We start from the raw sequence: 72089 nt of genomic DNA, 5'->3' as shown, positions 1-72089 counted from the left end.
CACCATCATTCTTTGACATCATGCCTCATTTGATAATCCATCTTGTCAGAGAAATTAAACTTTGTGGGCCCGTTTGTATGAGGTATATGTGGCCTTTTGAAAGACATATGGGTACTCTGAAGGGTAAAGTGATGAATCCAGCTAGACCAGAAGCAAGTATTGTTCAAAGAACAGTTGCTGAGGAAGTATCTGAATATGCAAGTCAGTATTTAGCACGTGCACAAGCAATTGGTTTGCCAAAATCTAGACATGAAGGAAGGCTTGAAGGTTGTGGTACCATTGGGAGAAAAAGATTGTGTCTTGATGGAGGGTTGAAAAGAAAAGCAGAATTGATTGTGTTACAGAATCTGAAACAAGTTCATCCTTACTTAGATGAGCACATGATTGTGCTTAATGTTCAGTTGTTTAATGAACGTGACTTGATGATTGAGCATAATCGGACGTTCGTTGATTGGTTTAAAGAACGAGTTATGAACCAATTATCTCATACTCCTAACGATGTATCGGATCTGTTTGGGGAGACCCTGATCGGAGCAGTACTGCTCGCAAAGGTAGGGGCATGGATGATGAGGAGATTCAGGCATTAAAGGCTAGAGTGAGTCAAAGAGTTAGAGAGCAGACAATGGAAGAGATGAACTCGAAGATAGATGCTATGGTTCAAGAAAGGTTAATGGCTTATGCAACGCAGTTAGGTATTCCAGTACCGACTCCTTCCACTCCAGTCGTTCCTAGTAGCTGTCAATCGGGGGGCAATGATCCATTTGTGGACTTGCAGGTATGTTGTCATTTTATATATGTTCTAATTATTATATTATGCTTCTAAAACACTTAATTGATGTCATTCTTCTCTTATTGGATGTTAAGAGTCAAGCTCCATGTCGCTTGGCAATAGCAGATGTCTCGGGACCGATCATTGTAGATGAGGATATCGTTCATCCACGACAGGAGCCATCGCCACACTCTACGACTGCCGTGAGAGTGAGTGTTGATGAGTTTTATGCGGATTACGCAGATGTTCCAGTTCCACTCTCTACTCCATTCATCACGAAACTCAGTCAAGCTGAGGGTTCTGTCATAGAATGGCCAAAAGAGTTGGTATTTTTAGTCTCAGATAATCAGGTAACTTATGTTTAGTATTATGATTTAGTATATAGTAAGAAATCTAAATGTATATACTTAGAAATCTTGATTTATATAAACCAAATAATCTTTATTTTATCTATAATATGAATTAAAAAGAAGTCGATTTGAATTAGGAACATATATCTAAAGAAGGTGTGAAGAAGAAGAAGAAGAAGAAGAAGAAAAAGAAAACAGTTGCTAATGATCCTTGCACCGATGAGTCTGCACATAGACACATAGATCCATTTATTAGCGTGTCACTTGAGGATATGTCTGATGCGGTCAAGGAGATGCATCATTTGTTTTGCCAAAAACCTGCAAATGAGCCTTTTAGTATCGATATTAGTAGGGGTTCCTGCTTCAACTATACTTCTGATCAGATGATCATTCTCTCCCGACAAGATGTTTTCCAACTTCTGACGGGAGAATGGCTTAATGTATCCATTTTGCAAGCATTTATGATGTGAGATTTCTCAAACTCTAAACTAATCAAATTTGATATTTATTATTATTATTGGCATCTAACTATAAATATTTGGAGTGTAGGTACTTGTCAGATGATAATGAGGTGAATGGAGATTCAAATATTGGTTTCATGTGTCCTAGTATGATCTCGGAGACCATGCTACGCCATGAACCAGATGTCGCGATCAATTACATACAAAGGACATTGAGAACCAATCAAGATATGACATACATCATGCTTCCGTACATTGAAAAGTATGCGTTATTTTCCAACTTTCGTACATTGAAAAGTATGCTTCCCTTTTATCTTTATATATGAACTTATCACATTTTGTTGCATGCTTTAGGCAACATTGGATTCTTCTCGTCCTTTCTCTAAAAAAGAAAACGGTATATGTATTTGATTCGCTTAGGAGATCAGATAGATCCTTAGCTATCAAGGAACCGATGCATACATAAGTTAATAATTCTTATAATTCTTACATGTATTTTATGATATTTTAAATACTTTATAAATAGTAATTCTTTTATTGTACTTAGTGCATATACATCATTCCTGCTCCTCGAAGGTGTCAAAATAGCAACAAAATTGTCTTGGATATCTATGAAGGTAAAGCTCTTATGGTTTTGTATTTCATATGCATTTTATAGTTCTATTTAATATTTCTTAATTTTTCGATTCTAATATGTGTATTTAAATGTGGTGTAGTGTGCTCAACAAACGGGAGGAGATGAATGCGGCTATTTCGTTATGAAATACATGTTTCTAATCGTCCGCTTTCTCTATGAGTCAAATGATTTGAAGAGGGTATGTCTATGTTGTAAATTTGTTACTTTACTTATATAATTTTAAAGTTTATTAACTAAGTTAACATATTTATAGGATTTTCCTCCAAGCGTTGAGCCATACACCATAGAAGATATCAACGAACTCAAAGACCATTTTCCGCAATACTTTAATCATCTTGTAGGGGAAGAAAAGGCCAAGTAACTTGTTAGTGTAGTAAGTGTAGTAGTTGTACATTATTGGTTTATTATTGCAACATTGGTTGCTTGCTTGGATCATATATATATATATATATATATATATATATATATATATATATATATATATATATATATATATATATATTTCCCAACGATTTCTTGGGTTATCCATATTACAAAGGAGACTCTGCCGAATTTTCTCCTCACAATTATTAATATGAATGTTTGTTTAGTTTTGAATCATCAATGGCAAAGTAATGTGTAAACAAACCAACAAAAAAGCTGAAAAAACGAAAAAAAAATTTAATCAGCCATTTGCTTCGCACATGGCACAAAGTGCGACACAGATGCTTCACCATGTGCGTCGCACATTGCACTAGGTGCGACGCACATTTCCAATATGCGTCGCACCTAGTGCAATGTGCGACGCACATGGGCCTGCTACCCAAGCCAGCATGGGGAGGCCAATGTGCGTCGCACATTGCCTGGGTGCGACGCATATTGGAAATGTGCGTCGCACCTAGTGCAATGTGCGACTCACATTCCCCTCCTCGTGCTGGCTTGGGATAGCGGGGAAATGTGCGTCGCACGTTGCCTAGGTGCGACGCACATTGGTAATATGCGTCGCACCAAGGCAATGTGCGACGCACATTTACCTTGGCTGCTGGGGATAAAATTGGGGGGCTGGCAACATACACTTACGTCGTACCGTATACTGGTGCGACGCAAATAGGTGAACCATCTGCGTCGTTTTCGCATACGACGCAGATCGTTTCTGAGTTATTTGCGTCGAGGGCTTTGGCGTCGCACCTGAGTCCGACGCAAATAGGCGCCTCACATCCGACGCAAATTGCCTTTTCTGTACTAGTGTAATTAAGACTACGATATGTTTCATCATCGAATCCTTTAATGGGGAGACACTATTATGTGTCTACGAAAACCCCCACTTGAACTGAGGTTCTGGAAACCGAAAGTCAAAGTATACGGTGTTAGGATGTAGAACGAATCTAAATGTTATGCAGTTTAGAACTGATCTATATATGCCTGTCTCTGCAAAACAAAGTCAGTATGGAGAACAATAACTACAATCAATCTGATTACCTGTTGAAGAAGATGTTAGCAGATATGTCCTAACAACTCAGATAAGAACATAATGATGCAAAGATGTAAACTTAGTCTCTAAGGATGCGTGAGACGCTATGTAAGAATTAGGGTTATGCAAAGCTAAGGGATGACATGTCATGCAAGGTCGGGGTTATGCAAGACTAGAATGTATGCAATGCAAGGTTAAGGTTTCGCAAGGCCGCAATGCAAGGTCAGGATTTTGCAGTGCTAGAAGATGTGTAGAATGATAGAATGATTAGAATTAGATAGAATGATTTTCAAAATTTGTTTTCAGTAAATAATCGGGGTCCATAAATGAGGTATGGGGATTACAACTTTTAGGGAGTTTGATTTGGAGGCACCACCAGATAGGAAGCCCGCACTTTCCGTGAGCTTTTCTTGAATTTAGCATGTACTTGATCGGATATTGTAATGTAGTTTATCTGTATTGAATGTTGAAATTTGTCACTGGGAGTACTTCGTTAGAAAATTGATACAGGCAAAGTCAAATATCGTCATAAACCATGGATTTGTCAAAGAATCATGTAGGGACAAGGAGAGTTTAGATTGAAAAAATAAAAAAGTTTAAATTTTGTGACTCAAATAAATGTAAGTGGGAAAAGGCTTTAACGAGGCTAGGATCAGTCTCGAGTTTATGTCGGGATCTAGAAAGAAATTATGCTCTTAAATTCTAGAAAGTCAAATCATTAAACCATGACTTATTTTATTGAAGTGGTCGGATCTCAAGATGAGGATTCCTACATATCCTTACGGAATCAGACTATTTGTAGTTCAAGATCTGATTTATTATTATTATTTTGTGCCCAACTTTTTGCCTAGACTGTCCTTTCTAGTTTTCAGCCTAGCGGGCTTGGACATTCCTTGAAGAAAGAGTTAGGGTTAATCAGGTTTAATAAGTTCCAATCAGTTCACTTCAGGTTCAATAAGTTCAGTTCAGGTTCAATAAGTTCAGTACAGATAAGTTCAGGGCCAATAAGTTGAAGAGAATGCACCCTAAGTCATTTTTAGCAAGATGATCAATTTGAGATAGAATTTTGAGAATGTGTTTGGCTAATTGGAATTTGGTTATTGAAAGCGAGACATGTGAAACAACCTAAAATTAATTAGGAGACCATATTCTAATTATGTCAAATTATATAATTGATCCATTTGAAGATGAAGAACAATTTTGAAAATGTAAGATGAATCATCATACAATTTAACTTAGTTAGATTTGCAATTTTTCCTCTTAATGAGATTAGGTCATTTAATTCATATACTATGATATATTGGGCCCAACATGGAATATTTGTTACATTGATTGCTCATTTTATTCAAAAAGAATTGTGAAATTATTTATGATGATTATGCATAAACATCTCCATGTTTTTCATTGATTAAGTGATGTAATAACTTTTTAAAAAGAAACTATTATAACAACAATATGTACAAATTCTATGATCTATACAAATCTTCAATCTTGATATTCCCCATAATGCTCCTTGATCTTTATCTCCTTGAATGGGTTTTGTAATTCATGTTTGTTTAAAAATTTGTGAAAGTTAAAGATTAGTTTACTTCTTTAATTTGATTTTTTATGAAGATTTTTATTGATTTTTACTTAAAAGAAATGAGTCATTTTTAGAGAAACTTAAAATTTAATGACTTTTACCTAACTTTTTCGTGGGTGAAAATAGAACATTTTTTATAAAACTTGAGTTGATCACTTTAGTTTATTTTCCAGATTGCAATTTACTTATTTTACTAACTTATAAAAATTAATAACTTTCCGTATAATGTAAAATTGAACATGTAATACACCTAAGGATAGTTCAGCGAGTTCTTTATGCTGTGTCAAAATTTCACAAGCTTTTAGTGAAAAGTAGATTTATGCTGAATTTTATACTAAAATCGGTAAAAACAAGATCTTTATCCAATTTTTTCTTTGAAACATAACTTATTGAACTTAGTGTGAAGTGAATTTTGGTATGAACATTATAGAGACATTATAGGACTATAATAAAAAATTTCACTTAAATTTAACATTTTTAAGGCCATGTTACTGAAAAGAAAATCAGTTTTCCAGAATTTAGTGATTTGCATGAACGATTTTGTAAAAATGATATAAAATTGTATAAAATTCATATGAATATTTTCTTTTATGTTTTTGGAAAGATACTAATGTCTACTTTAAATTTGATATTTTTAGTTTTACCTAAATGTGTTTAGTTTGAACTTTATTGAAAGAACAAGCTTATGTGGTATTGGAAGAAAGCCCAGTTTTCAGAAACATCTTGAACTTCATAGGAAAAATATTACATCCTAAAAATTATTGATATGATACAGAAGAAAAATAAAATAAAGTACGAAATTAAAAACTAATTATAATTACAGCATCACATTTTCTTTTTTATGGAGATATTTATGTACAACTTTACTTAAATTCTTTATGAAAACACATTTTTGGTGATGAATAACAACTTGATTAGAAAAAATCACATAAAAACATTTCTTTCTAAGAGTCTCCCCCTTAGAGTTGATTATTCTAGGTGGGGGTGATTTAAGGTTGGAAACCTATTAGGACTTACACATACCCAAATCACTCCAAAAAAAAATTTAAAAATGATAAGAATAAACAAAGAAAAAGTTAGAAGATGATCAATAAAGATTAAGAAAAATAACAAGAACTTCCACTTTACCTTGCTAGCTTAATGATGTACTTCCTTTTGCAAAGTTTTCTACTTTTTTCTTGTGATTTTCTTAGTTTCTAAATGAGTTTTTAAGTTTACTTAATTACTAATTAAAACCCTTTTGTGTTTTTCTTTGATGAACTTCTTACTACTAATTATTTTCTTAACTTTTTCTTTCTTTTTCTTGAATGAAATTTTTCCTAGAGGATGAAAAGAGAGAAGATGAGAGTAGTATTGAAATTGTGAGAAGTTAAGTTGTCTGGGAAATTGTTGATAGAAGTTGTCATGTGGGAAGTTGCTGATTGAAAATGAAAGCAAAATGGGGTATTTATAGGAAAATCAAGTGATGAATTAGGATTTGTAGGAAGTAAAAAATCATATTTTTAATCCAAAAAATTTGATTCCTAATGACATCATCAAATCTCCTAAATATAAATATTTTTATTCTCTTTGGATTTGATTATCAATGAGGCAAAATCAGATTTTCAAAAAAATAGACTTCCCTAACTACATCCTCATACGTAGAAATGAATCGATAAACGTGAAAAAAGAAATTGACTGGATCACTGCGTCAAATGCAGTAACGCATGAGCTTGCGCTAGGCACAGCTCCGTGCGCTAGGCGCATTACCATGCGTCTGGCGCAGGACACTGTGGCGCGCTGGGCTCACAACTCGAATATTCTGGAATAAAATCCGAATTCTTCCCTCTTACACTTTCAATTTGATTCTTATTCTCACTTCTTTATTTTCATGATTCTTATTCCTTAACTAAAAAGGATGTGATTAGTGACTAAAGAATATATTTTTATTCTTTATCCAATGACTTGACCATCAAGAAAACTAATTCCTGCCAGTTTGGAGAGATGATTAAAATTCTGGCACCCGATCGTGACTTGTTTTTCAGATTTCAAGTTAGTTTTTTTGAAAATTATGTCAGATTATTAAAGACGAGCATGATTCCTCAACAAATCATTTCATTAAAATCGGTGGTTATACTCTTTGACTACGATTTTCGGAAAATTATATTTCTAAACTGCAATTGTGTGACAAACATGTAAAAATGGAAAACTACACCATGAAACGAAACTCGCTTTCCGAGACGAAACGTTCCTCTGGCAGGGCGGGCATTCCACGATGTACGATGATTCTCATTGGGTTATTTCTTTTCAAGAAAACTTTATTGCGGCATTTCATATAACATGGGTTCAAAATTTGGTGTCTACAACACAACAAGAATCCGCGTCTTTAGCGTATGACCTTCGCGTCCGTCTAACAAAACAGACGATATCCGCGAAAATAGCGTCCGTATTACAATCAGACGGTAAATAGCGTCCACTTTAGCGTCCGATTACGCAGCAGACGGAAAGTAGCGTTCGCCTGTCCCTATCAGCGTCCGAGTTTTTGGCAGACGCAAAGTAGCGTCCGTCAAGCGGACGGTAAAGTCCATTGGCGGACGCTATTTGGGCGGATATACCAAGAACTCTTCGACCCCTCCCCAGAATTTTTCGACCACACATCCCCAATCTACGAAAAACCTAACCTCACTCTTTCATTTTCGCCGGCGAATCTTATCTCCTGTCGCCGGACAGTCCTACTGCCGCGACTCGCGACTTTGCCGCCGGACACTCCTACCCCTGCCGCTGCTTTCTCTCTTCGCGTGGCGTCCTAGAGTCACTCTCTCTCTTCACGTGGCGTCCTAGCTTAGTTTATCTAATTTTGATTGGTTAAGTGTCTTAAACTTGCTTGAAATCATACAACCAAGTAGTAGAAAGTTTAAATGAGTATTCTAGGACTTGCATGAGCAATTAGAACTTGAAATAGACATAGAGGTAGGATTATAGGAACATGAAACCAAAAAAAGGCTCGAAATGGCTTAGTTTTTCTCATTTTGATTGGCTAAGTGTCTTAAATTTGCTTGAAATCATACAACCAAGTAGTAGAAAGTTTAAATGAGTATTCTAGGACTTGCATGAGCCATTAGAACTTGAAATAGGCATAGAGGTAGGATTATAGGAACATGAAACCAAAAAAAGGCTCGAAATGGCTTAGTTTTCTCATTTGATTGGTAAGTGTCTTAAACTTGCCTTAAATCATACAACCAAGTAGTAGAAAGTTTAAATGAGTTTCTAGGACTTGCTGATGAGCCATTAGAACTTGAAATAGGCATAGAGGTAGGATTATAGGAACATGAAACCCAAAAAAGGCTCGAAATGGCTTAGTTTCTCTCATTTTATTGGCTAAGTGTCTTAAACTTGTTAAATCATACAACCAAGTAGTAGAAATTTAAATGAGTATTCTAGGACTTGCATGAGCCATTAGAACTTGAAATAGGCATAGAGGTAGGATTATAGGAACATGAAACCCAAAAAAGGCTCGAAATGCTTAGTTTCTCTCATTTTGATTATCTAAGTGTCTTAAACTTGCTTAAATCATACAACCAAGTAGTAGAAAGTTAAATGAGTATTCTAGGACTTGCATGAGCATTAGAACTTGAAATAGACATAGAGGTAGGATTATAGGAACATGAAACCCAAAAAAGGCTCGAAATGGCTTAGTTTCTCTCATTTTTATTGGCTACGTGTCTTAAACTTGCTTAGAATCATACAACCAAGTAGTAGAAAGTTTAAATGAGTATTCTAGGACTTGCATGAGCATTAGAACTTGAAATAGGCATAGAGGTAGGATTATAGGAACATGAAACCCAAAAAAGGCTCAAATGGCTTAGTTTCTTCATTTTGATTGGCTAAGTGTCTTAAACTTGCTTAGAATCATACAACCAAGTAGTAGAAAGTTTAAATGAGTATTCTAGGACTTGCATGAGCATTAGAACTTGAAATAGGCATAGAGGTAGGATTATAGGAACATGAAACCCAAAAAAGGCTCGAAATGGCTTAGTTTCTCTCATTTTGCATTGGCTAAGTGTCTTAAACTTGCTTAGAATCATACAACCAAGTAGTAGAAAGTTTAAATGAGTATTTAGGACTTGCATGAGCCATTAGAACTTGAAATAGGCATAGAGTAGGATTATAGGAACATGAAACCCAAAAAAGGCTCGAAATGGCTTAGTTTCTCTCATTTTTATTGGCTACGTGTCTTAAACTTGCTTAGAATCATACAACCAAGTAGTAGAAAGTTTAAATGAGTATTCTAGGACTTGCATGAGCAATAGAACTTGAAATAGGCATAGAGGTAGGATTATAGGAACATGAAACCACAAAAAGGCTCAAATGCTTAGTTTCTCTCATTTTGATTGGCTAAGTGTCTTAAACTTGCTTAGAATCATACAACCAAGTAGTAGAAAGTTTAAATGAGTATTCTAGGACTTGCATGAGCATTAGAACTTGAAATAGGCATAGAGTAGGATTATAGGAACATGAAACCCAAAAAAGGCTCGAAATGGCTTAGTTTCTCTCATTTTGATTGGCTAAGTGTCTTAAACTTGCTTAGAATCATACAACCAAGTAGTAGAAAGTTTAAATGAGTATTCTAGGACTTGCATGAGCCATTAGAACTTGAAATAGGCATAGAGGTAGGATTATAGGAACATGAAACCCAAAAAAAGGCTTGAAATGGCTTAGTTTCTCTCATTTGATTGGCTAAGTGTCTTAAACTTGCTTAGAATCATACAACCAAGTAGTAGAAAGTTAAATGAGTATTTAGGACTTGCATGAGCATTAGAACTTGAAATAGGCATAGAGGTAGGATTATAGGAACATGAAACCAAAAAAGGCTCGAAATGGCTTAGTTTCTCTCATTTTGATTGGCTAAGTGTCTTAAACTTGCTTAGAATCATACAACCAAGTAGTAGAAATTAAATGAGTATTCTAGGACTTGCATGAGCCATTAGAACTTGAAATAGGCATAGAGGTAGATTATAGGAACATGAAACCCAAAAAAGGCTCGAAATGGCTTAGTTTTCTCATTTTGATTGACTAAGTGTCGTAAACTTGCTTAGAATCATACAACCAAATAGTACAAAGTTTAAATGAGTATTCTAGGACTTGCATGAACCATTAGAACTTGAAATAGCATAGAAGTAGGATTATAGGAACATGAAACCCAAAAAAGGCTCGAAATGGCTTAGTTTCTCTCATTTTGATTGGCTAAGTGTCTTAAACTTGCTTAGAATCATACAACCAAGTAGTAGAAAGTTTAAATGAGTTTCTGGACTTGCATGAGCCATTAGAACTTGAAATAGGCATAGAGGTAGGATTATAGGAACATGAAACCCAAAAAAGGCTCGAAATGCTTAGTTTCTCTCATTTTGATTGGCTAAGTGTCTTAAACTTGCTTAGAATCATACAACCAAGTAGTAGAAAGTTTAAATGAGTATTCTAGGACTTGCATGAGCATTAGAACTTGAAATAGGCATAGAGGTAGGATTATAGGAACATGAAACCCAAAAAAGGCTCGAAATGGCTTAGTTTCTCTCATTTTATTGGCTAAGTGTCTTAAACTTGCTTAGAATCATACAACCAAGTAGTAGAAAGTTAAATGAGTATTCTAGGACTTGCATGAGCATTAGAACTTGAAATAGGCATAGAGGTAGGATTATAGGAACATGAAACCCAAAAAAAGGCTCGAAATGGCTTAGTTTTCTCTCATTTGATTGGCTAAGTGTCTTAAACTTGCTTAAATCATACAACCAAGTAGTAGAAAGTTTAAATGAGTTTCTAGGACTTGCATGAGCATTAGAACTTGAAATAGGCATAGAGGTAGGATTATAGGAACATGAAACCCAAAAAAGGCTCGAAATGGCTTAGTTTTCTCATTTTGATTGGCTAAGTGTCTTAAACTTGCTTAGAATCATACAACCAAGTAGTAGAAAGTTTAAATGAGTATTCTAGGACTTGCATGACATTAGAACTTGAAATAGGCATAGAGGTAGGATTATAGGAACATGAAACCCAAAAAAGGCTCGAAATGGCTTAGTTTTCTCATTTTGATTGCTAAGTGTCTTAAACTTGCTTAGAATCATACAACCAAGTAGTAGAAAGTTTAAATGAGTATTCTAGGACTTGCATGAGCATTAGAACTTGAAATAGGCATAGAGGTAGGATTATAGGAACATGAAACTAAAAAAAGGCTCGAAATGACTTAGTTTTTCTCATTTTGATTGGCTAAGTGTCTTAAACTTGATTGAAATCATACAACCAAGTAGTAGAAAGTTTAAATGAGTATTCTAGGACTTGCATGAGCCATTAGAACTTGAAATAGGCATAGAGGTAGGATTATAGGAACATGAAACCCAAAAAAGGCTCAAAAATAGCTTAGTTTCTCTCATTTTGATTGCTAAGTGTCTTAAACTTGCTTAGAATCATACAACCAAGTAGTAGAAAGCTTAAATGAGTATTCTAGGACTTGCATGAGCATTAGAACTTGAAATAGCATAGAGGTAGGATTATAGGAACATGAAACCCAAAAAAGGCTCGAAATGGCTTAGTTTCTCTCATTTTTATTGGCTACGTGTCTTAAACTTGCTTAGAATCATACAACCAAGTAGTAGAAAGTTTAAATGAGTATTCTAGGACTTGCATGAGCATTAGAACTTGAAATAGGCATAGAGGTAGGATTATAGGAACATGAAACCCAAAAAAGGCTCGAAATGCTTAGTTTTCTCATTTTGATTGGCTAAGTGTCTTAAACTTGATTAGAATAATACAACCAAGTAGTAGAAATCTTAAATGAGTATTGTAGGACTTGCATGAGCATTAGAACTTGAAATAGGCATAGAGGTAGGATTATAGGAACATGAAACCAAAAAAAGGCTCGAAATGGCTTAGTTTTTCTCATTTTGATTGACTAAGTGTCATAAACTTGCTTAGAATCATACAACCAAGTAGTAGAAAGTTTAAATGAGTTTTCTAGGACTTGCATGAGCCATTAGAACTTGAAATAGGCATAGAGGTAGGATTATAGGAACATGAAACCCAAAAAAGGCTCGAAATGCTTAGTTTCTCTCATTTTGATTGGCTAAGTGTCTTAAACTTGCTTAAAATCATACAACCAAGTATTATAAAGTTTAAATGAGTATTCTAGGACTTGCATGAGCTATTAGAACTTGAAATAGGCATAGAGTAGGATTATAGGAACATGAAACCCAAAAAAGGCTCGAAATGGCTTAGTTTTTCTCATTTTGATTGGCTAAGTGTCTTAAACTTGCTTAATCCATTCTTGCAGGAAAGTTATGACAAAACTCTTGCTCAATGTGAAGAAAGAGGTGAAACCAAGACCCCGAACCAGATTTTCTTTGAGACTGTTGGTGGCAGAAAGGGTGGGTTCCTGGTTTGGGGACGAGTGCAGACCTCTATTTTGAGAGGTCTTCGAGGGGAGGAGGTAGTTCGTCCTCCAGTTGCACTCCTTCCATGTTTTCTCAGTTGTCTGCGATGTTTGAGGAAGAGAGAGCCGAGATGCAAAAAAAACGTGAGCGGATGCAGAAGGTGATAGAAGAGGAACGCATCGCCAGGCAAAAGGCGAGAGAGGAGGATCGCAGGGTGTATGATGAGTACCTGACGCAGATGAGGGCCACTATGGAGACATACAGCCAGATGATGAGCCAGTGTGGTGGTTCATTCCCTCTCCCGGGCCTCGAGACCCCCCCAGCGGCGGTGGTGATGCGTGTGCGACTTAGGATCCTACATTAGCTTGCACTATCTATCTTGTTTATATTTCGGAACGTGAAAACATATAATTTAGTTAAAACCGTTAACTTATGTTTATGTATGTATGAATTTATATTAGTGTATTTATGAATTTATATTTAATGCAAACAGGTCATTAGTGCAAAATTCGGCGCAATAGCGGACAACTTGAGTATATATTTGATTGGAAAACGAAACAGGTTAAAAACTATTCAAATACAATTAGCATTGTATTAAAAAAAAGAAAAGGGAAATTAGCGTCCGCCTATGAAGTTAACGTCCGCTAAAAGTAATTTAAACCATGCAAGAGGTCAAGGAAGTAGCGATCGAGTTTTAAAAGTAGCGTCCGTATAACCTCGCGCAAAATAGCGTCCATCCAGCTCCAGACGCTAACTTGCGTCCGCTAAAACGGATGCTAACTAGCGTCCGCCAGGAACAACGGACGCTAACTAGCGTCCGCAGCAGGAAACGGACGCTATTTTGCGTCAGCTGTTTTTGCGGACGTGAACGTAGCAAAAGCGATCGCTAAACCTTAGCGTCCGTCAATCGGACGCTAATCCAGCCATTAGCGACCAAGGGTTTTGTATCGGCTCTTTAGCGTCCGCTGGCGGACGTTAAATCATTTACCGTCCGTCCCCGCTTTTTTACCGACCGATTTTGTCGGATGCTCGACCCCAACATTCTTGTTGTGCAACCTCACAAATTGAACATGTGCTAATGTAGCAAGTTAGATTGTCTTTATAGGGCTTAAACAATAGTCATGCATAAGCAAAACTGTAATGTCATTCTAATGACTAAAAAGAGTATAAATCGTATTTTTCGAGTTTCACCCACTCATTTAAAACGTTAATTTTTTAAAATCTCCCTAGTGTAGTTGCCAAATCGTAGGCGTTTTTTTTTTTGCCTACCTGGGATGAGCACGTATTTGATTTTACTACTTCATTAAAATGGTTTTATTGAAAATCGTTTTGAATTAAAAGAAGTTGCCAACAAGTCTTTAAAGGAAGACTCATAAACCTAATTGGATATGGAAATTTGTAGGGACAAATTAGCGGCTTATCCAATGTAGATTTTTCCGTCTAGACTCCATAGACGGTCAAAATAAACCAAAGATTGAGTTCAAGATAAGGAACTATGTTGCACTTTTCTGGCCTCTACTAAATATCCAATCATGTCAAGTTTTATGCAAAAATAATAACCAAATAACATTTTAAGTACCCTAAAAATATTTAGTCTAGATTGGTTCAAGAAACACGTAAAAAGACTATTTTTTAGTGATATGTTATTAGGTAATTAATATTACAAGGAACATAGCAGGTTATCTAAATTAATCTAATTAATATTAGAACAGTTTTTTAGGTCTCAAATAACAAAAATAACATGTGGGTGATAAAAATAATGCATGCATAGAACAATCATATAATATGCTAAGAATAATCAGGCAAGCGTATAATAATACATAAAAATAAATAAAAAGGAAAAAGGGTTAGAATATATACAGTAGAACAATTTTACATTAAAGATTCATAAGAAAAGAAAAATGTTAGTAACTTCAATATAAAAATAATAATTTTATTTAAGGACCCTCAGGATTATACCGTGGCTTGGGTCTGCGAGATTGACAACCTTCGGTACGAGCAATGGTGAAGCCTGAAAATCTGAATGTATGATCGTGTATGTAGATTGAATGTATTTGTGTTTGAAAGTATGAGTTTTTGTAGGGAGGTTATGTAATTCGTAGAGAAGTTCGTAAGATATCCGTCGAGTGCTATGTGAAAAATCCATTCTTAAATCTGTACGGAAATCATGCATATCTAAAGGGATAAAGACACCTCGCCTCAAGCGCAACTGCGCCTGGCGTAGGCTGACGTGTCAAGCGAATGACGCGGCATGCCTAGTATGAAGCATACACATTGTACGCGTTTTGAAAAAGACAAGAAAGAAACGTCGTGTCTCACATAGAGAACTACACTTTACGCAGGACTCTCTGTGAGTCAGAAATCCACGAGTCAGGTTCATATTAGTGCATCTGACACTAGTGGAAAAAGTTACGCCTGACACACAAATGTGTGCCAGGGTGTGGCAGGCGCACCATCCTGGCTCCTGACGTGCCTTTGCCATCTTTTCTAAAAACACGTTTTAAGAGATTTTCTTTATCCTGTAATTCCGAAAATCTGATTTTACGGGATAAAATATGATTTTAACAATAAAAAATTTCTTTTGAAATTACTTATTTATTAAAATAAAATAATTAATTATTATTAAACAAATAATTGGCCTTTTAAAAGGATTAGGCTCAAAATAAAATTAATTATCATGAGTAATTAATTAGGCTTTAAAATAAGACTTTAACACTTTTCGAAATGGTTTTGAATGACTTTTCAGACTACTCTTCTCTTAGGTCAGACCAATTAAGACCACGATATGTGTCATCATCGGATCCTTAAATGGGGAGGCACGCACGATTATGTGTCTACAGTACGCAAATGGGAGTGTTTTTTTTTTTATTGTTGTGATTGAATTTTATTTGATCCTCACATGTGTATACTATTGATGTGAATACTATTCATGAATGATTATATGATTGATGATGATTTATACTATGGCATTATTATAACTTCATGAGAATTATAGATGCGATCTTGGAACTTGCGTCTCCGTAGGCACTACATGACACTAGAATGGGCGTTGCCTCTGATACCATATGTAATAGCCTAGGTGTTTAGGAGCCTACTAGTAGATATTATCCTCTTTGGCCAAGCCCGGTACTGATTTGCTTTGGTGCAGGACCAAAGTCCTACCCAAAACACTTCTACTAGGTTGAGGTGTCCACTCCTATGAAAAAAATATTTATAGAGGTGGACACCTCAACCTAGTAGAGGCCTTTTAGGTAAGATTACGGTTGTGCACCAAAGCAAATCCTTACAGGTTATGACTAAATAGGACAATATCTAATAGTGGGCCCCTGCGATGTTATAACACAGGCGGTATTTAAAAACACCCAATCGAAAAATGAAAATCGAAACCAAACATCAAACCCTTTCTCGATTTCTCCTTCACCGCAACCTCCCATTTCCTTTTTTCTGTATATTCTTCTCCCAGCTTCGCATCACCTTGTTCATATATGCCCACCTAAAATTAGTCAGGATTTTGATTCATCATCATCAATCAGAAACGCTATCAATCATGGCCGCTGCGTTTCTTCGACTTCCTTCATCTACCAACTAAAATCAATTTGATTTGATTTTTAAGTCTTTTGTCTATAGTTATGTTGAAAAAGTCGACAATGTAGGGTTGTCCAATAGCTCGTATCGTATAGGGGTTCATGTTGGCGGTAAATGAGTTGAAAATCCGATCTGAAGCTGACTTGTTTATTAAACAGGTTGAAACCCTTGACTCAAACCTAAACCGTTTATATAAAGCGGTTTCTTGGTAGCTTTTTACTCACTTATCTGTTGTATTATTTGAATCAAAGAGACATATTTTTAATAAATTTTAATAACACAAGTATCAAAATGCTAATTGTAACATTATAGTGCCAACCACACTTGGAGACTTGCAAGCATCAACCAACTTAAGTTCCATAAAAAATAAAAATGCAAAGACTGCCAACTACTAATCATGCATAGATGTACCTTATACTAAATCCATTGAATAAAGAAAGCGTACTGCCAAATGGTCGTTTAGGCGGAAAAATAAAAATTTTGGCTAGTTAGACGCGAAAGGAAAGAGATATACTTATAATTTTTAAAATTTTTACTTATTTTTATTACTTTAGTAAACAGGCTATGCATGTCGAATTCTGATTAGCGAGTTAACGTTCAACCCTTTAATATAAACAGGTTACGTGTGTTGGTTCCAATTGGAGTTTTTAGTTCCAAATCTAACCAAACTTAACTTTCTGTATAATTCGTGTCGATCCAATTAATTAAATGGAGCAAGAATCCTTAATCCAAACCCGTTTATTTCACGTTGATTTCATGTCAGATTATCTTGTCGTATAAACTTTTACTATTCGTACGAATATGCAGTTGGATAATGAGTTGCTAAATAAGTTTCCTCTAATGAAGAAGAACCAATGTTCATGAATTCTTTTCCCAAAAATCAATACATTTAGTAGTACTAGTTTTAAAGAAAATCTAACTACTCTAACCTTTTAAATGACTCCAAACCTCTCATTCAGCCCCAATGCTGAAATGCTCTTTTGATTCACCTCATCAAAACAAAAATCCCACATCAAAGAGTATCTTTTTAAAAAGAAAACCCATATAAAAAAGTAGACTTCATTTAGGCAATTTGTCGGGTCCCAAAACAACACCATAAGGATCAATTGTGGAGGAATCTTCATCATACAAAGTATCTTGAAACTCTAAAATAATTAACTATAAATTTTCTTTCTTTCTGGGTCCTCAATTTGAAAACTCCACCACTATTAATCTAATCCTCCTCACGTTTTTATTTAGTAAAATATTTACCCTTTCTTCAAAATTGAACCTTTGATTATTAAGCACTATATCGTCTCTTCCTCCAAAAAATATTTTTGTTTGTTTTTTGGGTTGCAGTGTAACAAATCGGGGCTGCGGATCTGTCATGAAAGATACTGTCAAAAGATATCTTTTTCAATCCTGCTCCCGCTGCATCTTTTGGTCCCATTGTGACCCATTTTTCTCTTCAATTTCCCAAAAAAAAGGGACAAATTAAGAGTTTGTAAAAGGTGGGAGGTGGGTTTCGATTGTTTTTGTCTGTTATTTTGAGTGTTTTTTCTGGTTGAAATTGCATTTGGAGAGAGGGGAATAAGAGAGAGATTGGATAAACATAGAAAGAATGTTGGAATTGAGGGCCAGCAGTTGCTTCCCACCTGCAATTGTTGCTGTTTATTCTACTCTTGCTTGTGTTGATGCTGCTATTGCTGTTTTTGCTTTCTGCCAGGTATTGTTTGTGCTTAATTTTTATCATTTTTTTATGGGTTTTGGTTGATGTTTTTGATGGCTTTGTTGTAGTAGTGAGATTTCTGATTCTGGGTAGTTGTTGTTTTGTCAAACGTTGTTGTTTATTTAATGAATTTTTCAAATTTTGATGCGTTTTCTTAATGTGGGTCAGTTTCAACAGAGCTTGTCTAAGAATGATTAATAGTTTTATGAGTGGAATGAGGGGGAGGTTCTTCTCGGTGTCTGATTTTTATTTGATGTGATGCATTAGTCGACCTCGGGTTAGTTTGTGATTAGATTTCTGAGCTGAGTTGTATGGATTCCAGCTGATTTCATTGAGAGTTTTGTAGTTGCATTTGGTGATTGATGCCTTATCCTAGTGGCATGGATGTGGGAAACTTATTCTTGAGGAAATCGTTTACAACAGAGATTGTGAAATAGTACTGATTGTTAGCTTCCAATGAAGCAGAAGCTATAGTGACTGATGTGAGAAAAATAAAGAACAATGTAAGTTGAGATCGAATCATTGAAGGAATCTGGCTACATTGAGAGGCAGATATAGAATACAGATCAAATGACTAGGTTTTTCAGAAGAAGTGTATATGCAGTACTAATTTAATTTGGTGTATAGATGAGTTAAAATGCCCATAGCACAAAGCCCTTTAGATGGTTTAAACTAGAGAAGCCTTTTTTGGGTCACTTGAATTGATTGTTAGTTGATGGACTAGTTGATAAATGATAGTTCCTGTATACAAGACATTTAAGGACAGGCGAATATAGAAGTCTTGAAGTACCCAATCAATGAAAGTCTCGATGGTCTGTTAGGTAGGCAGTAAGGTTATAGATTTTGGTATAATTTTGCTAGAAAAGTTCCATATTATTGTCCATGGTAGTAAAATTTCATCCCTATACGTGCATTGCTCTTGATTAATTTCCATCTGTATGCTACCTTCCAAAGTGTTAATGGATGGTAATGAGATTTTATGAAGAAAGAAAACTATTTGGGAGTAGACAATCATTAGTATGTACATTGACATGAGACTTCCCATACAAAAATACACATATTGGTTTACTAGTTCTGCCATTATTACCGCCTACCAAACTAGTCGTGAGTGTTTCTCTTACTTGCTTCTAGTTGATAATTTTATGGCTGGTAAAAACTGAAAAGGAGGGGGGGGGGGGGGGGGGGGGGGAACCTCTGTTCAGGGTAATAGTTTTATGCTCTTTTTGATAGTGGTTTCGATAGATGAAGAATGTTTTCTCCACTCTTGAACATAGTATTTGAGAAATAGTTCTTAGGTATTCAAGGGTTTACGAGGACAGGGTGAATAGTGCTCGATGTTTGCATATGGAGTTAGTATCACCAAGCAAGACTTTCTAGAAGCTATATCTCGTACCTTGCTGACCTCATAGGGTTTCTTGTTGGTAGTGTCGTGTTGTTTACTTGTATTATTGTGCACCATGTAGAGTTTGAAGTGTTTGACTCATTTGTTGTTTGGTTACTTTTTGTTTGCATATCAGTTCATTGGCATTATTATTTTAAGGCAATTTAAGTTTTCATTTGAACATATACATGCCATGACCGTTGACCAGACTTAATTAGGGAACAAGAAAGAAAACTATTTGGGAGTAGACAATCATTAGTATGTACATTGACATGAGACTTCCCATACAAAAATACACATATTGGTTTACTAGTTCTGCCATTATTACCGCCTACCAAACTAGTCGTGAGTGTTTCTCTTACTTGCTTCTAGTTGATAATTTTATGGCTGGTAAAAACTGAAAAGGAGGGGGGGGGGGAACCTCTGTTCAGGGTAATAGTTTTATGCTCTTTTTGATAGTGGTTTCGATAGATGAAGAATGTTTTCTCCACTCTTGAACATAGTATTTGAGAAATAGTTCTTAGGTATTCAAGGGTTTACGAGGACAGGGTGAATAGTGCTCGATGTTTGCATATGGAGTTAGTATCACCAAGCAAGACTTTCTAGAAGCTATATCTCGTACCTTGCTGACCTCATAGGGTTTCTTGTTGGTAGTGTCGTGTTGTTTACTTGTATTATTGTGCACCATGTAGAGTTTGAAGTGTTTGACTCATTTGTTATTTGGTTACTTTTTGTTTGCATATCAGTTCATTGGCATTATTATTTTAAGGCAATTTAAGTTTTCATTTGAACATATGCATGCCATGACCGTTGACCAGACTTAATTAGGGAACAAGAAGTTTGGTTTTCCACAGCTACACTTCATTTAAATATAATTTGAGAACTACTCCCCGGCAGCCTTAAGGTGACACTTCTGGAAAAATTGTATTAGATTTTCTGAAGTGTTGTTTTCTCAATGCTTGTCGATTTTATGGCAATTCCATATATGATGTTTGAGTTCTTCACCATCCTCTCACTTTCTCTTTCTCTCTTTTTGTTTCTTCCCTATTTTGTCTTTCATCTATGGTGTATTATTGTGAGTAGTTTCTGATGACAGCATTCTCTGATGGTGAGGTTTTGAAACTTGTGAGTAAAAACTTTTTGAGAATATTCCTCTGTATTTTTTGGGATATATTTTTTGTTTTCTCCAACTTGATCCTATTTTGTTACTGCTAAAAGTCATCATGAAGCATAACCGAAGTTATTGATTGAGAAATATCCTGTAAAACTACTTTCTCCTGATTGTAATATTCGTTGTGGTGTTGGCATAATATCTTGGGAAATTCCCATTGGTAAACTTCTCATTTTGGCTTTTCCCACTTGTAACCCTCAATTTTTTTAATCCCGTTGGTAACCTTCAATTATTGTGCTAATATCAAACATGACGTTATGAAGGAAAAGAATGCTAACTCCGGTAACTTTCTGTTAGAACTTAATGCCTTGATTAGTGTGCCTTAGTTTGTATGCCACAAAAATTGTTCGGTTAAAGTTTAAGGGGTCATTTTAGTCCTCATGGGTCCAGTTTGAGGTCAGAATTGACAAAAACGACACGGAATTCCTCATTAACGTTTTTTTGCTTCATAATGTTACACTTGAATTTATGCAATAATTGAGGGTTACCAACGGAATTTGAAAAGACTCAGTCTTACCAATAGGAAAAGCCAAAAACAGAGGGTTATCAATGCAAATTTCCCTCATATATATTTCTTCTCTCATTATTGAGAATGTAGATTTTCTAACACATGCTCGTTGTGTTCTTTCTTCATCTTCAGTTAGCAAGGATTCACTCAAGAAGTTCGCTACTAGGTTGGACCCGCCAAAAGGTGAGCTACTGACCATTCTCAGTTGTTTTCCCACGTTTAGACATCATAATTTTTGCTCTAAACATGGCTGAGATGCTGTTCCTGATTGTTAGTTTCCCATGTTCTGGTGGTTTGCTCTCCCTGTTCTGGTGATCTAGCAACTGTGGTTATTTAAGTTTTGGGTTATGCTTGCTAGATTTTTCATGTTGATAAATTCTCTCGTGCGAAAGATTTGCTGTGTTCTCATGTCCCAGTAAAAGCTTTTCATCTCTTATTGAGTGGTCTTAAACATATCCCACTGGAGCAGAAGTCAAGGCTATCAGAGTCTGTAATTCTTGTTGAAGTTTATCGGATGTGTATAACACTATAACTAACAAATATGCCATGTTACTCTTTTTTTTTTTGTACTTCCAACTTAAGACGTGGCCTCCACTAGTGGAGCTATTGCCTTAGCCAAATTCATGCCTATCCCAACCATCTTATTTCTTAAAATGACTGGTAGTACGATGTTGCAACACTTGAACATAAGTCTGTCCTGTAAGTTGTAAGAGCCGATGTATGATCAGCTGCACGACATGTTTGGTCTAAGAGACTCTTTATCTTGGTTGTGATATCGTAATGATATTTGGTGTAGGATATTTGTGTCCTCAGTTCAGATTGCAGGCTGCAACTGGCCTGCCCATTTTTTGTCTTTATTACGTCCAATTTGAGTGTGCGACAAAAGTTCTGATTTTGATACAGTAATCCAACTGTAGCAGGTATAATTTAGTGGTAAAAGTGTGAACAGAATGGACTTTGTCCAGTGATTAATCTCTAATTCCTAATGCTTGAGCAGAAAAGCATTTTGTGGAACCGACCTGGCACTTGAACAACAATGAAGACTTGACGGAAAGTGTATGAAATACTTTATTAAAAATGTAGTGCCATCTCTTCAAGAGTTAATGTCTTTTTTTTAATTGTTAGGGGGGGGTTGGGGGTGCTGGAATTAGATATTTAATATCAATAATGGCTTTCTCTGAGTAGGAGAAGGAACTTTATCATGTGCTTAATATTTGGTTATTAGATTGTTACTGTTGATCAATCACCTCATCTTAACTTTTATCTGTTCACTTTATAAAAATATTCAAAGTTCTTCTGTTAATTTCTTAAAGGGTGATTAGATATATATATATCTTAATACCGTTCTATTTACTAGAGTCTAAAACATGAGTGCAAACCAGATTTTGTATTCTTTCTGTGCATCTGCTTTTCGAGGCCAATTTGCATGACCTGAATCATGTTCATCTGTCATTGCAGGTCTTTCATCTCCTTATTGGCCTCTGTAACTCGGGTAAGACAGTGGTTGTCATGTCTGTTACTTGCTTTTCTGCTGCTTATAGTAACAAAGTGGAAAATATTCTTTGAAGTTTCATTGTGTAAAGATAAATATCTTCTCTACCCTTTCTGATGCTTCAAAAAAATATAATTTAACTTTCTTGTAGCTCTATTTCAGAGATTACGTTTTTTTTGCTGTCTTCAGTTGTTTTGATTGTCAAGGGTCATGTTTTCCTCAGTTTTACTTTCCTGAAGCATATTATGATGGTGTTTATGCAGCTATTTTTGCCAATGAGCATATGTAAGTTTCCTTATGATCAAATAATAAACTTCATAAGGTGACAATGAGACAGCCTTCCTACCTTGACCTAGAACAATGGTATTAAATGTCGGCCACACCACTGCATTGTAAAGTTTTCTTAAGCTTACGACAACCACAATATAGGCTGTAGCAGCCGCAAACCACCCGCATCGCTCGAAAATGGTTTCGTACTATGACCGCATCCAAGATTCAAATCCAAGCCTAGATCATATAGTTCCTAGATGAAGAGACAAAACTTACTCATGGAGGAACAATGTCTTGTCCCTTTTTTTTGTAAACTTATTGTTATACTCCCTCCGTTTATTTTAGATGTAACATATTGACTTTGGACACTATTCATCCAATACACTTTGACCATTAATTGTTATTTATACATAAGAAAAAATATAGTCATGTGGGATCTTGTTTGATTCGTTACGGTATACACTTTCCAAATATATATTTTTTTATAATTTTTACTTTTATACAACTAGAGATATTATCGGTCAAAATTATGCCTCGACAAATGTGAAAAGTCCAATGTTACATCTAAAAAAAACGGAGGGAGTATTAAATATGGAATCTTATCTGTTGCATTCGGCAACTAGGTGTTAGTGGGCATGAATACTCAATTATTTGAAAAACCCTCTGAAGTTGAGCCCTCAGAAAGTCAATAGCTGTCAGGATTGTCACGAGTCTAGTAGAGCCTATATACTTGGAAGTTGGCTTTGATACCAACTGAATCACCTGAAATGACTTTTTCAAAGTCTTTTAATCCCATAAACCACTATAGTGGGACGAGCAAATGGCCTTGGGAAGGTGGACTGAAGCCCAAAAGAGGTGGCTTTGTATTTTGGTAGGATAGTTGATCCCTTGTAAGTTGGTGTAAAGTATAGTGTATGATTTCTATTCTTCACTCATGGGATGTGCTGAAGAGAGGCACCGATGAATAAGAAATACGAAATATATTTTTCTACGTAAGAAAATTATGCCACTTTCTATGCCATCAAACTTTTTTTAGAAATTATGGGTTTCTTTGTGGGAAAAGTGAAGTTTAGATAAATGGAAGACCTAAACATTAATGCATTGATCCCCTCAAAAAAAAAAAACTTTTATGTATTGATGACAACTAGCTTTAAGTTGCGCTTAGGGGAGATACTTAATGGTATAAGAATTGCATTGGAGCTAATTGCCTCCTACATATATCCTCTTCTTTTCTCTCTTTCTCTCTTCTTGCTGTTATTACCTCTCTGTGCATCATACCCTAAAGCATTTAACTGTGAGAATGGGTTTGAAACTACTAAAAGCGGTTGGGCTCTACCCTTTCTGAAATGACGTAAATACTTTCCATTTTCTGTCAGCATTTGGTAGCTTTTTGATTTATTTTTCAGTCATTTCACACTCTCAGAGGAACTGTGAAGAAGTAAAAGGTATTGCAGATGCCGAGAATTCCTGAATATGCTGATGCTCCTCAAAAGACGCTTGTTTGAGTGCTCAATCGATACATATTAGATATTCTGCATACTAGGGAGCATGGTTTGATTCGGTTTTGGACTTCAGATGGTACACAATCTCAACAGCATGGTGGCCTATGGATTAGCCCTTAAGATTGATTCTTAAGTGTCGTGGTTTCTGCAGTTTTGCTTGATGAGAGATATAGTGCAAAATTTCACTGCATGGATCTGTGTGTTTGTTTGCTCTGAGGAATTTGTCCTAGTCTTCTTTAAGTTGCATTGTTATGATAACAAAATAAAATTTTTGGCTTTTTTGGCAGGTTACTTTATTTATTTTGTATTAACACTCATCGCCACTTGCAATGAATGGTCATGCTGGTCAAGCTCCTGTGGTTTTGTATTTATGGGTAAGACTTGTGCCGACTGTGAGCTGGCAGTTGCTAATTCTGGAATCCTGTCTAAAATATATATGGTTTTCTTGTGCAGCATTCCCTAAGATCCTTTTTTTTGCGGCATTCCTTCTCCTGCTGTCATATTGGTATGTATTATGTTCCCATTTTATAGGAACTACCTTTATGAAATTTTCGCACTTCAATACTACGGTTTTTTCACCATATATCCCTGACAATATTGTTTTTTGCACCATATACCCTTGCAAGTTTCAAAATTCACCGTATACCCCTCGGTATTTTGAAAATACATGAGAATGACCTTGATGACTAACGGCAATTAACTACTATTGGGTCGGAAAGATCTTACTTTTCAAAACTTGGTAGAAAAAGGGATATCGATTATTGAACCGATTCGTCTGTCTATAAAAGGCGATGGCAAATTTCTTGTGTATCACACCATAGGTCTTTCACTGGTTCATAAGCGGTAGTCTTTAACCTCTAATTCGCTCATAATCCCTATTAACCTCTAATTAAACCTATTTGACCCTTTTCACTTCCTCCTTTCTTTCTTCACCCAAACCCCTTACCCCTCCACCCAATCTCCACCCCCTCCGGCCACCATCATCGGCTACTCCTCTCCTCCCCAACCACCACAGCCCCGCCACTTCACCACATGTGCACCACGACCATCTGCACACCCTTCTCTCTCTCTTCCTATTTAATTCTCTTTTCTTTCTCAATTTGAAACATTGCACACATTCCCTGGTAATTAAACAGATGCTATAGTTAAAAACCTCAGTTCCTTTGTTCAGACATTTTAGCAGAACGGAAATGTGGTAGAAATTGAAGATGTTGGAGCTCTAAGTGGATACTACCAGACTTGAAATCAAACCAACAACCACCAGCCATGGTGGTAGAATTACAAGCAATGATGGCGGAAGAAGGCTTAGATGTCCATCGCTGGGTCCAAAAACAAGCCTAAACCACCCATAAATTTTCTTCGAGTTTGGATGTAGTTGAATCAGTCACCAATTTCAGCCGGCGAAGAGGGAGGGGAGTGTTTAGGTCCGAATCTGTTATAATTGCGACTGCTGCGGAGGTGGAATTGGAAGGTGTGATAGAATAGGAGAGAGAAGGTGATGGTGGCGGGAGAATGAATGAGAGAAGGATGAGTGGAAGGGGAGGGTGAGGAGGAAGAGACATGAACGAGGATGGAGGACACAGAAAGTGAAGTGTGAAGAAGGTTTAGAGAAATCTAAAGAAGATGATGATTGGTAAACTAATTTGAGCAAGTTTTGAGTTTTTTTATTTATGAGGTGGTCTAGAGAAGATGAAGATGACGATTAAGGAAGCATGGCAGAGTAGAGAGAAAGAGGTTAAAATGAGGGATTCTAATAAAGGAGAGCTTGGTGGTGGTATTAATGGTGAAGGAGGGAGAAAGGAAGTGGGTTAGGGGAGAGAGAAAGGGAGGAGGGAGATTAGGGGAGGGGTAATTAAGGGTTAGTGTGTTAATAAGATCAATTAGGGGTTAATGACTAATGGAGTTAATCGCCGTTAGTTATTAAGGGCATTCTGATGTATTTTCAAGAAATTGAGGGGTATACGGTGAATTTTGAAACTTACAAGGGCATATGGCGCAAATTTTTTTTTTTGGGGTATATGGTGAAAAACCTGTTAAAACTATATTAGTTGATTATTGATTTCTTCACATTAATTGTGCAGCTTAAACTTCTGTAAACAATTTCTACTTGATAGTGAACTTTTATGAGCTACTATTGAACCTAGTTTCTTCTCTGTTTATTACTAGAACAATACCATTTCCCTATGTGAATATCTAAGGAATATGATTAAGAAAGAGAGGAAAAATTTGCTCAGTGAGAGAAGTGCCTCCTTTCACAAGGTAGCGAATAAGGTCCTTTTCCTATGTTATATTACATCAGAGGTAAGGAATTTATAAATGTAAGGAATTCATGCATCTACATCTCTAAAGATTATCAAGAGATTATTGTTTAAATAACATTTGGAGATTGAACCTTTTTTGTGTGTTAGAATTGGAAGCTTGGAACATGCTCTTACTTGACTGGTGTAGCCTAACTTGAGCATAATATATTGTTATATAATTAATATTGAACTAGCCAGAAGCATATCCTCTCAGATTAGTACCTCAGCATCATCAAAATGGATTTTGGCAGATTATAGTGGATGGCATTGCACAATTTTATCATGGATAAGTCCGTTGGTTGTTGCATGTATCTATGCTCCTTTTTATCCTGATGTTCTGTCTTTTTGTTTGGATTTTACATCATCTTCTTGATTGGAATCTGCATTAATATATCACTAACGAATCTGAAGTCTTAGTCAATGTTTAGCTTTAAGCAGAAAAATCGTTTCTATAAAATATAGTATTCGTAGGTGATTACATCTTGCACAATATACGTAGTCAACCTGACTTGCCTTTGATTTGTAAAGGGCGACTGGCAAATCATGCCTGTTTGCTGGTTCTTTCCTTTGTTGTATGTTTGTGACTTTTGATTTTTGTCTTATGTTGAACAAAATTAATGTTTGTCTGTAAGTGATAGATACAACTTTGTAACCAAAAATCTGTGTTACTGTAATTTTACGCCCAATTTCAAAATGTTACCAAGTAACAACGTTTTATACAGAGGGATTATCATGCTGGGAAATTTGCTTTTGCTTGTATGAGAGAGCCATTATTTTCTGAAAGCTACCTTACTTTCATTCGTTTGATTGGTTTGTCTGTTGGATTAATGTAGGTCTTCCTTATGTTTTATTTCTTATATATAAAAAGTGTCTGAGGCAGGAAGTTACAGTATCTTGAAAACACTGTTAGAGTGTATATGGTTCATGCTGGTCCAATGGCTAAAAACTTATAGTTCATGTGGCCTGCATTGAATGAAGAGCTATCTTGATGTTTCAAATTTTTGTCTAATCTCTATTATATAAATGAAGCGGGGAGGACAATGGTGTCCCCCTTACAAAAAGTCTGGTAATACCCTTAATGAATTTAAAGTGTCATATAATAATCTTTTCATCTTCTTACCATATATATTGAACAAGTTAAAAAGGAATTGAATTTGAAATTTCAATTAAATATTAAATTAAGGAGAATGATTTCATCTTTTTACATATGTATGAAAAACTCTTATCAAAAATTAAATTGACAATATAGAAAATTTAAAGTTGAATTTCATAGCAAAAATTATACTTATAATGTTTTAGAACCGAAATGTTAATTATTATTCGGTAATCTCTATTATATAAATCAAACTAATCTACTTTATTAATATTCAAAGATTGAACCTGATACACAAATTCTTCCACTTTATTTGAGTACAAGCTTTTTCTGCTTCATATCTCCTTCTCTCAATACTATATCTGAATAATGATGAACAAATAACTAAAAAATCAACGAAATATTGATTTAAGGAAAACATATTAAAAATTGAAAATAATTATCAATGTCTGTTCGAATCAAATTTTTTGTAACACTGATGAAGAACTAATGAAAAGATCAAAAAAAATATAATGGATAATTAATGAAGAAAAAAAAAAAAGGTTAATATGACACGCATGCATAACCTGAATAGGGGATCTGATCTCTTTTATCTTTGTAGTCTAGGTTTTTAGGTGTATATCTCCCATTGTTACTTGTGTCTGTGATAAACACTGATGTTCCGTTTCAGTATTCTCTTGTTTCTGGTAGTTTGTGCTACATCCAACCTTTCCCCCTTAAATATCTTCTTTGTATCAATTGGTTGCTATCGGTGACCGATACTTAAGCTCCCATTCACTTTTGGCAAAGATGAGAGGGAGCAACAGGGAATGGGTGTGTGGGTTCTACACTTATCTAGAGTAGAGAGATAAAAGATGAATGGGAACTTATTCTTGGGACATGTTTTACGGGGTAGATGAAAACAGGGTGGTGGGAGTATTATCTTACATTGTTGTAAGGGTTTGCACGGGCTTTATTTACCATCATATTAGCTTTGGTTCGCATGATTGCTGCCTTGTTGTTTTGTTTGAATAGTGTGCTTGTAAAGTTCTACACCACATTGTTCTAATTTCATTTTTGTGTTCTGTCTGTGATGGATTCTTTTATAGGGTGGATCTTTGCCACCATGCTGATGATGAGGAGGATGAGGGTGACAATAATTATCGTGAAGCTTTATTGGATAAGACAACAAAGGAGCCACAATTTACAATCATGGATAATAGTCAAAGATGCTTTCCTATTCCATCACTTCATGTTGGAAGCCGCCAAAGAGTCGTTATTTTGGTATGTTGTTGGCAATGCTACATTAAGGGTGTTCACAATGGATCATACTTTGAATCACATTCCAAAAGCTATAGGTCATATGTTGATTGAGCTTTCTCTTATAACTGTAATTTGTATTCCAGGTAACGGTCATAGTTTTTGCTGTAATGGTAGCTTTCGCTGTGCTAATTTGGATTGGGATGGGAAAGAATCCGATTGATTCATCAACTGTTGCCCGGGTATGAACTCTTAAGTAGTTGTGTTTCTGATTAGTTTGCGAGTGTGCCATCATATGCTTGTTTTAGTGTATGTAGAAGTTAGGGAGCCTAGGCTAAAGCAAAGTTGGGTGAAATCATGTTTTTTTTGTGTACTCATTGCAACTTCCATAGACAGTAATGTGGTATTTTGGCTGTCTTTCCTTTGTGAACTTCAACATTATAGAAATTGTTTAATCACGATTATGCCAGAATCATCTGACTGTATTGTACTAGTCTGATCTTTATATATTTTTATTGCCTCCTTTTTGCTTCTTTATTTTGTCACATGAATAGCTTATCTTGTTCTCTAATCTCTGCTGCTTATTAAGGGTAAGACTTAGGATGTAGGATATGTTTGGCAACTAGCAATTAGCAGATTTAATAGGTGAAAGGACGTATAAGGAGTTAATGATATCTGTCTATTTTTGTGTATAAAGTCCTCTGTGGAGTACTCTTTTCAATGAGATACGACGCTTAAGTTGTGAACTTCATAGTCCATAACAATTTTAACTTGCTTTCTTTCCTGTGTTTTTCTGAAGCCATGAGTGGGGACTTGGGACAGAATGTTTTACTGCTAAACAGGGGTTTCTTTTGCTGTTATTCTGAAGTTACTGTGCTAATAAGAATACGCTGTGATGATGGGCATTCCAGATATTGGCCTTTTGTGAGTAACTGGTAACATGCTAAACCAAATCCCCTATGTAGCAAACACTTGCTGTGAAACGAGGAGTAGATTGACATGGTCAAACAGTTGTTACGTCCCCAATTTGGTAAATGATTTTTAAAGATGTTTATTAAACACGGGTGATGTATGTTATATCAGTAGTTACTTGAGGAGAATTTCTATTATTGTGTTTTTCTGATTCAAAGTGGAAACCCAGGTTGGGTAATAAGAAGTTTGAGATGGTTTGTTTTGTGTTCAGCTAGCATTGAGGTCTGCAAGTTGGTTTTTTGTAGGAGTTTAGTTAGATCAATATTGGGTGGGATAAGGGTTTTTTTTAACACACAAAGACAAAATATATTAATAGTAGGCTTGGGCTAACACCCAATTAGAGGACTTACACCACCTGAACCATAAGATCTTAACAGCATAAAGAAAGAGAGAACAGGTCCTGATATCCTTTAGGGGACTACTACAAAGAAGACATTAAAATGAGATGGATGAAACTTGCTAAGTGGCTGTGCCAAGGTCCTTAACATAGTCACTCTGACACAAGCTGGAGGACTGAAGTGAAGCTTCTTGTCAGCCTCCATTTCAATCCCAAACCTGGCCATCCTATGGGCCACAGACATCCATTTTGGCATGGATAATATTCACCACCCATCTTTCTTGAAGAAGTTTAGCTACATCAGTAATGATGGCAGCTAGCTCATGGTGAGATAATTATCAGCTCTATCCAGCATTATCTTCAGCTTTGAGCGTCTGTATCCAGCTCCAAGTGACTGATGTTAAAATCTCGAGCAATGGAAAGACCTTCCCTAATCGTAAGGAGTTCCACACACGCCAGGAACTTAACCGAAAAACCCAATGTACCATGTTCCAGCCCTTCTCCTGATTACTCCACCCCAACTGGCTTTGTAAAAACTCTTCCAGCTGTCATCTGTGTTTAGCTTGAGAAAGTTGTCTTTGGAGGGCACCTAATCCTTCCCAGTGGATCTTGACTACTTCAGTGTTTCTCTGTAAGGAGCAATGTAATCAACTTGAAATCGATGAAAATGAGAGGCAGGGTGGACCATGGGTCCCTCAAAAACAGTTTTATTTCTTGAAAGCCACGGATGCCAAATAGTTACTGTAAACAGACATAGCTAAGAGTGTTTTCCTTTTTAAAATGAATTGAATCCATTGTCCCAAGTGGATTTTATAAAAGTATTAAGTTAAACTCCTTTGGTTGAGGGTTTTTTCAAGTTTCATGACCCAAAGGACTTTAGAGGAGGTGCAATCCCTAAAGAGGTGAAGGTGAGGCTCCTCTTCACTGTGACAATGAGTACAGATTGGGTTTAAGTTGGAATTTTTTTTTTTGCAAGGTTTGAGGCAACAGGGAGAATGGAGTGAAAAAGGTTCCACAGGAGAGTTTTGTATTTAAAAGGGGTTGTGCTTTTCCAGATTCTAGACCAGCAGATCAGTTTTGGTATTTGGGAAGAGGGGGAAGATAGGATCTAAAGCATTGTGGTAGGCAGATTTGATAAAGAAGAGACCATCTTTGGAAAATTTCCATCGTTATATTTGGTGCTTAAAAATCTAGAGAGAGGAATAGAGCTAATAAGAGGAAGAATTTAATTAGAAACATAGTTATAGATCTTATATAAGTTCCATGAGCCATTGTCAATAATCTCATGAACCCTCCAATGGCCAATAATCTCAAGAAGATACAGGGGACCAATACTATGCCAATTATAAAACCCTAGAGGCATCTAAATCATCCCCAATATTAATAACTTAGGTATCTAAACCTTCCCCAATGCTAAGGTTCCATCTTTTTAGATTCCGGATACTCAGATCCCTCTATTCATAGGACAGCAAACAACTCCCCATGATGTTCTAGGTATATAGTGGGAGTGCTCCACTTTGTTCCATAGCAATTTTTTTCATGTTCCTCTCCAGGTCCAATAGAAGGGATTGAGGAAGCCGATTAATCTGCACGTCATAAGCTGGGTAGGAGCTATGGACTGCTTAATTAGAGTGCATCTTCCAGCAAGATTGAGAAGTTTAGCCTATCCCCCTTATTCTTTCCTTGGTCTTGTCAAGAAGATCAAAGTAATGATTTTTCCCAAGTTTATTACATGGCTGGTTTTTACAACAAGCTGGATCATTCATGTATGCCATATGAGTGCCTCCTCTCAGATTCTTCCGCCTCTTTTGGTGCTCTATATCTAATTGCTTCATATCTTTGCCGAGTACAAGCCTTTGCTTTTGAATTTTTGGTTTATATTTCAGTTAGGATTGCATCCAGTTCTGATTCTTTGAATCGGGTCATTTTGGTATTTGTTGTTTGTGCAATGGGGAATGTTTTCTGTTGAGCTGTCATTGGGTCGGGCTAAGTTAAACTCATAGATACTGTTTCATACCTGGTTTGGTTGGGGGTTCTTTTCAATGAAGAGCAAACCGATTTTATCAGGTCCAGTCCTCTTTCTTTGGTGCTGATCTGAAATAATGAACAAATTACGGAAAAAACTACGGAGGAATAAAGTTATTGAGTCTCGAGATGATTTTCTTCTAGTTACAACTACCGATAAAATGTTGCCGAATTTTATGAAAAAGATTATGATGAAAAATATATATGGTGCTTTTGGTGAAAAAGAAAGTCACTTTTGGGGCAGGCATGCTCCAACCATAGAATAAAATCGCAGATGTGCTCACGATCGGGTTATTGCAGACGCGGCTTGTATCCGATGTATGGAACGGACCGCGGCTAAAGCGGCGTGAACTTTTTCATAAAATTTACATATAAGAGTTTTAACGTCATATATGAAAATTATAGTTTAAGAAGTATTTCTTCATCATAACATGTAAACACAACTCAATAAACTTAAATTCCCCCGCTAATCATGTTTTTCTTACTATTTATGCCTTTTCTTTCGTCGATTCTGTCAAAAGAACGGACGTAATGGAAAAAAGAACGCTCTAACGCGGCAGGTCACCATTACGTAACGAACAAAGCGGCGAGAAGGACATGATTTTTGTTGCGGCTTTCTATAATGGGATTCCTCGGACCGATAACTTCCAAATCCGCTACAGAATGGCCTTTATATAACTGAATGACCAAGTTTTCATTTCATGGCTCCAACTTCTCAATAATCTTGTTTTTGTGTAAACTCATTGTTGCTAATTGATGCCATGAAAGGATGACGTCAGAAATACTGTGCAGGTTTATGTGGATACTTTTGCAGTCGGACTTCTTCTTTTAGGAGGGGCATTAGCATGTTATGGTAAGCGTTTATTTTCTCGAAGTCTTATGCATGAGCAGTAGTTATATGCTTTTTCTTATGTCCTCACTTTCATATTTAAGATGCCGTTAGGCAAGAAAAAGGTGATTTTAATATCGAACAGAATGTTTAGATAGGAGGATAAGTTGTCCTCTCAAGAAGATAATAAATTTTCATGCTTGTGCTTATTTATGATGCTCTTGCTCATCCCCCTAATGTCATGTTATGATGCTGTGTGTGTCATCAATGATTGTTAAGGTGTGAGTTTGGTGAAATTATGATGCAGTGTTTATTTAATAGAGATGCATAACATAGAAACTGGCGATCTGACTTAATTGCAGTAGGAACAAACTGTCTTTAAAAAATGGTGATAGTTTCTTCACATTCAAACATTGCGATTTAGCTCATATTTCCCATTGTGGTGCATAAGCAAAGGTATTTCCGGTTTTTATGTTGACATGTTACTTGTGTTAGTCCATGTGTTAGAATAACACTCGGGCCATGCACCATGGACCTTGGCATGTTACTTGTACGGTTGTACCCCTCGATGGACTGGTACTTGACATACTTATTCTTTTTCCTCCTTTCATAGGATATATCATTGTTTATGGAAGTCCTGTACGTATCAGGGAGACAGGGAGAAACAGGAGAGTATGGTACCTCTCTGTATGGTATCTATGTGCTGTAATCCTTTTCTTTTCACCATAGTAATTGATGTGCTTGGTAGGAATTAGGATGCTCATACTATTCTGTTTGTGGCTGCTCAAGTTGATAATTTACAGAAGCTGCTTATGATTTTGCATATCTTTGGGTTGGTTGGTTGACTGCTTCAAATTTAGCCTACTATCAATCAATCTCGCCTTTGATTCTTTTGGAGAGAATTCTGTTCAATTGCAGTGTGAAAATAGATGTTTGGGCACTTGTGATTACTGTGAATTTCAAGGAGATATGGGTTGTCCAGTAACGGGTTGGATGCTTGCTATGCTCATGCTGCACCGGTGACGGTTGAAATTAATCTCTTAGTCCTAGTATCTACTCTTTGTTCATCAAGTTTAAGATAGGGAATGGTCTCCCCATTAGATTCTGGGAGATGTTTCAGCAGAGGACTTTTATTTGTTCCACTTTTGTATGATTTGCCCACACGACATAATACTCTGTCTTCTCTTTCCATGTTGATAATATGTGTTATCTTTACTTGTGGAGGCCTCCCCATGGTAGACACATAGAGAGACTTAAATGATTGATGTTATGCTTACATTTTCTGAGGAGCCCGACTTATCATGTGTTTTTGGTGGGTTAGGATTTACTTATATAGTTAGCTTCTTTGGTGAGCTAAGGCTGCTAGGCTTTTAAGAGGTACTTGATTGGAATTCTGAAGTAGTGGGGTTATCTTGTAATGGATGTTGCCGTTTAAGGACAATTTCTGCTTTTACTTTGTTATCCAACAGACTGAGAATGAAAAATTTAAAAGTTCTTTCCCCCTTCATGTCTGTGTTGAACCCCCATGTGTAGTTTCCGTTCCACTAAAGAGGACTCCCAATTATTAAAGAAGGCTTTGATGGGTCTTCTTATGATATCGTATGATTATTTTCACCCACACGTTCAGTTAAAGAGGAAAGGTGGCCACAATCATTGGAATAGCGTTTGTTGGAATTGGGTATCATATTGCAAAGTGGCTTCAAGGCGTGCTATAACCACTTTCCTTAGAGGCTTGATTTGACCTCATAATAGTTGCAACAGGGTCCTACCTCTATTAGCCTCGAGAATGTTATGGACTTCATACCATGTTTGGTTCAACCATTTTTGAGATAAGTTTTGGGTTTGGAATCAACAACTTTCATACCTATTGTTTGGTAACCAAAAATTACACTATTAAGCACTTGTAAAACTCACACGTTGAACCCAAGGGGGGAGTTGGTTTCAGAGCAACCACTGAGTTCCCCCCCCCCCCCCCCCCCAAAAAAAAGAAAATACTGAAACCCGCACCATTTTGACCAGCTCCCTACTGAAATCGCCACCAGCCACCAAACTCACCCAAACTACTAGAAACATTTCTGGCCATCTTTGAAACTACCTTGGGAGCTCCACCCAAAATTCCCCTTTTAGCCTAATTTAATACAAATCTAAAATATTGTTGCATATAATTTGTACTGGCAGGGATTTCGGTTTCACTTCTTAATGCTTAATTGTCAAGAGGAAAGCTGTTCTTCGATGAAGAAAGTCTTCTTATTCATGTTTGAAATATGATCCCATTATAAGATGCTTCAAATATTAGGGAGAGGAAGGGAGAGAGAGAGAGAGAGCGCGGGAGGGAGAGAGAGGGGGAGAGGGAGTGAGAGTGAGACAAAGGGAGAGATCGGAGGGAGAGTGGTAGCAGCTGAGCAAGGAAAAAAATCGCGGGATGTAATTACGATCGCGCGACGTTTGCGTTTTCGCGACAACGGCTTGTAATGGACAAGGCGGCGTGAATTTTTTCAAAAATTCACTTTAATATGTTCTAACCCTATTTGCGTTGTATTAGTTTATGAATAATTATTGCAACATAATATAATCTTACAACATAATATAATCAAATATATCATGTTTCATCAGCTATATAATTAATTCATGAAATATTTTTGGCCAATGTATGAAAAGAACTGATGTAACGGGGACAAAAACGTTTTGACGCGGCGAGTTCACATATGGAACGGACAAAGTGGCGAGAAGTATGTGAGTTTTGTTATTGCATTCTCTAACGGGATTTCGCGGAACGGCAAATCCAAAATCCATTAAAGAACGTGCGGTCAGTAACGGAATGGGAGAGTTTTAATTCCATGGCGTTGAGAGTAAAACAAGGTGGTAGTGGTGGTGGAGAGGAGATGGAACATATGAGAAGAGAGAGATGCTGGAGGTTATTATATAACATTGGGTAATGGTATGGTGTTGGAAGGAAGAGATTAAGCGAAGCAATATATGAACTCTTGGTTTTGGTCTGTTTGGTACTTTGGTATGGTTTTAAGTATCATACGATGGGTTCGGTACCCAACCCCATGCTTAAAACCAATGGTTAAACAAAACATTCCTTTAGTTCTTCTTAGTGCATCATACTAGCAATTTAATGCCAACTAACTGTCTTGCAACGAATTATTCAAGTCATGTATCGGTTTCTACAGCAATTTGGAGTTGTGAGCTCTATCAAATTTCAAATAATTTCCCTATTTATATAGGATACCGAGGTGTTGGCATATGTATAGAGAGCAAGGTGTTTCTTCGTGAATAGTCACATCATGTTATCAACGCTCACTATTCGGCCATCACATAAGTTAGTTTCAGTGAGTACCTTAACTATGAATGTTTTTCAATAATTGATTGATTAACTCTAATATTCTCAGTCCATTATTATGTGTCAATCATTGTTTCTTTGGATGTCCTAAAATATTTGTCATGTTCCACTGATAACGTAGAAGAGCTTATTATTAATTGATTGGACAAGAGTTATAGAAAGGTGGGGGACTTCATAATAGATGGGGTTGGCCTTTATTTATTTGTTCTCCCTTCCCTAAGTATTACTAATTGTCTCTAAGCCTGTGATATGCCCTTTACCAAGGCTGTCTGTTTTGGAAAAATAAAATTCAAATATCAATTTTCAAATATATGCAATAAAATAATATATTATATATCTGTGTGTGTATGTGGGTGTGTTTTCCTTAAATATAATTGGCAGTTTAGTAGTTTTATAATTGGTAGAAATGGGCACTAGGTACCAACTTTTATACAACCTCCATTTACTTTAAATTGCAACACTTCCCTTTTATGGCAATTCCAAATTAATTGCAACACTATCTTATGTGGCACTGAGTTCTCTCTATATCTCTCCTTAAAAATTGTGTACCCATTCCCAATGTTGAAATTAGAAGTAAGGAGGAAGTATTAGATAGAAGCTAGCATCTTGAATGTGAGCATCAAACTTGTGCTAAATTAATTATCATAATCTGCAATGAGGAGAAATATCAGCAGTGTATGAGGTAGGAAACTTGCATCTATTGTGGTGTCAAATCTAAGAAGCAAGGGAAATCCAAAAGGCTGATTGGTATTGTGCAGGCAACTAGATATGAGTTAAGTCTGAGCCGCTGAGGCACCAACAAGTCTGTAGTCTGAGCTAAAGATAGCTGAGAACTTTTGTGCTTTATCTGACAATAAATATCACATCTGTTATCCATCCCGGATTCCTTTATTACTTTCTGATGTAGTCTTACTCATAGGTTTTGTGCCTTGATGTTATCTGTAGTTCTCTTTGGTATATCTGTGATGATATCGATAGTTTAGACTTCAGTATGCTTGCAGAATCATCGTCTTAACATTCAGAGCTATTTGTCATAGAGATTTCATAAGTCAATGTTGTCTGACAGTGTAAGCTGTCCACGAGATACTCTTTTCCTGCATGTCTTTATTCCTGTTTTCTATATTTCATTCTCCACAAATTTTATGCCCTTGCCCCTTTCCCTCCTCACAATTAATCTATCTATCTAGTTTTGTCCTCAGTATCATTTTTCATGCTCAGGACTCCTACTATATTTGAAGATGAGCAAAGTAAGATCTGAGGGAGCTTCATCTGAGATGTGGAAGGTATGTCGTCCTTGGGCTGTTTAATTTACTTTGAGTGGCAAAAGAAAAGGTGGATGTATATATGTAGAAGCTTGAAGTGGGAATAGGAGGAATTTTTTCTCCGGTTGGTTGGGGGGGGGGGGGGAGAGAGAAAAGCACACGAACCAAATAAGACTTTTGTCTGATGTAGGTAAAATGTGAAGATTAAATTAGGGTAGTAGTATCATTGTAGATCTAAAGTCGCTCCCAGTTCTGGCTTGGAGTAGAGACCCCAAGAGGGGAAAAGGAAGAAAGATTACATTAATATTCTGGGATGTACCTTTTTCATTCAAAATTGTAATGGTGGTGGTACTTGTTCATTTTCATTTACAACCTTTGTGGTTGCTGGAAACCTATGGAGATTCGGATCTTCAAACCTGCAAAGGCAGTAAAATGGCTGTATTGGCAATTTGGGATCTAGCTATTGAAGTTTTTGCACTTGATAAGCATTGCTAGAGGGCATGTCCTAGGAGTGTAGAATAGCATGGCACTTTATTTTCATTTGATTTTTCCTTCTGATATTCAGGTCACAGGTCTTGCTATTGTTTCTGTTGTATGTTTCACAACAAGTGCTTTAGTAGCTCTTCTTACTGATATCCCGGTATGTTTTAATGTTACTTGTAACCCTCAGACTGTATGATATCATACTGGATTTTTAATTGCCGTTGCTTTTGTTTCATATTGACCTTCAAATACTGCTACAGGTTCTCTATCGTTGGCATCACGAGCGCATTAATGGTTTTAGTACCACTATCTCACTGATCTTATTCTATTTTATAGGTACTTGTGTTTTTCTCTTGACTTTATTTGTTTGAACATTGAACTTGTAGTTTGTTCTGCATATGGTTTGGCTCACCTTTGCTACTTAAATGAAAAATGTCCAATTATGGTTGGTTTCCCAACTTGTTAAGTCTAATGTCCTATTGGCTGTTCCTTGTTAATGCTTTCGTAGAGGTTTTACAATTGTGAGGAAAACTTGTGAGAATGCGGTGCTGTGAGCATTACCATTATGATATGTGACTTAGATTGAGACTCCCTAGCCTGATTTTTTTTTTCTTTGTGATGGATCTTTGCCTTTGTGATAATCAGACACTTGAGATCAACAATACGCAATTACCCAGACTCAAGTAAAATTGCTTGGAAGAGGCTCTTTTAGTGACTATAGATGTGTATTATTTCACATAATGTTTTGGCAAAGATGGCTTCTCTGCCATTAGAAGGTTTAATTGGTTAGAGCTAACCTTGAATTCATAAATGTAATGTAATGCCTCCTTTCTTCGTTTTCAGTGGATAGTCTCTTGTCTCCCTCTTTCTGTTTTTACTTCACTACTCTTCTTAGTTCTTGCTCTATCAGCCGTTAGATTACACGTCTCCTTTAGGCCAGTGACAAGTCAATGCAGAGCAGCTGGAAAAGCTGCTACACTTCGTCCTGATATAGGGAAGATGTGCTAGACTGAAGCTTCTGTGTTATTTTAACTTGGACTTGACTATCTTTGAGAAATAAAAAAAAAAAAAATTTAGTAGTTGGGCCATAGAAAAATTGCCAAAAACCAATGTTTTGCCTCGTGATTAAGATTCAAGATGATGAATTTCATTCAGCTTTCTTCTTGCAGGCTCATCAGCACCCGCAGCCTTTGTATTGTGGGTCATGAGAGAACTACCACCTTCACGGGTAGCCAATAGAGTCGAAGAATCAACAATAGTGACCTTCATTAGTGATGGATCAACAGGAGTACATAATGCTCAACGCTGGACTACTGTAACCAGCTTGCAAAATCAGGTTTGCTTTCAGTTGTTTGCACCATTCTTTAGTTAACTGCCTTTTAGATATCTCTCCCTAATTTAGGAAGAGTTTTTTATTATTATTATTATTATTATCATTATTTATTATGTGCATTGAGTCCAAAATTACTTGCACTTCTATTGTCACAGAGTTCAAAAGCAAGCCCCATCTAGTGTAAATCATGCCAAAAATAAGTCTAGGTGATAATTTCTGGATCAGAATTTTGCGCTCTACTTCCTCATGAAAAGTTGGGCAACGTGGCATCCTGAGTTTTGGAAGAAGTTGATTTATGGCATCATACAGTTCTTCACTCTGTAGCCATGCCGCTTTAATTCGATTAATTTGCTTGGAATATCTGTACATACAAGTAAGCCACTCTACCCATCCTCGAAAAGTGAATAAGGATGATTAGAGAATGGCCGGATGGGAAGCCAACCTCGTTCGCCTCTTTTTCCTGACATAGAAAGATGTCAAGTTTTGAAGCTCAACATGATGGAATGTATGGATGGGTAATTATCATAGTTCATATATTTTTTTATGTAGTTGATGATAACTGTATAATCATTTGACTCAATAGTCCCTGAAATTGAAAGTTGTTATGAAGTTGAGTACCCTTCAACTCTGATGACATGTTGACATGCAATCTTTGTTTTGTTCCTTGGATTTTTAGAATAAGAGAACGTCATTTTAATAAGAGAGATTCATTTGGTACATAGATGTTTAAGAATTGATCCACAAAGGGACCTGGTTTTGCTTAAACAACTTTGAATATTATATATGCAAAAAGAAAAAAGTGAATTTAACAATAAAAGACTACGAAAATTGTCTATACTAAAGATTGTTAAACATCGTCCTAAGAATGTTCACTATATAAGCATACTAAACAGTATTGGATGTTCTCACTAATATTCCTTAAAAGAATGTTCCATTAAGAATATTTTTTCAGATGGAAAAGAAAATGGTTTCCACCCAACCCGCTAAGGCTACCACATATAGATCATCATAGACTACGAAGACCACAACGCCACACGATATGAGCCAATGACTTCACCTCTCATGACTTCTTTGCTTGTCTTCGCCACCCTGCCTATCAGTGGGGAATTTGACTGTACAGCAATTCTGGCATGTCCCCAGAAAGCAGATCTTTCCAGTGACCTTTGGCAAAGCTAGATCGTTCCAGTCCAGTTCAGTACAGTTGAACGTACTTTAAGCGTCTTGTTAACACACAGATAAATTTACTTGTTCCTTGCAGTGAGTCGTGTGTTTGGAGTCATAGTGGAAAGGAGATTGATAATTTATAAAGATCAAAAGATAATGGTAACTAGTTATGATTTTACCATATAATTGCACACATAATCAATTTTGTACATTGTTAGTTTATTACTATCCGAATCCATTACCTATCTTGGTTGTCAAACTAAACATCGTTTTGCCAAATGTGTATGTGTTGTTTGGGACATTGTGAACTGATCAAAAAAGAAATGCAGGAGGTGCTCAACATGCACAAGTTCAAAGAGTAAGGACAATTTACGACATCACACTTTTTCTCATATAACAATCAGAACTGTTTCAGTTCACCAGCTGTTCTATGTTCTATATACAAAAGTACAATTCCAAATCCTTGTGACAAGATGAGAGCAAGATGCACTATCTGATGAGAAAGCAACAATGATGTAATGCAACCCATGCTTTACCACACGATTATCCAACCAAAAGGGAGGGGAGATAGCCAACAATATAACGCAGCAAAATGACTAGCTCGGAATAAGGTACAACATACCACAAGAAGTCTAGTATAACCGTTACAACAGTGCTGCGAGAAGTTGGCCATGCAATAATACTGCTAAGAATCGAGCAAAAACAGTAATACCAACATAATAGGATCTTACAAAAAATTCACTTCTCGAAAATGTACTACCGAGTACTGATGACTTACCATCGTACCCCATCCATTTCTTGACAAAATTCAATGACCAAAATGTTACAAATGATCATGCATCCATCTTGTATTGGGCAAATGAATCCAACATGCAATAGAGACTAGCCTTCAATTCCAAAATAAGCCTGATTTCATGATCTTCAAATAAATCATCATGGGGAGATTCAAGCATGTACCAGTTTCATTCCGTTGAATGTTTGTGCAGTTTTAACGATCTCTGATAGAAACGAACCCTGCCACAGAAATTAAGAGGCAAAGTGCATAATGTAAAAGAACCTAACAATTATCAAGCAAACAAGCAAAGATTGCAACAGCAAAAAGAGGAAGATAAAAAAGGGAAACTAGGGCATTTTCTTGAGAGACTATTTTGGAACAATGCCATAACTGAAAAAATTAATCATTTACTTATTGAACTAAGAACTAAGAACTAAGAACTAAGAAGGGAGGAGAGAGGCATTTCAGATAGACAGGAGTCCAATTTTTTAAAGCATACCTCCCTTGCACAAAAAACAGTTCAAATTAGAACCACTACATTATAAGTTTATAACAGAAAAGATCGTCTAGCATATTTCAGTGTTTGCATTATACGTTAGGAGGTGATCATTGCACATTAGTACAATCATGTACTTTCATATCTCATAGAGAGTAATTACAAATTAAAAAAGCAGAAAATCAATAGATATCTCGGCTGAACAACCACCAATTGTTAGATGGACATTGCATTGCATTATCCATACCTTTCCTGGGCTATAAGAACTCATCACAATGGTCCCAATTGTTTGATCGGCCAAATCTATAAAAAAAATTAGAAGTTAGATCTCAGACTGAGAATTACAAAGAAACTTCAAGAGGTGAAAAAAATGCGTGAGTATCCATCTAAGAATTCACAATGACTGCAATGACATGTGAAATCACAACCTAGAACAGAAAGCATCATGTGATCAGAATAAGCATATCTTAAAAACCAGCTTGAATAGAGAACCTGAAAATTGGTTGGATGGCTCAAATTCTCGTAAATGAAGCCCATGCCAGAAATGCTCGTGGGTTTCAAGTGATAAACATAAGCAGTTAGGCTCTAAGGAAGTGCAACTAACTGACAGCTAATACCTAAGCCAGAAAGAGGAGACCTCAGCCCCATTTTCTGGACAAGCATTCAGCTATTTTGGACCTAGATTGACAACCACCAGCGCTCTGAAACATAGCTTACGCCTGGTGGTGAATGAAAGTTAATCCACTTAGAAACGTGGTATATCGAGTAGAAACAACATTATCCCTTGAAATCAAAAGGTGGTTTTCTATACATTTTTAAACTTTTAAAAATATCCAACAGCAAAAAATGTCCCAGAAATAGGGTGAAGGGAGTGGAAATTCCATGTCAATCTCATAGTTCAGCAATAATATGACACACAAATAATATTACCGTTTAAACAATAAATAAGAAAACCCAAAGATTCTTAATCACCCGAGGCTTACAGGCGTGAATAAGGTAGCTTCTGATTCTTTTAAAAAGAGCTTTGGTTCTTTTCGGAGGAATACTTCAGAATTAAGTAGTCTATTGATTATTCAACCCCCTCACCTTGCACTAGACACGAACCTCAATGGAGGCATTTAAGTGATAATAAAGTTGATGTTGGCCTCAAATCAAAGGTCTCTTAGAACCTTCCTCAATAAGCTAAGGATTTAGTCCTCACTCCTCATCACCAGTCACTATCATCTTTGTCAAGTTCAAAAAACTTGGTAACTAGTTCCAAATGTAACTCAGATTATCAAACTATCCATGTTCCAAGATTATGAAAATTTTTCAGGCCTCCTAACAAAACTATAATTTGCTATCATGAACTGATGATGTAATAAACAAAGACATCAACATTTGTTTTTAGAAACTATAAATAAAGCAAATTTAATCATGAATCATCAAGATTTGTCTTTTTAGAAACTAGAAGCAAAGCAAGTTATCATGAATCAAGTGCATAATAAATATACATTCTGTTGACTTACTCTCCAGAATACTTTTCCATAAAGAAGACCATAAGGAACAGGGCCAAAGTCTCTTGAATCCCTAGAGGCATATATATTATCTCCTTGTACCCATATATGCCCCTTCGGCACCTATATAAACAAAAAAAAAGGAATGAATGTCAGAGGGTTGAGAAAGTAAACAACATGACAAACCACAACATACATGAAGCTAGATCTAAAGTAAGAAAATGCAGAAAGTAGAACACTGACCACTAAACCCATTAGTGATCTCACAAGCAAAATAGTAGGGTATTCAGAATAGAACTCTCATGATATTTAAAGTGTAACCAACTCCTTCATTTATTCCATGGTGAGTATTAACTGTCATGAACTTACTATAGAGGCTCAAAAAATCTTATACTGTCTAACTTTGCTCAAAGGATATTGTTTACATAAATCATTTTTGAGCAGCTAAGAACCTAGGGGAATCTGCATATGACAGAACGATAAATTTCATGTCCACCTTTGCTTCACAGGGCGAGACCAAGAATAACAGATGCCGGAATGCTTTGGGAGAAAGGACACAACATTTTCAGAAATTATCAATATTTCAATGTGGTATAAGCCGTCATGACACAATTCCATTTGATACATTATAGGCTCATATTATTATTATAATCATTTTATGCTTCACTTAAGATATTAAAATGGCTATAACTTTTGCTCAACGTGGAATTATAGTTGGAACACATGCAGATGACTAATTAATATGATGCTGTGTCAGTAATACCTAGATTCATCAGTACCATAGAAAGTACTTCAAACATATTTGTGTTAAAGAATAGGGTGTATACTAAAATCTAAACCCTCCGCTCATGGTCTAAGACTCTAAGATCACCATGCCACTGAAAATTCGTAACCCACCAAATCATAAATGACATACTAAATCTTCCGCAAGACTTATGATTACTATGCAAGTTTAACACCCTCTTGAACTCTTACACATTGTTTGGATAGAGATATTAGGATGGAAAAGAAGAGAAGATAAACGGGAGGGGTGTGTTTTCCTTTTCTCGATAGCAAATTATGGGGTGAGGCAAATGGAGAGAAGGAAATTGGGAGGAATCTTATTCCTTCATCTTTAAGAAGCAAATCTCTCCAAAATCGGAAAAACTTGAAACCTGGCCAAGATTAGGAACATAGTACTCAATAGATGGGATTGGGAAATAATCATAGTACCCTTACTAGATATCTCTTTCCTCACCCAAACACACACTCATCTCTTTCTCTCTCCTCCCTTTCACTCTCTCTGCAATATTGCAACCAATAACTAATTTCCAAGTCATTTTTCAATGATTTCTTTCTCCTTACAGTCCATCTTTCCCCTCACACTCACAATTAAAAATCTGATTTGAACACTTTCCCCAACTTCTTCGATTGAATTCAAGTATACGTCATTAGTCCGATCGTTTCTAGGATCTACCCGTAATAACGAACTTGCAAAATAGATACCATAAAGAAAAAGATTCGCTGTTCCTGACCCTGCTTCACCTTAATTGTTATTTGAACAAGTAAAAGTTATGTCTTGGTCCGAGTGGGAATAGCATTTCTCTTCTGCATGTTCATGGAGTTTTGAAAAATCCAAACATCTCAGAGATAGATAGAGAGGTAGGAATTTCTCTAATGAACCGCACTCCTTCCTATACATTAGGAGTCCATTGATGAGAAGGGATTGAGGAAAGCTTGAACCCAATTCCTACGGTTAGTATGACAATTTTGAAGGTGCAATCTCGAACGATTTTCTTCGTATTAAAATTGAAAACCTTCTAGTTGTAATGTTCTTTCAACCCTTGACAAACAAAACTCACAATTACTCTAGAAACATCCCTATAAATGGCATAACAAAATTCAAGTAATTTCTGCAAACAAAATGTAGTAATTTTTGGGATCAATCATATCATAAAACAATTTTTGGGATCGACTATAAAAAAAAATCAATGAAGCCGTTTAGTACCAGATTCTCCTTCAACAGCTCCTTCGAAAACTTGTAAATAAATTTGAAAACTTTTACAAGAAACTTAAAAATCCATTAATGAAAAACTCATCAATTCAGACAGTAAAACCAACAATTAATAAAAACATACCACAAGAGTATCGCATTTGTCAGTGTTATCAGGATCCACAGAAGATAACGTCACAATATCATCTTCCATAGCAGTTAATCGCTTAGTGATGATTTTCCTAGGGTTTTCAGGCGAAACAACTAGGACGATATCACCCGGAGCAACTTTGCGAAATCGAGGCGAAATTCGGTCTACTAACAGAATATCACCTGAGAGATTTAAGGTTGGAAGCATGCTGGGACCTGGAGCCTGCAAAATTCAATTACTTATATTAATTCAACCAATGTTTAATCGATAAATTACGAGTTTTGATTGAAATGTGTATTTGAGAGAGAAAGAGAGTGTGTACATAAGCAAAATCGAGAATGTATGTGCGAGTGATGTGGAGCATGCAACAGAATTTGACTAATTTTACTGGTACATTGAAAGCTTCTTTGATGAAGGTTCGCCATAGCTCAGAATTGCGAAATGACATTGTTTCTCCTCGGCCTTTTATAGACTACCTGAATCTGCTGTAAGTTGTAACTATGCTTCCACTTTGGTTCTATACTTCTGCTGGATGGAGGGGAAGGGAGCAAGTATACGATGGAAATGAAAAAAAAAAAAAATTGAATTTTCAAATTTATCCTCCGATATAAGCTTTGCCTAATTCATACTCCATCGATTTCACAATATAAGACACGCACGAGGTTCGAAGTCGAACTTTCACAGTTAACTACTCTCAATTTATGTTGATAAAAAAATTTAAAAAATAATATTATTATAGTATTTTTCAAGATGAATCCAACGATATGATTTTTATAATTTTTATTTATCATATTTGAGAGATATTTTTGGTCAAAGCAAATTTCCGTAAAGCATGGATGCCTTATATTTTGAAACAGACGGAGTAACATTTTACTCCATCCATTTCACAATATTTGCAACAGTTTCCATAAATAGGTATTTCACAATACTTACAACAATTTATTTACATTCCCTTTTCAGTAAACTTATCCACATAAATTGACACTTTTACCCTCAATTACTGAAATTTATACACAATTAAAACAAATCAAATTTTTGTATTATTATTCCTCACTATATTATACACATTAGTTACTCCCACTAAAAATATCACTCAACCACCTCATTTAAACCACTCTTTAATTCATCCATAACTACCCTCCCAAACTTCAACCCTCACCTATTCATCTTCATCTCTCTCATAAATGCCACCAATGAACCCTAAATTTTTTCTCTCATCTCTCGAAACTTCTCCTTTCTCTATGAAATTCTCTCACTTTTCTCCTTGTTCTACCAAATTCTCTTTAATTTCTCTCCTCAAATCCTAAATTCTCTCATCTTCATTTCATCCTCTCTCAAATCAGTCTCATTCTCCTCGTTTTCGTAACCCAATGAATCCTAAACCCTAATCAAACACAAATCACTCTCTTTTACAACTGAAATAATGAAAGATCAGAGAGATCCCTCTAATTATGTCGACAAAAACACAAACCCCCTGGACGCTAGCTTCGAAGCTGAAACAGAGCAGGAAAAGTTGTTATGTAGACATCTTGTGACTTCGATCCAAGATCGCAACCCATACCCACGCAAACTTTACGAATCTGGGGAGGCGACTAATTGTTTGAGTGAGAAGAGTTTAAGGGCGTTAGATGAGGTTCTTAGGAACGCTGCACAATACGAGGCCCGACTTCGAGTGAAAAGGATATTAGAGCTTGATGAACAGGAAAATGAGGCAAAAAAGAGGGATAAAGGAAAGGGTGGTTGGAGGAGGAAATCACTTATATGTAGAGAATGTGGTGTTAAGATTCTTGACAAAGTTAGTGAAGAAGGGAAAGAAAAGGAGGAGGTATGTATGGGAAAGAGGGTGATTGTGTTTGGGTTACTGTGTGCTGATGGTTGTCAAATGAAGGGTGCTGGTCAAAGGAAGGGTGCTGGTCAAATGAAGGGTGGTGGTGGTGTTCACATGGCTGAAATGAAGGCTGGTGATGATGTTGACATGGCTCAATATGGTGGTCAAATGATGGTTGAATATGTTGGGATTACTAAGGAGATTGTTGTGGAGGGTGAGGATGGGGTTTTCACACGTTTGGGCTTGCCGAAGAATAGGATTACAATCTGATTGAGGATGGGCATGACATACCATCACTCCCCGCATCAGTGGGGAGTTGGACCTTGAAACATATTGTTTTATGGTCATCCGCAAAAGGAACTCCATAGAGTTCCTCAAGTTTTGTGCATCATTTCTCTTTTTTGGGAACTTCTACGTGGTGGCCCTTAGTTTTGGAAAATTCTACATGTTGAATTCTTGAAATCCGGATTACACAACGTGACCTATGGTATTGTTTTCCAAAGAAAACTGACATTCTTTTTCCATCCAATTTTGTAGTTAATCAATTTTTTAAACCCTTAAATCTAATTAATAAGTACTTAATTAATTTTTATATAAAAAAACCTAATTCAAACCACACACAACCCCACTCCAGCCCCCTCCCCTATTGACACCCTAGCCTCGCCTCCCTCCCTCCCATGCAACCACCCTTCCCCAGCTGCCAGTCTGCCACCCTTTCCCTTCCCCTCCCCGACCCTCGAAACTAACCAACCAGCCCCTGTCATCCCTTTCCCTCCCCTCCTCGACCCCCGAACCATCCCTTCGACCATTGCCACCCCCTCCCTTCCCATCCCCGACCCCCAAAACAGACCCCTAAAGCCACTACCACCCCTTCCCATCCCCGATCCCCAAAACCACTACCACCCCCTCCCTTCCCCTCTCTGGCCCCCGAAACCAACCCCCCACCCACTACCAGTCCCTTCCCTCTCCTCCCCCACCCCTGAAACTTTCTTGTTGCTTTTTAATATTGAGAGAGAGAGAGAAAGAGAGAGAGAGAGACAAGGAGGCAGTTTCGTGGGTGAGGAGGGGGAGGGGGAGGGGTAAGGGGCGGTTTTGGCTGTGGGAACATAGGAGAGGGTGGGCCTGGGTGCTAATAGGGTAGGTGACAGGCTAAAGTCGTATCACCTTATCAAAAGTAATCCTAAAGTCCTCTAACAAATAGTAGTCAGGGAAGTAGGGTCGAATCCACAGAGAAACAGTGTTCTTTTCCTAATTGTCAGTCAAATCTAGAGTATAGAAACGAGTGTTTGTGAGTAATTATACTAAACTAGACTATAACTATATCAAGAATTATCAAGAATAAAAAGTTTAGGGCATAGGTTCACCAATGATCAATATTTCGGGATGAAACACAAAAATCAACAATTAACAATGTAGTTAAATAGGTTGATTCGCTCTCTCAAGTCTAAATCAACCATAGAATGGTATTAACAGGCTCTCGCAATTTATTAATACCAACTCTACTATTGAAACTAGCCTTAATATCAAGTTTATACTCTCGGCGCATAACCATATTGCAACACTATAACAATCAAATCTGGCCAAATTGGATTGAATAGACATGAAAATTCAATAGGAATCACATGCATCAATAAAATCAATACTTTAATAAACATCCCTTCCTAATTGATCATGGATCCCCTAAACCTAGAAATAGACTACTCAATCATAATTGGGGAAAACATATTCATAATTAAATAAGCAAACATGAATTAATAATCAAGGATTGAATATGAATAAAAAGAGGAAAGAAATAATACCAATTGTAGAACCAATCTTCCAAAAATCAAAGCTTCTATTGAAAATTCAATGTAATTCGGAAAAAGCAAAACTAGGGTTCTTCACTAATTGAGAGAAAAAGAGTTCTAATCTCCAATGAATTAATCGTGGAAAAAAACAAAATAGAAAATAAGATAGGAAATAATAATATTCTCTTGAGTCTTTATACCTTTCTATTTCCTAAAACAACTAGAAAAATAGAGTCTAATTCGTCAAAAGATAAAGCCCTATTCGACTAGGACAACACGGAATAACCCGCAACCGCGGGTTTTCGTCCTGCAAAATAGCGTCAACTTGTAAAGACCATATCTCGAAAACTAGAAGTCGTATCGGGGCGTGTGATATACCGTTAGAAAGATCTTCAAGTCTAGTTTCCAACCCCACTGAAATCACTAAATTCTGATCTCTGGATAATGAGTTATGATCAAAAGAGTGCACATGACTCAATTTCCATACTTCTTTTAATATGTTTCCGCTATGTTTGGTTGCAATCTGACTCGAAGATGCCCTTTGGACTTCTCATTTGACTTAGCTCCTTTCATAGATGCTTCTCATGCTTAAGCTTGTCCAATAATACTCCAATTGTGTTCTCAATACCTGAAAACTATCAAAAACACCGAAAACACACACAAGAGTGATATCTTCTCAACTTAAGTAACTATATGCAATTATTGGATAAGAATGCAACTAAATGATCCTCAAATGCAACCTAAATGCATCATGAAATACCTATATTAATATGACTCATCAAACTCCCCCAAGCTAAACTGTTGCTTGTCCTCAAGCAATCAAACAATAGACACGGAAAGAAAATGATAACCTACAATATGAGACTAAAACAGGGTCAAGCACACAATCCAAAACACGAGAGATATCAATGCTACACGAACCAAGCATCGAGTATCTTCGAAACAAAGCCGCATAGCACGTCATGTGACCAATCAACTCAACAATCTTACCACAAACCCTTTCCCCCAAGCTGGACTTAACAAAACTTGACAGACCTCACTATAGATATGTGCACTAATACCCTCTTGTGTTTAGGGCGAAAATCAATGACACTCAACGATCTCAACCTATACATATCAACTCAGAAGAAGTAGTACTCTTTAACTTTGACCTTTTGACTCACCTTCAACACGAAAAATGCAACACACAAAGATCAAGAGGCTAGGGTTAAGGGTATGGATCATATTTTAGGAAATGTGGTGGAAAAGCCAAGAAGGGGAGCAAATATCAATGTAAAAACGGCCTAACAAATCATTCACAGCTTCAAAATACACATTACCAAAATCGCCACATTATCTTTCATGCATAGTAACCCATATATAACCTTTTCACTTTTCTTTAAATATGTTCACTTCTTTCTTTGTTTCTTTCATTTTTTTTCATTCTTTTTCCATATTGCCAAAATCTCTTTGAACCACATTCGAATTCGATGATAAAGCTCATTAATAAACTTTCATTCAACAAAACCATGCATTAACTACATCCATGTAATACAGTATGACCAAAACTAACACTTGCTCCCCCAAGCTAGGCTTGGGACAATAATCAAATGAGGTTAAGGAATGTAATATGGGTGAAAGTAGCAAGCAAAGGTCAAGAAGGCTCAACGGGGCTAGAGACGGGAAATATGTAAACAAGTAGAACTCTGGAGCTAAAATCATGAAATGAACGCCTCAATTATATCAAATAGTGTACACAATCAAGTATCAAGGAGTACCAGGTCAAAATCAAGATCAATACATCAACTGAGGAACTAATCACTCATGAAAGAACATAACTGACACAGATTCGTCAGTTTATTAGGCACAGAAGCTCAAATGGGTCAATTTTGTCTGCACAGTAAAGTTAAAGCCAGCCAGAAAGATCAAACAGTCTTACCAAGGCCAATCAATCGTATCACAATTATGCTATGAAGAATCATGAAACCACTGTACAACAAAGCTGAAGAGCTGTAGTAGAGATATCCACAAAGTTTTTGAAGGTGTGCCAACAATAGTCCCATAGATGAAAACTAGAATGAAATGAGCTAGATAAAATGCAACTATGATGCAACTAAGAAAGCAGCACATTTTTTTTGGTTACATGTAAAATCCTATTCCTAATGAACAGGCAAAAGCGTGTAACAACTACAAAGCAATAAAAACTACACTAGAAAGCAATAGAGGATAGAATATCCCTCCCCCAAGCTAAATACAGCACATTGTCTCACTGTGTAAAAAGTAAGGGAAGGGAAAAAAAGAAAACTCACGCAACGGGAGCTTCGTCCATTGAGGATGGCTCAGGAGTAGTGTCGATGGCAATGAGAAATTCAACACGAGCTAAGCACCAATCAAGATTGATTGATGTAGGAGACTTGATGGAGGAAATCCAAGTATGTGTCCAAGAGTCCCAATTGAAATTTCAAAGCACCTTCAAGAAAAAACCCCAATTTAATGAGAAGGTTTAGGGTTTGAAGAATATGTGAATGGAAAAAGGGGGAAAGGTGGCTTTGTGTGTGTGTGGGGGGGGGGGGGTTAGGGTTGTTGCGCCGGCGGGTCGGACGCCGGTCGGAGAGGTCGAGAAGGGCGAGAGGGATGCTGTGAGGAGTTCGAAGGGCGAGAGGGGTGCGTCGCCATCGCCGGCGGGTCGGGGCTGGTTGGACGCCCGCCGGTCGTCGGTACAGGAGGCGGGTGAGAGTGAACGAGAGGGTTGGTGGGTCGAGAGGGGTGGGGAGAGTGTTTGAGGGGGGGGGGGTTTGTGCGTGCTGTTTTGTGCAGATGGTAGTAGCACTCGAAAGCCCGCGGGTGCGGGGTCGACCCCGCGGGCGGACATAAAAATGGTGATGTGGGGGAAATTTTGGCTGCGGGCACGGGCTACACCCCGCGGGCGCAGGCTCGACCCCGCGGGATGGCAGAAGATGGTGTGAGAGGGGAGCCGAATTCCCGCGGCCGCGGGCTAAATCCTGCGGGCGCATGGTGGAGCTCTTGCTTTCACCTAGGGTCAAAATTAGCAACCCAAAACCACTAGACAACACTTGTTAGCATGGTTAGTCTAAAAATAAAATGAAGATTGAATTCAAGTGAATTCAAAAAAAACTAAAAGAAACTACGAAAAGAAACTAACTAAACTAAAAAATAAAAACGAATTCAAGTGAATTCAAAAACACAAAAAATAAAAAATGAATTGAATTCAAGTAAATTCAATATGCAAATATTTTTGTTCTTTTCTTTTGTTTGGAGAAATGAAGAGTAAAAGGAAGAGTTAGAGATTCGGGTTGCCTCCCGAATAGCGCTGGTTTATGCAGGCCCCGCACGACCGTTTACCTCCACATTACACACAGATCGATCGAACCTCTTTACCTGTTGGCATCCATCAAGGTCAATTCTTCACTTGCTAGCATCTTCTCAATAGCATCCACTTCATTGCTCCATATACTGCCATCACCTGTGGAAGAATCAAGACAAAGTACCGCCTCCAAGGGGTCTCTATAGAGAGCTTGGGGCATGTTATCATGGCAAATTACATCAACCACATCAATACTCCAACACTTTTCCTCTAGCATAGGACTTTTCAAAGCAGTGCTTAGATTAAAAGTGACCTCATCATCTCCAACAGATAGTGTAAGCTTACCATTTTTCACATCAATGACGGCACCTGCAGTATGAAGGAATGGCCTACCCAAAATGATTGGAATTTGCCATCTTCCTCCATATCAAGTACAACAAAGTCCACGGGAATAAAAAATTTACCTACTCTAACAGGCATCCTCTAAAATACCTAGGGGGTATTTAACAGAACGGTCGCCATTTGTAGAGTAATATTGGTAACTTTCAAACTTCCCATATTCAATTTTGAGGAAACAGACAATGGCATAACACTCACACTAGCCCCCAAATCACATAAAGCTTTATCAATGAACAAACTACCAATGTGACAAGGTATAGAGAAACTACCAGGGTCTTTTAATTTTGGTGGAGATTTATTTTGTAAAAGGGCACTACATTCTTCAGTAAAAGCAACTGTCTCCACCTCGTTAAAAGCCCTTTTCCTAGTCAAGATATCTTTCATAAATTTGCATAAGCAGGCACTTGAGTAATTAATTCCGTGAAAGGAACTGTTACCTGAAGATTCTTGACGACTTCCAAAAACTTACCAAATTGCTTGTCAGCTTACTCTTGAGGTGACGATTGGGGAAAGGAAGTTTGATAGGAGGAACCTCAATAGCAGGCTTTTTGGCTTCATTGGTCTCTTCATGTTCAGTGGCTTGCTTAGAGTTCTCCTTGTCATTTTTAGCTTCAGCTGGACCTGTTCCTATCATTTTTCACACTCAAAGTATCATCAAGGCATGGGTGGTCCATTATAGTGAGAACCACTTCGGAGAGTGATGGCATTTGCCGAATCTGTAGGCTGAACAGGTTGTGCTGGAAGAGCACCTTGTTGGCGAGTAGAGTTCGAAGTAGCCAATTGTGCCAACTGATTCTCCAACATCTTATTGTGAGCTAGAATGGACTCAATTTGTGCCTTGTCAGCTTGTCGATCTTTTGCATTTGTAGCATCATATTTCTCATCTCAACCATCATTGGATCGGCAGGAGGTGCTTGTTGAGATGGATTGAAAGGTGGTCTAGAGAAACCAGGAGGGTGTTGGGAAGGTTTTGGTAGTACCTCTGGTTCAATTGTTGTGCTTGTGGTTGTGGTGAAGGAGGATTTAGGACATTAGTGCTCTTGTAAGACAATTAGGATGATTTCTCAACCCTGGATTGTATGTGTTGGAGTATGGGTTGTTCGGCTGATATGTTTGAAAAGCATTAACTTGTTCGAGAGAACTCCGACACTCTTGTGCCCAATGTCCAACTGTACCACAATTATCACACAAAATCACGGATGTAGTACCCAAAGCAGCAACACTTGCAGGAGAGGAGAGTTGCATATTGTCAAGCTTATTGCTGATTGCATTCATCTGTGCAGCTAATAGGGATATAGAATCTATCTCATGCTTTCCACCCTTGTTAGCTAGTCCTCGAGGATTACCATATTGAGAGTTGTGGATAGCCATCTCCTCGATCAAATCATGTGCAATCAATTTCTAGTTTCATGAATCTCCCATTTGCTGCAGAGTCAAGGATAAGTCTCGAGTTGTTCCCCAAACCATTGTAGAATCCCTGAACTAGGAACCATTTTTGTAGACCATGATGGGGACATTCTCTCTGAAGATCTTTAAATCTTTCCCATGCCTCATGTAAAGACTCATCAGTCCCTTGGGTGAAATTTGTAATCTGACTACGCAACCTAGCAGTCTTCTCTGGAGGGTAGTACTTTCTGTAGAAAGCTAGGCCAAGGTATTCCAATCAGTGATCCCAAGAGTGGCTCGATTAATCCCATTGTACCACATCTTTGCCTTGTCTCGAAGTGAAAATGGGAAAAGAATCTCCCGAATCTGATCTTGTGTACTCCCTGCTGCTTAATGGTAGAGCAATATTGGCAGAAATCTCTGATAATGAAGATTAGGGTCTTCATTAGGTCCACCACCAAATTGTTTTCTTTCGATCATGTTTACAATGCAGGTTTGATCTCGAAATTTACAGCTTCGATTTCAGGCATTTGATTGCTCTTGGGAAGTTCAGCCAAAGAGGGTTGGGAAAAGTCAGTAAGCCTCTGAGCCATCTCTGATTCTGGTGGAGAATAGAGACAATGCTGCTAGAATCAGAGTAAGAATCCAAAGGATTATCTTCCCATCGATTATCTCGCAACTGTCTGGAAAAGTTCTTCTGTCTTTCGATTTCAGGATCAAATGGTAGGCAATCTGAACTCAAACTCCTGCGCATAGAAGAACTAAAGAACAAACAATTAAGAGATTTTTGTCCCAAAGAACAAGTGTTCTCTGAGACGAGAGATATAATCTAGACTCTAAAAAATTAAAGAAAATGGAACAAAACCGTTTCCCCGGCAACGGCGCCAAATTTTGACAGGCTAAAGTCGTATCACCTTATCAAAAGTAATCCTAAAGTCCTCTAACAAATAGTAGTCAGGGAAGTAGGGTCGAATCCACAGAGAAACAGTGTTCTTTTCCTAATTGTCAGTCAAATCTAGAGTATAGGAACGAGTGTTTGTGAGTAATTATACTAAACTAGACTATAACTATATCAAGAATTATCAATAATAAAAAGTCTAGGGCATAGGTTCACCAATGATCAATATTTCGGGATGAAACACAAAATCAACAATTAATAATGCAGTTAAATAGTTGATTCGCTCTCTCAAGTCTAAATCAACATAGAACGTATTAACAGGCTCTCGCAATTTATTAATACCAATCTACCTATTGAAACTAGCCTTAATATCAAGTTTATACCTCTCGGCGCATAACCTAATATTGCAACACTATAACAATCAAATCTGGCCAAATTGGATTGAATAGACATAAAAACATTCAATAGGAATCAACATGCATCAATAAAAATCAATACTTTAATAAAATCCCTTCCTAATTGATCATGGATCCCCTAAACCCTAGAAATAGACTACTCAATCATAATTGGGGAAAACATATTCATAATTAAATAAGCAAACATGAATTAATAATAAGGATTGAATAGGAATAAGAAAGAGAAAGAAATAATACCAATTGTAGAACCAATCTTGCAAAAATCAAAGCTTCTATTGAAAATTCAATGTAATTCGGAAAAAGCAAAACTAGGGTTCTTCACTAATTGAGAGAAAAAGAGTTCTAATCTCCAATGAATTAATCGTGGAAAAAAAAAAAAAGATAGGAAATGATAATATTCCATTGAGTCTTTATACCTTTCTATTTCCTAAAACAACTAGAAAAATAGAGTCTAATTCGTCAAAAGATAAAGCCTTATTCGACTAAGCAACACGGAATAACCCGCGGCCGCGGGTTTTCGTCATGCAAAACAACGTCAACTTGTAAAGACCATATATCGCAAAAGAGAAGTTGTATCGGGGCGTGTGATATACCGTTGGAAAGCCCTTTAAGTCTAGTTTCCAAACCCACTGAAATCACTAAATTTCGATCTCTGGATAATGAGTTATGATCAAAAGAGTGCACATGACTCAATTTCCATACATCTTTTAACATGTTTCCGCTATGTTTAGGTTGCAATCTGACTCGAAGATGCCCTTTGGACTTCTCATTTGACTTAGCTCCTTCCTAGATGCTTCTCATGCTTAAGCTTGTCCAATAATACTCCAATTGTGTTCTCAATACCTGAAAACTATCAAAAATACCGAAAACACACACAAGAGTGATATCTTCTCAACTTAAGTAACTATATGCAATTATTGGCTAAGAATGCAACCAAATGATCCTCAAATGCAACCTAAATGCATCATGAAATACCTATATTAATATGACTACTCATCAGTAGGGATGGGTACGAATAGGGGATGGGGTGGGATAGGTGCGAACAAGGGATGGGGAGTGGTGGGGTGGGGTTGGGGTGCGAACACGTGAAGGAGTGGGGCTGGGTGCGAACAGGAGAGGGGGTAGGGCTGGGGTGGGAACTAGAGATGGCAATGGGTCATGGACCCGATTCAGACCTGCTAGGACCCAACCCATTTATAGGATATGGTCTAGAAATTTTAGACCCAATGGGTCTGGGTCAAGTCTGGGCCTGGGTTCACATATGCTAGATCCAAACCTTACCCGCAGACCCATTTACATATTATAAAATTTGTTGTACCTAAACTATAAGGTTTTATGGGTTGTGATTTTGTGAACTCGTTAGTCTTGTAACTCCATCTAAGAATTGTAACTTTGTAAGTTGTAACATTTTAAGTTTTTTTGATTTAATTTTTAAAATTTTGTTTTCATAATGTTATTAACCATGGATACATGACTTATATATATTAGGGAAAAAATTTTCAATTACATATATTCAAAAATGTGATGAAAACTTAAAACTAAGAAGGACCCATTTATGACCCAATTAGGACCCGTGGACCTGCAAGACCCAGCGGATCTGGGTCTAGGTCTGAAAAATCTAGACCCAACGATCTGGGTTTATAGAAAATAAACGGGCATGGGTCTGGGTGGATCCGACTCAAACCCGCTCCATTGCCATCCCTAGTGGAAACAGGGAGGGGTGGGGCTAGGTGCGAACAAGGGAGGCAAGTGGGGCTGGAGTGTCAACAATGGAGGGGGTGGGGTGCGAACTAGGGAGGGGGTGGGGTTGGGTGCGAACAGGGGAGGGGTGGGGCTGGGGTGGGAACATGGGAGGGGGTTGGGGGGGTGGGTTGTTTAGGTTATTTTAAAGTATTAATTTGAATCAAGGGTCATTAATGTCACTTTTCTTTGTAAATTATACCATTAGGTCACGTCGTGTAATTAGGATTTCAAGAATTCACCATGTAGAATTTTATAAAACTAAGGGCCAACACGTAGAATTTTTCTTTATTTTTTTGCTTAGTTATGAATTATGATTGTGGATGATTTTTTTTTTAATTGTGAATTATGATTGTGGATGAATATGTGGAGAAATTATGATTGTGGATGAATATGTGGCTTTTTTAATTAATGCATAATAGAAGATTAACAATTGATGGATGATGAGTAGGTGACTTTGTGCATTAAGTGTTTATGAATTGACCTCAATGACTATTTTTGAGAGGTCTGACTGTGTGGTATTGTGTGGCATTTGTTGCTTGATCCCCCTTTCTTGTCTAACCGTATGGGCATGTGTGGCATAAGCTGGTTGAGTCCTTTAGATGTTGCTTGACCCCCCTTGTTGTCTAACTGTGTGGCATTTGGGGCATAATCTGGTTGAGTCCTTGAGATATGATTCAGTGTGTCATTTATGTGAGATAAAAACCTAATGCAACTTCTGTCATTAATGTGAGATACACACCTATTCTGATGGACTTGAATTTCACAAAATGTTTAATAGAATTATAAACTTAATGAAGACAAGTAACTTAGTAAAAGGAGATTATCTTCTTGATAAACATAAAGATGCAAATGACTTACATAGCATATCGACTGCCTTACACCAAAATAGAAAGACATAACTAGTTCAATGAACCACACACTAACAGTTAATATGATGTTCAAGGGATACACAAAAAATATTTACGCAAAAGTTGACACCTTGTTTGATTTGTTATGCTGCTGGTTGTTTGAATGGTTAGTTGAGGCAATCTATGCTATGTTGGTTGTTTTTTTAGTCATTCCCTTCCGTGTCCATGTTTTCTTGGTTATATTATTCTTGGTTGTTATTCACTTGCATACCTTGACCATATTTTTCATTTAGGTAAGGCCACAACTTCATCAATAATGTCTTGCTCTACCTCTGCTTCCTCCATTAGTAGACCCATCCTATCAAGTTTTGCTTTACCTATATGTGGAGTTTTGAAGCAATTAATGCCTTTATGTTTCAATGCCTCAATCATAACATATTTCAAAGTTATCCATGTATATCTTATAAAATTAGGATTAAATTTAGCATAAGCTTCATTAACTTAAACCATTAAATCATCAATCTCGACTGGAAATGATTGATATTGAATACTTTGTAAAACTCTAAACAAATCTAAATCAAGCACATTGAAACCTGGTGATTGAGCTAGCTGGTTGATAAGAACCATGTTGAAACCATCTTATGTTGCAGCTTCCTAAAATCTGGATCATTGTTTGTGATGTGAGTTCTATCATTGTCTTGTTGTATAAAAATATTTTTGGACATATTTGCTGGCCACTTCTCCCTGATACAAGGGAGAACTTTGTTCACCAACATTTCTCTCGTCACATCTTTGTTTTTTGTGGTGTTGACTTTAGTTTCCCATGTGACTGCTGGTCTATTACAACTTCTTTTCTTTGCTTTTTCTTTAAAAACAAAAGGCCATATGCCAAATTTGCTATCATGTATCATATGACCATAATCAGCATATATATGCCTTGATGTTGCAGCCAAAAACATAACTTTTATGGAGTAATTCCTAGACTTAGATGACCTGTATCGGTCTATCTCTTTTGGCAGCATATAGAATCTTCTTGTTCTTGGATTGAGGTAGAACCACTTCTCATCAATATGCACTGTGTGGTTCATGTCCACAAACTTGGCCTTCTGTGTGTTTGTTGCTGGATTATATGAGCTAAAGCCCACTTCATTCTCTTTAATTTGTATTGATAAAAAACATAGGGGTGACTTGCACTTGTGTGTGTGTGCTATGAGATGATCTTTTTTATTAGCCTCCATATGTGGCTGGGAGAGCATCCCAAGTAACCAATATATGCACTAATTGTCCCTCTCAAATGTAGGGGCAAGACTCGATCCAATGTTCACTATTTTGATAAGCAGACTTCCCGCCACACTTTCCTTTTCTCTTACTACTTAGATCAATTATTCCCCCAGTCTCTGATGCATGTTGTGCTTTTTTGAAAAGTTTGTTGATTGTAGATTTGTGTAAACCAACTTGTTTTGCAAGTTTACTCTGACACACCCCATGGAAGCTTATTTCATTTCTTAATTTCCAAATGTGTGAACTCAATTTGTCTTCTCTTGTCTTCACTTAAATCTGAATATTCTTTTCTCATTAACTCATCCTCCTACGTGTTATTCATGACAACAGTTGATGCAACCACACCCTCCTTCATCAGTTCAAACCATCATCAAATCCCCCCTCCATGTTGCTGTTTGTGAATAGAGAAGGAAAACGAAGAAGAAAATGTTGTTCTACTGATATTTTTGCTTGCTAAACTAGTGTAAACTACTGTAATTTTTGCTTACACTAACCTAATTGACGGAGGGAACTTGTAAGTGCAGTGTGTGATGTGTACATTTTTGGTTGCCAAACTTGTAAGTGCAGTGTATGCCGTAGAATTTTTTTTACTTATGCTAATCTATTGATATTACTTTCTACCTCTCAAATATTAGTGCAAGTGAAATTGTTCTGTGTTGATGGCTGAAATGCCTTTTTTATAAGGTCTTCATAGTGGATCGCAACCTATTTCCTAAGGTTTGTTAGATCGCAACCTACTTGCTAAAGTTCGTTAGATCGCAACCTCTAGACAACCTATGGACTTACGTTCCCTATTGCTTGTGTCTAATAATGACCAAATTCTAAAACATGGTAATACCCAACTCAGTACTTCCTGACCACTCGGACGACAACAATTAACCCATGTAATTTCCCTAGATCGCAACCTAGGTGGTTGCCATGTTTCTCACGGGGACTACATCTATCCCTTCAGATATCTTACATCTCAAAATAAAATAAAATAAAAATTCAATTCAAAGTCCTCCCATCATCAAAATCAACAGAGATGCCCAACGGCATTACACGCAAACCAGTAGAAAAACTAGGAACACAATCCCAAATAGTTCATATCCAAAATCATCATATTTCTTTAGTTCTCAATAAAAAATAGGACTTTTTTTTTTATAAAAAACCACCTTATAAATATGAAATTTGTGAGAAACCACCTTATATATATATATATATATATATATATATTTTGCATAAACAAACCTTAAACATAAATTTTCTTGCGAGAACAAACCTTATGCCTTATTCCAATGATTGATCTAAGGTTATGGTATTGACAATGTCATGTATTTTGTTGGGTTTAAAAAAGTATTGCACATGACAAGGTGAATGTCGAAACCTTGGATCAATTGTCGGAAGAAGGCATAAGGTTTGTTCTTGCAAAAAGAATTGTATAAGGTGGTTTATCACAAATTTTATGTTTTATAAGCTGGTTTTTGACAAAAAAAATCCATAATAATACAATACTAGAATATTCATGAAATAATCTATTTCACAATTACAAACTCAAACATGAAGTAACATAGAAGCTTAAACATAAGGTTACCCGAATTTCTCTCTCTAGGGCACTCCTAGGGTTTTGAGTATCACAATCTTAGTTTTCGAGTTTTTTACCCTTAGATTAGGGCTTTCGTCAACCATTATGGCTGATGAAATCATCAATAAATGTGCGCAACTATGGATTACTCAAGAAGAGGGGGATATCATTGCAATGACGAGATGAGTAATGACAATACAAATTCGATTATTGACATGGCAATTGTGGGTAAAGTTCTTTCTGATCGCCCTTATAATTTCGAAGCTTTTAAAAAGACGATGAATCAGATTTGGCTAATTTCCAAACAAGCTATCTTTAGGTCAATAGAAAATGGACTTTTTGTTGTACAATTTGCTTGTGCGCGGGAACAAAGAAGGTGCTAGATGGGTGTCCATGGAATTTTGACCAAAACCTAAGCTTGATGAGTGAAATTGATTGGGGGGGGGGGTGAAACCATCGGATATCTGCTTATCTATGAGCCCGTTTTGGGTGATACTATATAATTTTCCCATGGACAATCGGTCGGAGAATCATATTAGGCTGATTGGAAACTGTTTGGGGGAAGTTTTGGAGATTGATTCGGATGGAATTGAATGGGACACTTCAGCTAGGCTGAAGATTTTGATGAATGTTACAAAGCCTTTGAGACGGGTACAAAAGATTCGTAATTTGAAAGGCAACGTTGTCATGATTGAGAACAAATACGAATGGCTGCCCATGTTTTTATTATGCTTGTGGTATAAAGGGACACATAGAAATTGCTTGTAATACAGTTGCAGAGGAAGATAGAATGGAGGAGAAGCAATGGGGTTCCTGGATTCGTGCATCTCCGAGAAAGGCCGACTTAAACTGTAGGAGGAGGCAAAAAATTTCATGAAGATTTCTAGGAGGTTAACTTTCAATGCTGAAAAACATGGAGGCAGTGTACATAAGGAGCTGAACATGGATATTATGGAGAAGGGGCAGGAAGGGAAAGTGGGGCAGGTTGTGGCAATGAGTGATGGAGAGAATATGCATGGAGAAAAATTAGAGGGACAAGCTGCCATGATGCTAGAGGAGGCAGAAAGTATTGCAAAACCGGGGAAGGAGGACGAAGTGGGGACGAGTGAGTTGGGCTAACAGCGAGTAGGTTCCAATGTAGTTCAGGAGCATTCAGAAGGGGGAATCAAAAGAAGGCTCTATCAATGTGGAAAATAATGGGGGTTGTATGGGAGTGAAGATAGGACAAAACATTGCTGAGAGTGGGGAGACCACTAGTGGACATGAGGGAATGATAAATAGGAAAAAAGGGTGGAGGCGAGTCCAAAGAGAAATGGGATGTACGGGGGAGGGTGAACTTGTGCAGATAGGAGTGAGGAGAAAAGATAGAGAGGAGGAAAAGGGTAGTGATCAAAGAGAAGGAGCTAGAACAATGTGGTATAAAAAAGAAGATAGGAATAGATGTGAGTGTGATAAAGATTGTTGATAACGATCAAAGCAGTCTGATGGAAAAAGGTTATGCGAATGAAGTGGCGGGCCTCACACGCTGGGCCCTCGGTGATCAGTGAGTAACATCCTATCATGGAACTTTAGGGGGCTGGGGAGCATACCGACAGTCAATGCGCTTAGGCGTATTGTGATAAATGAGAAACCCCAGGTAATTTACTTACTGGAAACACCAATCTGAAATGGAACGGGTGAGGTTAAAATTACAATTCAAAGGTATGATTGTAGTAGATCGTAGTGGAGAAAGGAGAAGGAGAAGTGGGGGAATAACGTTACTTTGGAGGGATGGATGGGATATTGCTATCACCTCTTTTTCTCCGAATCACATTGATGATGTAGTAAAGGGGGACAGTGGTTTTGAATGGCGGTTCACTGGTATTTATGGCTATCTTGAATTGGGTAACAAATTAAAGACAAAACTGTTAGGCTGCTAAAATCTTTATATAACCAAGATGAGGCACCTTGGCTTATTGGTGGTGATTTCAATCATATGCTATGGTCGACAGAAAAACAAGGTCGTAGCAATTTTAATTTTGGAGATACCGCATCTTTTAGACAAGCCATAGGCTATTGCAAGCTTGAATATCTGCATTTCGTGGGACACGCTTTTACTTGGACTAACAACGAAGGTGGTGACAAAAATCTACATGAGAGACTAAATACGTTTGTAGCTAATTCGACTTGGCAAGGTGAATGGGAGCTCTTCTGTTACTCACTTAGAAAAGCGAAAATCCGATCATCTCCCTTTTTGTTACTGTGTATGCGTACTTGTTTGTCGAGTAGTGGGGAGAGACGAAAGTGGAAACTTTTCCGGTTTGAAGAAATCTGGACGAGGGAAGCTGAATGTGGGGAAGTGATTGATTCCATGTGGCACCAAGCTGATGATGCGAGCACAAATTTGAAGAGAGTGTCGAGTGAGCTACGAAAGTGGAGCAAGAACAAGTTTGGGAACGCAGCAAAGGAGATGTGTTCACTCACACAAAAATAAGTGATCTGATGGTGAGTGAGCCAACCTCGGGGAACATCTCTGGAATGCCGGCCATCGATAGTAGATTGGATGAACTGGAGCTCAGGGAGGAAGTGTTTTGGAAATAAAGAAGTATGCAGGAGTGGCTTAATCATGGGGACAAAAACAAAAAAAATATTCATGAAAAAGCAAAGCAAAGAGTGGTGAGGAATAATATATCGCGCATCGGATCGAAGCGGGGGTAGTATTTGAGGATGAAAAGGATATTGTCAATATTTTTGTCCACCATTTCGAAGAACTGTTTTGTGCACATGAAAATTTTGAGCCTCCGGCAGTCATTGATAAAGTCAGAACCATTCTTTCGACTCCGATGCAACAAGTATTGGAAGAGCCGTATCACAGGGAGGAAATATGTGAAGCTCTGAAGCAGATACACCCAACAAAAGCCCCGGGACCCAATGATATGTGTGCTATCTTCTATCAGAAATTTTAAAACATAGTTGGAGATAGTGGGGCCCAAAAAGTCTTAAGTTTTCTGAATCAGGGAGATGAGATTGGTGATTTAAACCAGACTTACATTGCTTTAATCCCAAAGAAAAAAGAATGTGAGTCTCCTGTTAATTTTAGACCAATTAGCCTCTGTAATGTTCTATATAAACTCATCTCAAAAGTGCTCGCAAATAGAATGAAAAAAGTTTTACCGGATGTTATTCATGAGTCTCAGAGTGGCTTTGTGCCGGGAAGACTTATCATTGATAATATATTGGTTGCCTATGAATGCTTTCTTTATTTGCGGAAGAAAAAAACAGGAAAGACAAATTATATGGGGTTGAAACTGGATATGAGTAAAGCATATGACAGAGTGGAGTGTGTGTTTCTAGAAAAATTAATGTTAAAGTTGGGCTTCCCTGCAATTTTTGTTGAACTGATTATGAGATGTGTTAAATCCACCTCTTTCCTTATTTTGCTGAATGGTCAACCTACAAGATCATTTACTCCCACAAGAGGCCTTCGACAAGGAGACCCATTGTCCCCTTTTCTTTTTATCATATGCGCGGAAGGCTTCTCTATGTTGTTGAGAGATGCGAAGGCAAAGAAGAAATATATGGGTTAAAAATTGGCAAAAAAGTAGATGCAATTTCACATTTATTTTTCGCAGATGATAGCTTGTTATTCTCAAGAGAAAATGAGGAGGAAGTAGAGAAGATTATGGATATTCTTTCTGTCTATGAAGCTGCTTCAGGTCAGAAACTAAACATATAGAAATCAGAGGTGTCCTTTAGCCGAACATTGAACAAGAAAAGCAAGATTTGCTTCAGATGAAGTTAACCTTTAAGGTAGTTGAGGAACATGAGAAGTATCTTGGTCTACCAACATGTGTGAGTTGATCAAAAAAATTATTTTGACGCATATTTAGGAGAGAGTTTTGAAAAAGCTTAAAGGGTGGAAGGAACGCTTCTTATCTCATACAGGAAGAGAAGTTTTGATAAAAGCAATTGCACAAGCGATTCCAACTCATGCAATGCAACGTTTCACTATTCCGATAAGCATACTGAATGAAGTGGAGAGAATGTATAGGAACTTATTTTGGGGGCAAAAGGAAAATGAAAAGAAGATGGCGTGAATAGCGTGGCATAATCTGTATGAGTCGAAAAAGGATGGGGGTTTGGGTACGAGAAATCTCCATGCGTTTAATAATGCTCTCCTTGCTAAACAAGCCTGGAGAATCATAAAATTCCCAAATTCTTTTATGGCGAAGACGTTGAAAAACAAGTACTTTCCTCATTCCTCTTTCTTGGATATCAAGGTGAGTTCAATGACAAGCTTTACTTAGAGATCGATTTTGTCAGCATGGGGTCTCCTCCACAGGGGACTAAGGAAGGTAGTCGAAAATGGAAGCACTATTGACATTTGGGCAGACCCTTGGGTCCCATCTTTGCTGAATTTCCGTGTGCTAAATCAGGGCAATAGAGGGGATGACACACCAAGATTGGTGAGTGAACTCATGGCTGGTAGTATGTGGGATGTAGAAAAGTCAAACCAAATGTTTACAGCTTGGGAAGTAGCAGCAGTTCTGAGCATTCCAATACCGCGATTTCAAGATGGTGATGAGTGGGTTTGGCATCATTCGAAGCATGGGGATTTCGTTGTGAGGAGTGCATACTATCTGGAGCTTGCCGAAAGGAAAAAAGATGTTGCAACGCCATCGTAACCTACTTAACCTGGCCATGGGCCGGGTTGGGTCTTACCATGGGCTAGGCCCGCGGGCTGGAGACAATGACAGGACGGGCCAGGCCCACGCCCATCAATCTCGTGCCGTGTCGGGCTGAAAATTTAGGAAGAGTGTCCATGGCACAACACGACCCATGTGTCTGGCGGGTCGGGATCGTGCCCACCGCGGGCCTGGTACGTTCACAGCTTTTGTTTAAAATTTTTTTTGCAGCTCTTCCAGTTCCCTTTCTGGCTGTCCACTGCCACCAGAGCTTACATGAGAAAGAGGAGAGAGAAAATGAGAATAATGTGAGAAAAGGGGGAAACTTCAACCAAACTGCAAGGTGGAAAACTAATTATCAATTTTAATCTAATTAATTTAAAATTTGAGCCTTTGAGTTAATAATCAATTATTAATTTCAACTTTAACCCACAATTTTTAGAGTACGTTTTTTAAATTGTAATTTTGTTATTGAGAGACATGAGAGGAGAGATAAAGAAGAATGGAAAAAGGGGTAAATTGAGAGAGGTTTGGGTTAGAGAAGAAGAGGGTTGGCTCCTCTCTTCGCGCTGACCAACAGTGCTTGTCGTCGATTTGTCGTCGGAAAATGTTGCCCTCTCAACCTCTCTTAGTGTCACCATTCGCACATTTCATTTGTGCAGCACCATTGACCATTTGTACTTTCGTCGCCTTCTTGAATTAGTAACCCAGTAAGAGAGAGAGAGGAGGGAGGAAGGGAGGCAGGTAAAAAAAAGACTTTGGCCTTTAGATTTTTAAAGACCCCATCACCCCATCATTCTAAGTTTGACCTTGTTGTATTTATAAGTTTTTATTTTATTTTATGTATTTGTATTTATATGTTTATTATAGTGAAAAAAAAAGTAAAAAGTACTGGAAATTTATTTACGGTGACATTGTAACTTATAAGGAAGTTACATTGCAAAGTTCTCACCACTCTTCATCATCATCTATTTCTTGTTCAAAATCGTCGGCTAATTGATTGATTGAGAACTATTAGATTTAGAAGCCGACATGCCTTCATCATTATCATTTTGTACATACGACTTATCTTGAGATCGATCTTCGGCATCTAACCAATCTTTGAAACAGATAGACATTTCAAGAATTTCAGGTTTTAAACTTGATCTTCTATCACCTAGCACTCTTCCTGATGCGCTAAAAGCCCGTCTAGATGCAACTGATGAGACTTGGATAGCAAAAATATCACGCGCCATCGACGCCAAAATTGGATGCTTTGTGCTTTGTCCTTTCCACCACTCCAGTAGGTCAAGACCATACTTTTCTTCATCATCCATACCTTTCATAAAATCATAGCTTAGATACATTTGTAATTCAGAAACATCACTTTGAGTTCTCCGGGATGATTAAGAACCAGAAAATTTAGACATCATATTAGCAGCTTGTGCAAATAAACCTTTTGACTATTTACTTACACTCTTGGATGATTGAGAAGGAGCAAATTGAGTAATTGTTCCATATTTAAATAAACTCTAAATAGTTCGAAAAATTGAGTGGTCACATTAGATTTAAAAGATCCAACATCACCTTCAAGTAGCATGCATTGAAAATAAATATCAAGTAATAAGAAAGTTCCATCATATTTTTGCCTTAGATCTAAGATAGAAGAAAAGATATAAAAAATAGGAAGCTCCGTTTAATATTTGCACCATTTCACCTCCATTGCGGGAAGATAGTCATCAGAAGTTTGTTGACGAAGAAAAGATTAAGAATATGGATTATAAGCAGAAGAAAAGCAATGGGTCATGCTATATAACAATTGTAAGAAGTTCGTGTACTTTTCACAATTGTTCCAATCATTTTCTAATAAAGCCATTTGTGGAAATTTTTGATTCAAGAAAGTCGTTATTGGAATTTTATACTCAATTTCCTTACTCAACATGTCATAAGTGGAGTTCCACTTACTCGGACAATCGGCTTTGAGTTTTACCACCTTTATCTTTTGCTGACGAAGAAATGCTTTCCACTCCTGAAGTCTCATAGAAGAACTATTGATAAAAAGAATTGCAGTTCTAATTTTCTCATTAAAAGAGACCAGTTAATTAGTTTAATCTCTCACACATAAATTTAAAACATGACAAATGCATCTAATGTGAAGTGCTTCTCCATCTAAAATGCAATCAGGTAATTGTCGTTTGACCATGTTTGCACTATATGTCATATATGTTGCATTATCCAAAGTCATGGACATTAATTGTTGTTTGACCATGTTTGCACTATATGTCATAGATGTTGCATTATCCAAAGTCATGGACATAATTCTAGTCCTAAGATCATACTCATCAATAGCTTGCATTAGATGATGAGCAATGTTAAGACCAGTGTGGGGGTATTCTAACATTCTAAAATGAATAATAGGCTTTTGCAATAACCATTCCTCATCTACCCAAGTCACACACAAGTAATGTAGTCCATAACCACCATCCCATGCATCTGCAGTTAAAAAAACTATACAAGGAAGATTACTTAATAGTTGAATTAACCTTTGTTTATGCTCTAAAAAGTTTCTCATTGCGGATGAGCGAGCGGTTTTTCTAGAAATCGGCTTATGTTGAGGTTGTAGTGCTTTGTTAATGTAATGATTAAAAGGTTCATTCTCAGCAAAAAGAAAAGGTTGTTCAGCATGCACAAGCATTTGCCCGAGTTTGTCCCTATCCCTCTCATAATTGTAAGTGAAACCGTGTGGATGATACTGAGAGATTTTGGGTTGTGTTGAATCGCTAGAGGGTTGAGAACATTTTTTCATATGTCTAACTATGTGACCCATCCCTTATTTAGATACAACAGATTAAATAAAGTTACATGTTTTTCACTTAGCTTTGCTTTCATCCTTATTTAGTAAAAAGTAGCTCCAAACCTTAGTCTTTCGATGTTTCTTAGTTGCCATGTCCTCTTCCGTACACCACTCATCTAATGGATTTGGGATTTCAGGGGAGGGCCTATCCACTAGATTCGGATTCCATGCTAGGCATTGTTGATGAAAATTAAGGTAAAATTTTTGTGGAATGGTAAGAACTAGGATCATGTGGTGTGCCAAATCCGTAATAAGGTTGGTATGCGTTTGGTTAAAATCCCGGAGGGGATTCACACTGATTGTAGAAAACGATTGGTTTATTTGGCTATAACGATGGAATCCCATGTTTTGAGGTAGCGGCACAGACACGTTTGGGTTTTGTTGGTCACTAGAAGTAGCTATGTGTTTGGCTGTTTTGGAGGAGGTATTTGGTTTTGATGCCATTGCATCAACAGATTCACAAAAATAAGATATAATCAATTAAAATTAACAAAAATAACAAGTAACAACTAATAATTACTATAAAAGGAATCAATTAATAAGAATAGCTAATAACATACTAATAATAAAATTGTAAATAAAAAACGATTAATATTAATAAACTAAAAATGATTGAAACAAAGTTGAGTTAGATCTTACAACCAATATAGTAGAAATAGAATTAGGAAATGTGAGAATCGCAACATCAAAGGTTACTTGAATGATCTCCAAAAAATCTTCACCCAAAGAACAAGTAATTTTGTAGTAGTAATTATTTTAAGAGCAAAGTGTTAGTGTGGAATTTAGAGATTTTGCTGTTTAGGAATTGAGAACTTTGATACTTGAAACTTTAGGAGATTGAAATAATACAGAAGAATGATGGGATGAGTTGTTTGGAAAAAATAATGAAGTTTTGGTGCATATATAGGAAATGAAAAAAAATTAGCCGTTTGAAATAAAATGTCTCTAAATTCGTGAACGTTAGAGACATAACTTAAAGCATATGAACGTTGCAAAATTTGCAGTGAGTAAGAAATGACAGATGAAATTTGAGGAAATGAGTTGATGAATACTTGTAGGCTGTAGTTGTAGTATAGCCACAGAAAAGAAAGAAAAGTGTTAGTGTCATATATGTCATAGATGATAAATGTTGCAACTTTAATTCTCTTTCTCCATACACTAGGGAAAAAAAAGGAAGGGCTGCGGTTGACTAGAAAATGCATCCCTTCTTATAGTAAGAAGGGTTGCGTTTTCTAGTCAACCGCAACCCTTCTTAGTGAAGGGTTGCGCTTTTCCAAAAAACGTAGCCCTTCTTACCGTAAGAAAGGCTGTGGTTTTTTGGAAAAGCGCAGCCCTGAAATTGAAGGGCTGCGCTTTTCCAAAAAACCGCAGCTCTTCTACTACGAAGGGCTGCGTTTTTTGGACAAGCGCAACCCTTCATTATCAATTTTTTTTTTATTCTCTAATGAATTGCGCGCATGTATAATGTGTTTATTATTTATCGATTATTTACTCCAATCCCCTTAGTTTTGATAGCCGATTTGAGCTCTTTTGAGCTCGTTTCTTGTGGATTTGATGCGTTTGGAGTTCTTTTCGTGTTTTGCATGTTTTGATGCCTTTATTTAAGTCGCGACACGGGAGTCCTATGGTAACACAAGGTCCAAGGACTATCCGGAGGATTGCACGAGCGATTCGATTGGATTGCACGAAGAAAAGACAAGAAAACGCATTCGCCCGGTCGACCGGGCAGTTTGGCCCGATCGGGTGAACCACAAAACCTGAGCTGCTGCTACATATTCATTTCGCCCGGCCAACCGGGCGACCAAATGGAGGAAAACGTTCATGCGCTCGACCGGGCGGATCAAGAAACTCAAAGCCACCAACACTCATTTCGCCCAGCTAACCGGGCGACCAAAGGGATAATTCGCTTACGCGTCCGACCGGGCGGATTTGCTGATTCGTCGTAACTTGTCAATCACCGTCGCCCGATTGACCGGGCGGTTTCTTGGGACGGGTTTTTCCGCCTTTTTTAGCTGGTTTTGTAAAAAGTATAAATAGGTTTTTAGTATTTTCGATTAGACTATCTTATTTTCTACGTTTTTAGGGCTAAGCACTTAGTTTTTCTCTCTCTACCTTTGTGTTAACTCTTGATTTTGAAGATTATAAAGATCGTTGATTTCGTTTTCGTTGTTCTTCAATCATTCGGTTTTCTTCTTTACTTAGTTTAATTTAATGAATTCTTTTACTTTGATCATGTTTATTGAGTTTATTATTATCATGATTGAGTAGTCTATTTTTAGAGCTTAGAGAAGGAAACCATGTTTATACCTTTTTGATCGTGGTTTGATGTTCTTTGATATTTGGATTGAATTAAATAATTCTTGTTGATTTGTTATGCTTGTTTAATTCATGTAATTGCGCAATATCATGAGTTATGTTTAGCTAATAAGAATTAGAATCGAAAGATCGTATTCATTAGAGGCTTGTTACAATAGGTAGATTTGATTATGTTGAGCGACCGTACTGGCATATGTTAATCTAAGAGTTGTTAATGCCTGACCAAGGATTAACGAAATACCCTATTTATTGAACCTCAATCCAAGTATTGTTGAACTATATTGTAGTGATTAAATTGGTATAAGCATGGTGGACCGATATTGCCCTAGGTTTTTAATTATTTGATAAATTCCATCTTTTATGTTTTCTAGTTTAGTTATTAATTCTTCAATCAATTTTCTCTTGAAGTAGTTAGATAATTGAGCATAAATTTAGAACTCCTCTCCCTGTCGATCGACCTGTATTTTCCAGTTTCTGCTAAACAGACACGATGCACTTGCGGTATATTTTAAACCCCATTAAGTTTTTGGGGCCGTTGCCGGGGAGACGGCTAGTTTCTATAGCTTTCTGATTAATTATTTGACTATTTCTGCTGTCTCATTGGAACTTCAAGTTCCAATTGAGGCCATCTCACTGCACATTTTTCTTTGTTTCTTTTATGCCCAGGTCTAAAAGAACGGTCTCCAGTTCAACTGATCCTGATCTTGAGAAAACCTCCACCAGCTCAAGAAGACACAAAAGAAGAAAAAGCAGTCTGCTAATCAGGGAAAAACCACGGAAGAACCAACAGACAATATGCCTCCTAAGTCATTAAGTCTTATGGGGTACCTTCTCCTGGCAATGTTCCCACAGGCCCTACTATCCTGATATACAGCAGCCAACTTCGAAATCAAGCCTGCTCTCATTAATATGATCCAACAGAATCAGTTTGGCGGGCATCCATCTGAAGACCCTGCAAATCATTTACAACGGTTTCAACAACTCTGTCGTACCGTTAAACACCAAGGGGTCACTCTTGTTCAGTTGAAGGTCATGATATTCGAATTTTCATTAAAGGACAAGGCACGGAAATGGCTGAACAATGTTAATGAAAAACTGAGTGGAGTGCTATATCTGACGCATTCATGAAAGAGTACTACCTTCTCACCAAGATTGCAGAAATAAGACATAAGATTGCTACCTTCCAACAAGAACCCGATGAAACACTGAAGAGAGAATGCCGACACCACAATCTGGATAAGTGTTTCATCACCCAAGCATTCTACAATAGTCTACAACCTCAT

General features: G+C 37.1%; 2 protein-coding genes and 1 non-coding gene across 4 annotated transcripts; 2 read left to right on the top strand and 1 right to left on the bottom strand.

Moving 5' to 3' along the window:
- Positions 1 to 17346: 17346 nt before the first annotated feature.
- Positions 17347 to 40202, top strand: LOC104883915 (tobamovirus multiplication protein 1). Of its 2 annotated transcripts, XM_048634670.2 has the most exons (14): positions 17879 to 17939; positions 21135 to 21185; positions 22000 to 22081; positions 22461 to 22494; positions 24554 to 24640; positions 24720 to 24771; positions 28748 to 28922; positions 29045 to 29140; positions 33025 to 33085; positions 37626 to 37690; positions 38235 to 38309; positions 38413 to 38488; positions 39322 to 39488; positions 39641 to 40202. In XM_048634670.2, exons 3-14 carry the CDS (start codon positions 22061 to 22063, stop codon positions 39662 to 39664), a joined length of 933 nt encoding a protein of 310 aa, XP_048490627.1. In that variant the 5' UTR covers positions 17879 to 17939; positions 21135 to 21185; positions 22000 to 22060; the 3' UTR covers positions 39665 to 40202. The 2 variants fall into 2 exon arrangements, with proteins under 2 accessions (XP_010666794.1, XP_048490627.1); XM_010668492.4 differs by lacking the exon at positions 22000 to 22081 and having other exon boundaries at positions 17347 to 17939.
- Positions 40203 to 41008: 806 nt separating this feature from the next.
- LOC104883914 (mitochondrial inner membrane protease subunit 1) lies at positions 41009 to 46181 on the bottom strand. The gene is made up of 5 exons (XM_010668491.3): positions 45862 to 46181; positions 45534 to 45761; positions 43429 to 43539; positions 42168 to 42223; positions 41009 to 41663 (listed from the first exon to the last, which is right to left on the bottom strand). Exons 1-4 carry the CDS (start codon positions 45985 to 45987, stop codon positions 42191 to 42193), a joined length of 498 nt encoding a protein of 165 aa, XP_010666793.1. The 5' UTR covers positions 45988 to 46181; the 3' UTR covers positions 41009 to 41663; positions 42168 to 42190.
- An 8175-nt stretch (positions 46182 to 54356) lies between these two features.
- LOC125493075 (small nucleolar RNA R71) lies at positions 54357 to 54463 on the top strand. The gene has a single exon (XR_007269456.1). It is a non-coding gene; the product is annotated as a small nucleolar RNA R71 (small nucleolar RNA).
- The last annotated feature ends 17626 nt before the right edge of the window (positions 54464 to 72089 follow it).

This window comes from Beta vulgaris, chromosome 8 (assembly GCF_026745355.1).
Source record: "Beta vulgaris subsp. vulgaris cultivar EL10 chromosome 8, EL10.2, whole genome shotgun sequence".
Classification (NCBI taxonomy): domain Eukaryota; kingdom Viridiplantae; phylum Streptophyta; class Magnoliopsida; order Caryophyllales; family Amaranthaceae; genus Beta; species Beta vulgaris.
This window is presented reverse-complemented; position numbering and strand designations above follow the sequence as displayed.

Coding starts and splice junctions, on each gene's coding strand:
- LOC104883915 (XM_010668492.4), top strand. CDS start 17,835: ATGTTGGAATTGAGGGCCAGCAGTTGCTTCCCACCTGCAATTGTTGCT. Junction 24,641..24,719: donor CTGTGGTTTTGTATTTATGG/GTAAGACTTGTG, acceptor TTTCTTGTGCAG/CATTCCCTAAGATCCTTTTT. Junction 37,691..38,234: donor CTTCATCTGAGATGTGGAAG/GTATGTCGTCCT, acceptor TCTGATATTCAG/GTCACAGGTCTTGCTATTGT.
- LOC104883914 (XM_010668491.3), bottom strand. CDS start 45,987: ATGTCATTTCGCAATTCTGAGCTATGGCGAACCTTCATCAAAGAAGCT. Junction 45,762..45,861: donor ACATTCTCGATTTTGCTTAT/GTACACACTCTC, acceptor TGAATTTTGCAG/GCTCCAGGTCCCAGCATGCT. Junction 42,224..43,428: donor ATGGAAAAGTATTCTGGAGA/GTAAGTCAACAG, acceptor TTTTTTTTATAG/ATTTGGCCGATCAAACAATT.